Consider the following 60,379-nt stretch of genomic DNA (forward strand, 5'->3'; position numbering starts at 1 on the left):
GTGAGTTTAATCTTTATGGATTTTGATTATTATGTTATCTGTAAGAATCTATAGGGCAGCTCTATTGTCAATTTGTGCTTTCAGGGCATGGGGGCTCTGAAAAAAACCAAAGGATTGCTGAGCTCTTGTGCACAGGGCAGATGTCCCTTCGGGTGAGAAAGGTGGAATAGAGACAAAAATGAAGTATTGGTGTAGCTGGGGATTAGCTCCTTGCCCTCACTAAAGCAAAAGATGCGTTTGTTGCATATAGATTGTGTAAAAACAATCTCACACCGAGACTCACATTTGAGTAAAAATAAAGGGATAAATTGCCAGAAGTGTTGGGATTTTAATTTTTTTTTTACTGAATGCCACAGCTTTTCTAGTGAAATTCTAATGGTTTTCCTTTTAAAATGCCAAAGTTTAGGAGAAGGTTCTGCTCAATACATTTTTCAACCCAAAACCACGAAAAAGATGGCATCCCTCTAAGATTGCTTAACTCCTAAGCCCCCCCCCCCAAAAAAAAAGACAAGATCTTGAAGTGTGAGAGTTTAACTTCTCATTTTGAGGAGTTCTACAGCTTTTTCTTAATGTATGGGTTTGAGACTTTTAGGAGAGGCAATGCATCTGTTGGGGGTGCTTTGAATGCAAATGTGGTTGGACTGGATGGCTCATGAGGTCTCTTCCAACTCTACTATTCTATGATTCTATCTCTTTTAAGCCAAGAAAAAGAGATCAGTCTAGGCAGTTGAGGAGGGGGTCATAGCGATAGCCTGGTAGGTCACACTCTGACCTACTTTATCATCTGGCACAAAAACTGCTGGCACAACACACAGATCTGCTGCATTATACCATTTTTTTAAAAAAACACATCAACTTTGGTAACAGTTTGCTCCACTCAAGGAGCAGCTTGAGTGGAGAAATTTTTTACAATAACTAAAGAAAATGCTGGTGTTCCTGATTAAATTTGAAAAGCAGGAGAACCATGAAGACTTGCATTTTGATACCTGTACAGATTCGCTGGTGAGAGTATAAGGCAAACAGCTGACACCATACACTTAATATGGAGCTATTGAGCACAGTGGATCAAAAGCAGATTGGTCTCCTTCCTTCTGCAGCAGGGAGGTGCCAGAATAGTTTAATTATATAGTCAGGCTCTCCTTGCAGCAGGCAAGAGAAGTCAGAGCACACGTGGCTGCATGCAAGGGCAAGACCTGACAAGTGGAAATGATTCACAAAGTTACATGTGACTGAATATAATTTACCTTCTGTGGACTAACACCTACTGGTATTTGTTGTGTGTTGTTAAGTATTCAGAACAAGTCTGATACCCAGTGCAACTTTCAAGCACGTGCTAGGCTCTCCATTAGTATCTATTGTCTATGGAAGGACAAATACTATTATCACAGCCTTTCACTTGCCATAAACCAGTATATACAACCTACAAGAGCACAAATATATATTTTTTGTTTCTCTGCAGATGGAAGATTGCTGTAGAACAGCCCATGAAGAGAAAGATTGCTTTTTATTTGCATTATATTGAAGTTTTCCTTCCTAATAAACTATCTGTTTGTTTCCTTCAAAACCACCGCATACTTTTAATGACTAACTAGTGCTGCTCTCAAGGAGGGGAATGTTTCTGAATGTTCTGAGACTTCATATTAGAAACTTGCAGAAATACCACTGAACATTTTCAGTCCTCTTAAGATGTGGCTTGAAGAATTAGCATACTAATTCACAAAGATAAGATTCACTATACACAACTGATGGTGTGAAAAAGTGCCACTGACCCAAGAATGATATATATTTTGTCTATAGGCCAGATGTAGGTAATTGGTTTTAAAGTTTTGGAGATGTGGTAGGTGCATCATTTCCTGTGGTATATATATGATCTGGAACAATGTTTCCCAGACTCTAGGCTTCTAGGTATTTTGGACTTCAGCTCTCAGAATTTCTTAGCATTAGCCAAGGTAACTGAGGCTTCTGGGAGTTGAAGTCCAAAACACCTGGAGGACTGGAGTTTGGGGATCACTGCCCTAGAGGAAAAGGGCAACATATTTGGAAACATAGGAGTGGAAGAGGTAATCATTGTGGCTAATATTGCCTCTATCAAACCATCTGAAGCAATCCTTTTAAAAAGAAGTTTCAAAATCCACAGCTCGCTACAGGGAATTGTCAATTGGAATACTCATCCGTCTGGGTTGTACTGATAGGACTTAGCCCTGAAAAGGTGGCTGGTGATTTATGTGCTAGAATCCTTGATATTGATTGGAACCACTTTGTCCTTTTATCTGTATTGTGCAGACAGTTCTGAGGTTTGGTTTCTAACACCACACAATGCATTTCAGAGAATGTGTCCCTCTCTTATTGATCTGGAAACTTACATATCACCAGTCTTCACAGAAGCAAACAGAGATGGCGCAGTGTCCCCAGCACCACCTGGAAACACAGTTGTAAACATGGGTGACCTGCCTCTTATAACGTAACACGCTGAATCAGAAGCAAGTCCCTGTGTTGGTTCAAAACACCGAAGGTGAAATGGGTAGACAGAGATTGGACAAGCTACCTTTGAGACCTACAATTCATGCAGTCCCCTAGTCAAGATGGCCAGTAGTCTAAGTGGGGATTCTGAAAGCTGCAAACCAAAATGGATCTTTCCAAAGCTTTGGATTCTCATTATATTTTGTCTGACTTGGAACCATGCATTGGGCTTTAATGTTCATCTTGCTTTAATATCAATTTTCTGCAGAATTTTTTTCCAATGAGAGGAAGTTTAGCATTCCCAAAAGACATTGCACACCTATGCTGCCTTGTTCTCCTTAGTGATCTTCCACCCCCTGGTAAAACCAAAAAGCACAGTGGAGTTACAAATGGAAGACAGCAATGCCTGAAATGCATTCCCAATACAAGCCAGTGAATGAGGCAGGACAATTGTTTGATGAAATACTCATCTGGAAGTGTCCTAGACATGCTTTGTGTCTCTACCAGCTTGCCTTTAATGGGCATCTAGGGAAAGGAGTCATTGCACAACTACTAACAAATCTGCTGCCAATTAAAAGAATCCATTAGGCTATCATGTGTCACTGATTTGTAATATCCATACATTTGGGACTGTTTGGAACAACAGCACAGTTATCTTTAAACAGTCAAAAATATAATCAGTGAAGGAAGACAGACAAGCACCAATGTTGCCGAAGTGTGTGTGTGTGAGTGTGTGTGTGGCATTTTAAAATCGATGCGTTTATGGCTTCATAAACAAGAGGTCTCTTTATAATTTGACACCTCTTTAAAAAATACACTCAATTACTCTATAGATTAGCACTGTTGTATATGCAAATCCCAAGGGTCAATTGCCTCTATATATTTATTTGTTTTTTGTCAGAGGGAGAGTTTTTCCAAGTTGCTTTGTCTGCAGGGATGTAAATCCTATTTTGTCCTTGCATGATATTTCTCTTGTTGAGGGAGAAAATGCATTCTTTGACACGGTTAATATTCAAATAGTTTGACACTTATATAGGAATTATTTTGTGTAGAAAAACACTATTGAGTCTCCTTGGTAGAAAAAGTGGAGTATAAATAAACATAATAATGGTTTTAATAATAATAATAATAATAATAATAATAATAATAATAATAATAATAATAATAATAATCCTCTTTTCTGTGCAAAAAACCCTGTGTGTGGAAAAAATTTATGTGACTTTTTAATGCAGAATAGTTCCTCAAAATATTTGAAACATTTGAATGATGGGGAAAATGTGCAAGATTCTTGTTTGTCTATTCTCCTTCTTGACTGTTGGAAAACCAATTTTTCAACCTGGCAAAAAATAAAAACAGATATTCTTTCCATTTCTATTTGTATGTAAGAAGTTATATCTGTAATATACTTACGGTAGTTTCTGTCTGGAGCAGTCATTCTATCCCTTGCACAATGGTTACAAAGATGTATAGTTTTGCTACAAAGTAGGCAGTCATGTTACTATTTGTAATTTTCATTTTTGGGGTGGGAAGTGGAGGCTTGTTTTGAAAGAATTTGGAGAGTAAATAGTGTACAGAGGCCCTATTATCTATTTAAAAGAAGAAACACTGTTCCCGGAGGCTTCTAAGAGAAGCAATAAATCAACCAAACAATTTAAGAATAAAAATAAAAAATTGACCAGTAAATGGGAGATCTAGAATTCTGCATTTGGCCTCAGGACTGCACTGTGACTTCTTCTGATGTCAAACATGGCTGCTCCAGGTCATGTGAACATTCCCAATACAATGCTGGAAGGAGAGAATGGAAAAGTTTAGCAAAATTAAAATTTATTACTGGATATGTGGACCAGCAATGCCTTTTTATAAAAATGAAAACTGGAAACAGGATAGGTACTAAACAGTGTATGTACCCATCCCAGTGTGGTCATAAATGCTACCCAATCACTACATATCAGCACGTACTTCCATAGGATGCTTTTATCATGCTAAGGCACCATGTTTATCAAATAATTTACAGGCAAGACACTGATTCTCTCCTTGTTATATCCCCCCTTCATTTCACCATCATATTTAAAAAATCTTTTCATGCAGCTACCTGTTAATAAAGAAAAGACAGTATGGAGACTCAATATCTTTGCAATGGTAGTACATGGAACTATTGGTTTAGAACCATCTCATACAAATAAGCACAAATCCAGTCCACACATCAGCATTTGCAATCCCAGTGGAAACATTTACTGTTATGGTTGAGCCTCATGGCTCTACTACTGGGAGACGTGGGCGTAAGACTCCTCGAGAGTCAGATACTCTCGAGGAGCGAGAAAGGAAGCGGCTGCGAGATATCTTTGCAGAACCATCTGACGAAGATTCTTTTGAGGGGTTTACTGAGAGAATGGAGGAAGAGGTGGTTAGCTCGGAAGAAGATGATATGGAATGGACTCGGGTAAGGGAGGATTTGGGTGCCACTGGCAATGATACTATGGAAGACGATTGGGGACCTTCAGGATTAGACCCGTGGACAAGCTGGAGGGATGGGACGGGATCCACAGCTGGGGATGCTGTGGGGCGTAGTCAGAGGTGTTCCAGTTCTGATGAGGAAAGTGATGAGGAAACGCCCGGGCTAAGGAGAACAGCTGATAGCGATGAGGACTTGTAACTGGCATAAAATGGGGTTTGGGAGCAATAGCAAATTGCGTTGGGCAAGGTAATCTGGATGAACGCTTGGGATCTGTGTGGGAAGTTTTCCTGAAGACGGGTGTGATTCGTTTGCTGACTACGTAAGTTATCCTGGACATTGGGCTCAGACGGCGGGAGGAATTGTGTGGGGTTTTGTTGTGCAACCTCTGCTTAATCTTAATAGCTTTGACCTTCCGTCGTCTTCTTGACGGACGCCATCTGCTACTCTGGATTTACGGACTGAACTGACTACGGCCTCGGATTATCCTACCTGTGTTTGTCGTTGGAACTGGTGAACTACAAACGTCTGCATCTGCCTTACGACCTTCGGAACGGACTGGGACTACGCTGACTGCTTCAACCCTCGTCTGCTGTGTTTGTATTGGGAATTTGCCTGCTGTGTGGAGGAGTAACTTTTAAGTTACTCAAACATAGTTTTGGCAGCAGAGAAGCATCTGCTGCCAATTAGTTGCATTCTTTTGAACCTTTTGTTCACCAGCTTCTGTTTGTTTATTCCCAGGCTGAAGCAAGCTGTTTTGATTTAGTCCGAATTAAACTCCGGTTTAATTTGGTTTATCTTTTGAACGTTTTTCTTGTCTCTTTTACTTTTAAGGCCAGTGTTTGCCTAGCCCTTGTCTTTTACGGGCATTTTTGGTTCTGTAACTCCAATAAACTCTGTTATCTTTTATCTTGTGGCGTTCTGTCTTTGACAGATTGCCCAACGCCCATAAAACAGTTTTTCTATCAAGAAGACGATGGAGGAGTTAAAAGCTCGCTTTGATCAGTTACAAGCTGCTTTTTATGCTGTGCAAGCGGCACAGCCAGCTAAAGGACATGTTATGACTCCCGAACGCTTTGATGGGTCTAGGAGCAAACTGCCAACTTTTTTGGCACAAATTGAGCTTTATTTTTCCCAGCTTAGTGCACAAGCTTTTCCTACGGACACTAGCAAGGTGGCATTTATTTTGAGTTTGTTGACTGGTCCTGCAGGACAATGGGCCACTAATTTAATTTTGGGAAATGACCCAGTCAAGGACAATTTGAGAGAATTTAAAAAACTACTAACTGATACTTTTGGGGATCCCCTCCGTACGGAGAATGCTAGTTGGGCTCTGTACCGGTTGAAACAGGGAAAGGGGACTGTGTTGGATTATTTAAATAAGTTTAATTCGTACCGGAATCAGTTAGACTGGGGGGAAAATGCATTTATGCTTATGTTTACTGCTGGTTTAAATGATTACCTCCAGGACGAATTGGCACGCTCGGAGCCGGCAGAAAATTGGGATGCCTTAATATCTAAAGTGTTGCGTTTGGACGCCAGGTTCGAGTCCCGTAAACAATCTAGAGCAATGTGTGCGCCACCTATGTCTGAATCTAAGGCACCTGTGGTAAAGGGGGACGAGCCTATGGAACTCGGGGTGTTTAAGAAACTGTCTACAGCAGAGAAAAATCGTAGGAGACAACTGGGGTTGTGTTTGTACTGCGGGAATGCTGGGCATTTTGCCAAAAATTGTAATGTAAAACCTTCCCAGCTTTCGGGAAAAGGCCAGCCCTAGTGCGACGTGAGTCCAACGCATTAGGGCTTTTAAAGCAGTCTACTGAGGGAAAGAAACATGTGTTTGTACCCATTTCGTTATCTGTTGGGGGAAAAGAACTTGTTTCTACTTTGGCACTGCTGGACTCAGGGGCTACGGTCTCATATGTAGATATTGAATTTGCCAGGAAGCATGGCATTCCTGTAGTGCGTAAAGCATGCGACGTATGGGTGGAAGGAGCGGATGGGAGACTATTGGAGACTGGGGTGGTTAACCACGAGACCTCAGAAATAATGTGGAAAGTACAGGGAGTAACGGGAACGTTTGTTTGGGATATTACGAGCTTACCCAGATACGATGTGATCCTTGGAATGGATTGGCTGGCTTTAGTAAATCCACAAGTGGATTGGGTGACGCGTAAGATAACTTTTAGCAGGCAGGAATGTTTTACTCTAAACTCTACTCAGTCTGATATGGAGGGAGTGCCTGCGGAGTATGGGGAATTCTCAGACGTATTCTGTAAAAAAGAAGCGGATAAGCTACCGCCGCATAGACCATACGATTGCGCCATTAGACTAGCGGAGGGTGCAAAATTGCCAGCAGGAAGGTTGTACGCCTTGACAGTACCAGAAAGGCAAGCTTTAAGAGAGTTCCTCGATGAGAACTTAGCTAAGGGGTTTATTCGCCCATCTAGTTCTCCAACTGCTGCTCCTGTGTTCTTTGTCGCCAAAAAGACAGGAGAGCTCAGGTTGGTTTGTGATTACCGAGTCCTTAACAAACACACCATTCGGGATAGGTACCCGCTACCTTTAATCTCAGAGTTACTATCGAGGGTGCAAGGGGCTAAGGTCTTTACCAAGCTTGACCTGCGGGGGGCGTATAACTTAATTAGAATACGGGAAGGTGATGAATGGAAGACGGCATTTAACACGTGTTTCGGATGCCACGAGTTCCGTGTCATGCCTTTCGGACTTTGCAATGCGCCTGCGGTCTTCCAGAGGTTCATAAACGATGTATTTAGAGACTTAATTGACCAATTTGTGGTGATTTATTTGGATGATATCTTAATTTTTTCTAAGGATGAAAGAGAACATCGTCAGCATGTTAAGCAGGTACTACATCGTCTGCGGGCTAATGGGCTCTTCGCTAAGGCTTCTAAATGCGTCTTTCATGTACCTGAAGTTGAGTTCCTAGGTCATGTAGTTTCAGGAAGGGAACTCAAAATGGATCCCCATAAAGTTGATGCAGTCAACTCATGGCAAGAGCTCAAGACTAAAAAGGATGTTCAGAGGTTTTTAGGCTTCGCAAATTACTACCGGGAGTTTATCCCAAACTTTGCCAAGCTCACGGTGCCTTTGACGCAGCTCCTGCGTAAGAAACAGCCATTTGTGTGGGGGCGGGAAGCTCACGATGCGTTTTTACAATTAAAGTCTAGCTTTCAGGCAGACAACATACTAATACATCCAGATGTGGACAAGCCGTTCGTAGTAGAAGCAGACGCTTCTAGCTACGCGTTGGGGGCTGTATTGTCTCAAAGAGATTCATCAGGGACTTTGCGTCCCTGTGGATTTTACTCTCGGCAACTAACACCATTTGAGCAAAACTATACCATATGGGAGAAAGAATTATTGGCGATCAAGGTGGCGTTTGAGGTGTGGCGGCACTGGCTAGAGGGGGCGCGGCACCAAATCGTGGTCAGGTCTGATCACAAGAATCTAGAACATTTGCAAACGGCCAAGAAGTTAAACCAACGTCAAATCCGATGGGCTTTGTTTTTCTCCAGGTTTAATTTCAAAGTTCAATTCGTGGAAGGGAAGGCAAACTTGCGGGCCGACGCATTGTCCCGCAAGCCTGAGTTTAAGACTAACGAGCAGGTAGTGTGCCAGACCATTTTGCCTACTACCTCTTTATGTGTTGTGGAAGGTGAGATCGGGTTACATGATCAAATCTTAGAGGCTCAGAAAGAAGATGTGTGGACTCAAGAACAACTCATGCTGTTGTCAGCAGGGAATCGTACAATACTGCCTCACTTGCAAGATCAGAATGGAGTATTGGTACGCAGGGGACAGGTCTATGTACCGGTGGGGGCACTCAGGTTGGAGGTTATTAGAGCCCACCATGATGAACCCATGGCTGGGCACTTTGGCAGATATAAGACCGTGCAGCTCATCACCAGCAACTACTGGTGGCCAAAGATGCGGCAAGACATTCTTCGCTTTTGTGATAGCTGCGCTGTTTGCCAGCAGAGTAAGACGCCTGTTGGGCACCCTAGAGGGTTGTTGTCGTCTCTGCCTGTTCCTGAGAGACCATGGCAAATTATTTCCATGGATTTCATTTCTGATTTGCCTAAGTCTGGGGGTTACACATGTATTTGGGTGGTGGTGGATTTATTTTCTAAACTGGCTCATTTTATTCCTTGTTCGACCATTCCGGCGGCCCCTACGTTGGCTTTATTGTTTACTAAACACATTTATCGTTTGCACGGAGCTCCTGAGGTGATTATTTCTGATAGGGCTCCACAATTTGTGTCACGCTTTTGGAGACACTTCCATGAGTGTTTAGGTACTAAACTGAACGTCTCCTCAGCGTTTCATCCACAAACGGATGGTCAATCGGAAAGGGTTAATGGGTTGTTGGAACAATATTTACGTTGTTTTTGTTTGGATCAACCCACTGCCTGGGTAAAATGGCTACCGGTGGCTGAGTTCGCCTACAACAACGCTGTGCACACGTCTAGTCAGCATACCCCATTTGAACTGACGTATGGTTTTCATCCGCGGGGAGGTGTGGTGCCGTCGACCAATGTAGTTTCCTCTGACCCGGTGTACCGTTCCTCTGAAATGGCTGCGTTGCATGATGTTGCCCGTCGTTTACTATTGGAAGCCAAGGCAACACAAACGACTCAGGCCGACCGTCATAGGCAGGCAGGGGAAGAGTTGGAAGAAGGGGATTTAGTGTGGTTAGCTTCTAAGTACATTAAACAGGCTGGGGGAAAGTTTGCGCCTCGGTATTTGGGTCCCTTTCCTATTGTTAAAAAGATTTCTTCCGTAGCTTTTCGTTTGCGTTTACCTTCTACTTTTAAAATCCATCCAGTTTTCCATCGTTCTCTGTTAAAGTTAGATACCTCCAGTCGTCGTGGTGCTGTAGCGGAGGACATCACTGCCGTCTCTCCGCCTTCGGAGGAGGAGGCCTTTGTGAGAGGGGATAGTGTTATGGTTGAGCCTCATGGCTCTACTACTGGGAGACGTGGGCGTAAGACTCCTCGAGAGTCAGATACTCTCGAGGAGCGAGAAAGGAAGCGGCTGCGAGATATCTTTGCAGAACCATCTGACGAAGATTCTTTTGAGGGGTTTACTGAGAGAATGGAGGAAGAGGTGGTTAGCTCGGAAGAAGATGATATGGAATGGACTCGGGTAAGGGAGGATTTGGGTGCCACTGGCAATGATACTATGGAAGACGATTGGGGACCTTCAGGATTAGACCCGTGGACAAGCTGGAGGGATGGGACGGGATCCACAGCTGGGGATGCTGTGGGGCGTAGTCAGAGGTGTTCCAGTTCTGATGAGGAAAGTGATGAGGAAACGCCCGGGCTAAGGAGAACAGCTGATAGCGATGAGGACTTGTAACTGGCATAAAATGGGGTTTGGGAGCAATAGCAAATTGCGTTGGGCAAGGTAATCTGGACGAACGCTTGGGATCTGTGTGGGAAGTTTTCCTGAAGACGGGTGTGATTCGTTTGCTGACTACGTAAGTTATCCTGGACATTGGGCTCAGACGGCGGGAGGAATTGTGTGGGGTTTTGTTGTGCAAAATTCTGCTTAATCTTAATAGCTTTGACCTTCCGTCGTCTTCTTGACGGACGCCATCTGCTACTCTGGATTTACGGACTGAACTGACTACGGCCTCGGATTATCCTACCTGTGTTTGTCGTTGGAACTGGTGAACTACAAACGTCTGCATCTGCCTTACGACCTTCGGAACGGACTGGGACTACGCTGACTGCTTCAACCCTCGTCTGCTGTGTTTGTATTGGGAATTTGCCTGCTGTGTGGAGGAGTAACTTTTAAGTTACTCAAACATAGTTTTGGCAGCAGAGAAGCATCTGCTGCCAATTAGTTGCATTCTTTTGAACCTTTTGTTCACCAGCTTCTGTTTGTTTATTCCCAGGCTGAAGCAAGCTGTTTTGATTTAGTCTGAATTAAACTCCGGTTTAATTCGGTTTATCTTTTGAACGTTTTTCTTGTCTCTTTTACTTTTAAGGCCAGTGTTTGCCTAGCCCTTGTCTTTTACGGGCATTTTTGGTTCTGTAACTCCAATAAACTCTGTTATCTTTTATCTTGTGGCGTTCTGTCTTTGACATTTACTGAGGACAGAACTGATTTTTTTTCAGCAATCAAATGCTGGGAAAATGAGACACACCCATTCCTTGAGACAATGTTAACAAAGACATGCAGCACCATGCTAGGCAATAAATGTGCACTTATCATATTGTAGAGCAATTGTCTGAAAGAAGATGAATAATAAGTGGCTCGTATTCAGGGAACAATCCCCAGCGGAGCTTATTCTTTTTATTTTAGGTTTTGCTGGAAGGATTTGCAGAAGTGGTAAAATATTAGTGTCATTGGCAGCTGCCTTCTAATGCAAGTAGCAGCTTTAGAGAAGGGCTATGGCTTGGGGATAACCTTTCCCCAAAGCTGCCACTTTAACTAGAGGGCAGTTGGATGCCACTATTTTGACCCCTTCCCACAATTAAACCAACCGTTTGATACAAGTTCATGAACTAGCTTGACCAAAGTATTTGAGGGTTCGAGGCCTGGCCTTTGGGAAATAAGATGCTTTGGGCACATTTCACTGCTTGTTCCTTTTCATTATTTACTAAATGCTGATTTTCCCAGGAGAACTGGCAATACTCCCAAACTAGGCTTGTCATAAAAATAGCACAGCATCAGCTGTCATGTCAGTGGGAGACAAAACTTTTAATATGAAAAGACTTTAATGGAAATGGAAAATAGAAGGAAAAGGGGCAAATGTTATTTCAGATGCCCAGCTGGGTGCATTTTTTCGACAGTAAGAAGACATGATGGAATTACCAGCCCATATTTGTGATTTATATATACTGGCTCCCATGTGTGTAACAAAACAGAAGATAATAGCGTAAATTGTGATCCACCTTTTACAACACAATCCATATCAAAACGTGCAGTTGAATGTACAGTGTCTTGCTAACTTTGGATTCGATATCCATTGTTTACTTTACCCACATATCAAAACATATTCACCCCACCCCAAAGAAGTGGTTGTGGGCTTCTCTATGTCCTCCAATATGGTTTCATATTATACTTCTGGCCCAAGTATTTTCAAAATACAGAGTTTGCTTTTATCCAGTTTCACGTAGCTTCAGGGAGTCTTGGAAGGTATCTCTTGTGGATACAGGGGTTGTACTGTACAGGTGAATACTTGTATCATGTACATGTAATACAAGCCTGTTTCAGATCAAAATTTTATATGCTCAAAAGACATCAGTATTTCTGTTAAGACTTTTGACATTTAAAAAAGATATGAAAAGTGCATATGCACCTAGCATAAAGTCTTGAGTTTTCAACTGAGGAAAAGAGGAATTGTAGGCAATACCTCTGCTGCATGTGCCATTTTAAACAAAGATTTGAAAACAAAGAACACAAGGTTTCAATATTTTCCCATCAGTTTCTTGTAACCAGTAAGAGTTTATCCCCATATTTCATTAGAGGGTGAATAACAATTTTGTGCTTGCTGCACACATTGACTTGCTTCAGAGATTGAGAGCTGCAATGAAATCTAATTTTTTCCTTATTGAGTCCTCAGTAGTTGTTTTATGAAGTTCCCCACAAAGTACAATAGATTTGTCTTAGGTTCAAATCCCCAAAGGGGCACTGGGTTTAATTTACTCCATCTCTGAATTTTTAGTTAATCTCAAAAGGCCACTTCCTCAAAAAGGCCACTGTATTCACAACTTCCAGAAAACCAGTTCTTTTAAGTTGGAAACAAAGAACAGATTTAAAAGGAATGAAAAAGGTATGGGAGACAATCCATATTTACTTGAGTCTAATGTGCAGCTCAATTTTCAAAACTCTGAAACCAAAAAAAGTATTTGCTGCTGATAGTAATGCGCAGTGGCAAAAAGTGCGCTGTTTGTAATTTGGCCAAAAAAAGTGTGCATTACTGTTGCTGCCTGCCTAGAATTCCTTCATTATAAACAGAAGTTTTAGAGCACCAAAACTTCCAGCGGTGGAAAGGAAGACCTTGGGGTGCATCTCTGCTGTAGAATGAACCCACTTTAATTGCCTTGGTTCAATGCTATGGAATCCTGGGGGCTGTAGTTTGACAATGTCTTGAGCCTTCTCTGCCACAGAATGCCGATTCCTCACCAACCTGCAAATCCCAGGATTGCAAAGCATTGAGCTCTGGCCATTTAATTAAAGATGACATCCCAAAAACAGGAGCTCCAGGTGCAACTCCTGAAGCTGCTTCCCCTCTTGCTTTGGTTCAGCACAAAGATCACTGTATGATGCAAATCTAATGTGCACTCCAATTTTGGCAAGTTTAGAATCAAGTAAATACGGTATACCACTATTACTCCTGGTTAAGTAGTTTTAACGTTCAAACCTGTTTACCAGAGACAGTTCTAACAACAAAGCCTGAATTACGTATCAGCAGATCTTGGTAAGAGAGCCAAACTGCCAATCAAGATTGTTAAGATAATGAGGAATCATCTGGTTAACCTAAGTGAGTTCACATCTATAGAGTCATCAAATTGTATCCCAGAGTACTGGAGAAACCTGTCAATGTACTCTCTGAATCATTTGCCATCATTTTTGAGAAATATTGCAGAATGAGTCTTCACTACCATGAGACCATAAAACATCATCATCCCTCTCTTCAAAAGGATAAAAAAAAATCTTGCAAATTAAGGACCGGCCAGCCTGACCTCAATACCAGTCTATTGGCAAGTATCTGGATGGCAATGCAGCTATTAGTAGGATCCAGCACGGGTTTGCCAAATTATGAACAAGTCCTGCCAAATTAATCTTATCTTTTTTGACTGGACCATGGGTTTAGTAGATTATGTGAACTGTAGATATCATTTATTTGGATTGGAGCAAAGCATCCCATGAAGTCTCCCATGATATTTTGATTAGCAAATTGATTAAATGTGGAATAGATGAAAATATCCTCAAATGGAGCCATAATGGAAATCTGTGTTCAAAACGTTGCCAACAATGGCTTCATTTCCAATTGGAAGCAAAGTCATGATCACAGTACTATGCGGTTGTCCTGGGACTATCATTCTTCAGAATTTTATCAATGATTTACATGATTGAACAGAGGGAACCTTGATCAAATTCACAAATGATGCAAAACTGGGAGGGATAGCTAACATACTGGAAAAGAGGAACAAGGGTTTTGATTAACTAGAAAATTGGGATGGAGCTAAGAAAATGAAATACAACAGAGACAAATGTAAAATATTACATTTAGATCACAGAAACCAAATGATTAGCAGTTGTAGATGTGAAATGGATCTTTAGGTTATTTTTTTGTCATAAGATAAAATGTAGTTGCTTACCTGTAACTGTGTTTCTTCGAGTGGTGTTCTGTGGAATTCGCACTTATGGGATCTTCTACTGTGCCTGCGCAGCATTTCGGAACCTTCTAGAACCTCTTATTGAAACATTTTTGGCGGAGGCCCCGCCCACTCTCCCCAATAGAGTATATATAGCCCGGTGGGCGGGGCTAGCCCCAGTTCTCAGCCGCCAGGAAGCAGCTGTAGCACCGTGGCATGAGTACCGCGGGGAGGATGAGCGGGTTGTGCGAATTCCACAGAACACCACTCGAAGAAACACAGTTACAGGTAAGCAACTACATTTTCTTCTTCGTGGTGCTTCTGTGGAAATCGCACTTATGGGAGACTAACAAGCTACTCACCGATGGAGGAGGGTCATGCCACGCATGAGAAGAGGACCGCTCTCCCAAACGCTGCGTCCTTCTTTGCCATGATGTCGAGCTTGTAGTGTGAGGCGAAGGTGAGTGAGGAAGACCACGTTGCCGCTTTGCAAATGTCTTCCAATGGTACTCCCTTGAGGAACGCTTGGGATGCAGCCATGGCTCTTGTTGAGTGAGCTGTTATTCGCTGTGGAGGATCTTGGTCTGCAAGCCTGTACGCCAGGCGGATCGTTGACACTATCCAGGACGCTAATCTTTGTGAGGAGACCGGGGTACCCAGCTTGTCCGTCCGGTACTTCAGGAATAGTCGTGGAGACTTTCTATATTCTGCTGTTCGCTGGACGTAATAGGCCAGAGCTCTTCTGACGTCCAAGGAGTGCAGCATAATCTCCAAAGGTGAGGCAGGGTTTTGAAAAAATGCCGGCAGTGATATGTCTTGACACATATGGAATTTGGATACTACCTTTGGCAAGAAGGTGATATCCGTCCTCAACACCACTTTGTCAGTGTGGAAACGTAAGTATGGTGGATCTGCCCTGAGGGCACAGAGCTCGCTGGCCCGCCTCGCTGAGGTAACGGCTACCAGGAAAGCCGTCTTCCAGGAGAGATGAGAAATATCATTGGAAGCCATTGGCTCAAAAGGAGGTTTTGAAAGTTGGGAAAGCACCAGTTCCAAACTCCAGGCAGGTGGCGGCGGTGTTACTGGGGGATGCAAGTTCTTGAATCCTTTAAAAAAGAGCTTTACCAAAGGATCCTGGAAACATGATTGTCCCGAAGGCCCCTTCCTATACCAAGATAGGGCAGCTACATAACATTTCAAGGATGTTAAGGAGAGGCCCGTCCTAGCGAGATGGACCAGGAAGTCTAGGACCACAGGCGTGGGGGCCGAGACAGGGTCCAGACCCATGGGCTCCACAAATTTCGTAAACATCTCCCATTTATACTTGTATGCCTTCTTTGTCGATGATTTCTGAGCCACCTGAAGGATGGCTCTCACAGGGGAGGAGAGACCTCGCGAGGTCTGACCCTCCACCCCGTGAGGCGTAGTGTGTCTGAGTCCGGGTGAGTGACTTGACCGTGGTGAATCGTCAGGAGATCCGGCGAGGGTCTGAGTCGGAGGTATTCCCCTTTGGCCGCCCGCCACAGTGGCGCAAACCACGCTTGACGAGGCCACCATGGGTTCACAAGTATGCAATCCGAGTTGTCTCGGATCACTTTCGTAACTGTCCTGCCAATCAGCGGGAGTGGCGGAAATGCGTATAGCAGGTCTCCTGACCACGTGTAGCGAAACGCGTCCCCCAGACACCCCTGGGTGGCGTGGGGGCGAAGGCGAGCGCAGAAGACAGGGCACTGGGTGTTCCTGGGTGATGCAAACAGATCTATTGCCGGCCAACCCCAGTGCCGGGCCAGGAGCCGGAACTGTGTGACATTCAGTTGCCATTTGTGAGTGGTTGAGGAGGTCCTGCTCAGCGCATCCGCCAATGAATTGTCTTTTCCCAGCAGGTGGATGGCCTGAAGTCTTATCTGGTTGTGTACACACCAGTCCCAAATTCACACTGAGAGGGACAGAAGAGCCTTCGAGTGTGTTCTGCCTTGTTTGGACAAATAATATTTTACCGTGGTGTTGTCGGTTATTATCCGAATTGTCCTTCCCCTGAGTAGTCGTCTGAACGCATGAAGAGTTTTCTCCACGGCAAGTAGCTCGAGCAGGTTGATATGGAGGGCACGTTGACATCCGGACCATCTTCCGTTGACCGTGAGGCCCTCGAGATGCGCTCCCCAGCCGTATAAAGATGCGTCTGTTGTTAACTCGCGAGTCGGTTCCGGGAGGTGGAAGGGAAGGCCCGCACACAGATTGTGTCTCTTTGTCCACCACTTTAATGACGTGAGGACCTTGAGTGGGGGACGCAGATGAACTCGTTGGTTGTCGACGAGTGGGTTGAAGGAGTCCAAGAACCACCTCTGAAGAGGCCGCATTCTTAGTCTCGCCAGTTCTACCAGGGACGTAGTGGAGGCCATATGGCCAAGAATAGACTGGATACCCCACGCCGAGGTCCCTCTGTCTACACACAGCTTGGTAACAGCCGCCCGGATGGCTCGAAAACGGTCCTCCGGCAGATATGCCCTCTCGGCGATAGAATCTATGGCAGCCCCAATAAAGACGATTTTCTGTGTTGGGGCCAGGTGCGATTTTTCTTCGTTGACTACCAAGCCAAGCGTCTGTAGGAGGGAGAGGGTGAAGGAGACATTTATTTATTTATTTATTTATTTATTTACAGTATTTATATTCCGCCCTTCTCACCCCGAAGGGGACTCAGGGCGGATCACATTATAACACACATAGGGCAAACATTCAATGCCCATAAACACATCAAACAGAGACTGAGAGACACACGCAGAGGCAAGTTAACGTTCTTCTGAGGGGATGTTCGATTCTGGCCACAGGGGGGAGCAGCTGCTTCATCATCCACACTGACGGCACTTCCTCATTCCAGGTCGTAAATTAGTTAATCTTGCCTCCCCACTTATAAGTGGTACCTTATCTCCTGCTTGATAGATGCAACTATCTTTCGGGTTGCTAGGTCAGCAACGAGCAGGGGCTATTTTTTTTAATTTTTAATTGACGGGTGCTCACCCCGCCACGGGCTGGCCTCGAACTCATGACCTCATGGTCAGAGTGATTTAAGGCAGCTGCTCAACAGCTGCGCCACAGCCCGGCCCGACATCAGATTGAAGTTGGGCCCTAAAGTCACTGACGAGAAGCCAGTCGTCAATGTACGGAAAAATCATTATGCCTCTTTGCCTGAGGTATGCAGCCACTACGGACATGCATTTCGTAAACACCCTAGGTGCTGTGGCCAGGCCGAATGGAAGCACGTTGAAAGAAAAAGCCGTATTTCCCACCATAAAGCTCAAAAACTTCAGGTGCGAGCGCCGCACCAATACATGGAAATAGGCGTCGCGTAAATCAATCGTTGCAAACCACGCCCCTTTTCGCAGGAAGGGGAGAATGGATGCAAGGGTCACCATCCTGAACCTGCGAGTCCTTATGTGTCGGTTGACAGCTCTAAGATCGAGGATGGGGCGCATGCCCCCACCTCTCTTGCAAATTAGAAAATATCTAGAAAAAAAGCAACTCCTGGTCTTTCTGTATGACACCCTAGAAATAGCTCCTTTAGCTAACAACGTCCCTATTTCCTCCCGAAGGTACTCAGAGGGAGTTGTCGGGCGCGGGATTCCTGTGCGGGGGATGGGATTTAAATTCAATGGCATAGCCCCTCCTGACTATGCCGAGAACCCAAGAGTCTGATGTTATTTCTTTCCACGCTCCTAGGTAAGGAGCTAACCTATCCTTGAACTGGGGAAACTCATTTGAACTGAACACTGGAGTAAACGTGTCTGCCAAAGCAACAAAACTCGGGGCAGGTGAAGTGTAGTTGCGGCAGTTGCGGGAGTCTAAACTTGGAGGTAACGGTGGGACGGGGTTGTCAGTGTGCCCGTTAGAATCGACGTTTCTGTCTCTCACCTGATCTCCCTCCTCCCCGTTGCTGGGGCTTATAGGGAAATGACAATCTCTTGCCTCCCTGAGGACGAAAAAAGGGTTTCTGTCTCCCTCTTGCGGAAGGAGGGCTGGACCTCCTCGAGCGGTAGAACTGACCCCATCGACGCCTCTGGTAGTAGTAATACGACGGCTGAACGCCGTACTTGTTGCCAGCTTGAGTCACCTCATGGGTGTCTTTAATTTCAGCGTCTGTCTCAGGATTGAAAAGCCCTGCTTCGTCTAGGGGAAGGTCCTCAATCACTGATTTAGCCGACTGAGATAGGTTGGCTGCCCTAAGCCAGGCATGACGCCTTAGAGATATTGCCCCTGCCAGAAGCTTGCCTGATGCGTCTATGGTGTTTTTGGCTAATTCTTTCTGAAGGTCCGAAAGAAGAGATGCTTCTTGATAGAAGGCCCTAGCTAGGGCTTGATCTCCCTGGGGAAGGCTATCAATATATGGGGCCATCTTGTCCCAAAGGTAACATTGATATGCCCCCATATAGGCCCCATAATGTGCAATGCGGGCAAAAAGGCAGGCTGCAGAATAGAATTTTCCCCCCATGCTGTCTAGTTTCTTTCCTTCCTTGTCTGTGGGGGCAGGTTGGGACCTCTGCACTGTTTTTGGTTGAGTTACATTAACCACCCGAGAGTTTAGCTTGGGTTGTTTTGCCAGCCAGGAGGCTCCTGAAAGGTCTATCTTATATAGATACTCCGCCCTCCTTGGGGTGGCAGGCAATGAGGCTGGTGATACTCCTTCATTTTTGACTAACTCTACCAAATATGGGAGATAGGGTAGGGAGGTAGTAAGTGGGCCTTGTTGTTTGGACGATGGAAACACTGGGTCCTCTACAATCTTGGCTGGTTTTGGTGTAGGGAGGTTCAGGGCTCTGGAGAGTCTTATCAGTAAAGCCGAAAAACTTTTTATATCCTCAGCCGAGGATATGTTATCGTGGGGGTCCATTACCGGAGCTGGCTCCTCCTGTAATTTGCCATCCCCGTCTCCAGGCCCTTCCCCTCGGCTGGAGTCTAAAGGCTCTGCATGTTGAGGCAGCGCTGGAGTGGAAGGAAGCTCTCTCTGAGGGAGAGTTGGGAGGGCAGAAGCTGCTGAGGGGCCCGCGCGCACTATGGATGCGCTGGCCCTCTCGGATTCAGGCGCAGGCCTCAAATTCAGGGATGCGCCCTGGGGGCGTGTCTCCAGTTGCCCACTTGACTCTGACGCTGCGTGGGCGTGGCCACGCAGCGAACCCGAGGGCAGAAGATGCCGGCCCTGCGGGCCATAAGGATAATAGCCCTCGAACCTGGGCGGGGGATAATAACCATCGAACCCAGGTGGAGCAAAAGGACACGGAGGAAAACCCTGTCCATAATATGGATATGGAAACCTTGGATCTGGTGGAAAGAAGCTAGCACCCTGGAGGTAAGGTGAGCCCCATCTAGGGGACCTGGAATCTGCCGAGCCCGGGGAAGGGGAGCGGCGTTGGCGCCGCCCCGAACGGGCCCTCCTGGACCTTTTAGGGGAGGGAGAAGAGCTCTCAGAGCTCAGGCTGGATGATGGTAGTCTGTCTCTCCTCCTTCCATTCTGCGCCTCCTGCTGTCTGCTCGGTGCTATAGTCACCGGCTGAGCAGGGAAAACCCCTGAGGGAGAGAGCGCTTGGGAGCTCTGTGGCTCCACCGGAGTTAAAGAGGGGGGGGTTTTGTGACCCCAGAGAATCGTTAGGCTGATCCCCGGCCCCTAGGAGAATCTGTGGGGAGGGCTGAAGACGTGGTCTTTGAGGTGAGACTGCAGAAAGATGCTTTGTTTTCTTAATTTTTTTGCGCCCCTCTTTGGGCTTTGAAGTTGTCACGCGAGCGGTTTTGGCTCTTTCATGGGCCAATGCTGCCCCGTCGCCATCTTGTGGCGCTTCAGGCACAGAGCCTGCTAGAGTAGGAAAACTGCTCCCTTCCATCAGGGGGGCGCTTGATCCGGCCTCCGAGGCGGCCGCTGGAGGGGCTGGGGCCAGAGCCTGCTCATATAAGAGCGCTTTTAATCTAGATTCTCTGTTTTTTCTCGCCTGCGGGGTAAATCCCCGGCACACTTGGCAGGAATGGGAGTTATGGCTCTCTCCCAGACACAGCAGACATCTTGAATGTCCATCAGCCTCGGGGAGATTGCCCCCACACGCCTCACACTTCTTAAAAAAGGAAGCCATTACACTAGCCTGCCTTACGATATCCAAAGAGCGTAGTCTGAGTCCTTTCCAAGTCGTATGGGCTGGAGAAAAGCGGTAAACGATGAAGCGGTCCAAGTCAAATCCGATTATACCAAATAGATTGAAAGAGCTAGAGGTTCCTAATGCTGACTGAGCGGCGGAAAAAAAGAACTGGGGCTATCCCCACCCACCGGGCTATATATACTCTATTGGGGAGAGTGGGCGGGGCCTCCACCAAAAATGTTTCAATAAGAGGTTCTAGAAGGTTCCGAAATGCTGCGCAGGCGCAGTAGAAGATCCCATTAGTGCGATTTCCACAGAAGCACCACGAAGAAGAAACATGATCCCGCACTGTGATGCTCCAGTAAAGGAGGTATATAGTAGTTCAGTCTGCATTAATAGAACCATAGTTCCAAGTCAAAGAAAAAACTCTATTATATTCTGTGTTAGTCAGGTCTCATATGGAGTAGTGTCAGTTCTATGGGGCTCAGTTCAAAACAGATGTGGACAAGTGGGAACAGGTTTGAAGAAGGCAACAAAAACAATAAAAGAGATACAAACCAAACATATGAAAAAAGGTTAAGGGAGTTGGGCATGTTGTTTGGTGAAGAAATGTATGGACGATAGGATTGCACTCTTCAAATATCTAAAGGGGTGCCACAGGATGTTGGTTGGGTCTCTCCTGACCCAGAGGGAAGTACCAGGTGTAATGATATTAAGTTACTTGGGGGGGGGGGGTAGGTTTTGATTGAACATTAGAATTTTTTTGATGCTACGAGTGGTTATGGAATGAAACGAATTACTGAGTGGGGTGGGAGCTTTCTCTAGACAGCTATCTGTTGGGTATGCTTTTAACTGGAGTCTCTATATTGAACAGGGCTGCACTTGATGGCCTGTGCAGCCAATGCTATGATGCTGTGGGAAAATGTAGAATAGCAGCATTCCATCTACATAACATTGATGAATATGAACTGCTGTTACTTTCATTGTTTTCTAAATTGGAATGGGAGTTGGATTATTAGTTTTTATTATTCTTAGGGTCTTAGTCTTAATAAATACAACTGATCTTGATCAGTGTTGCTCTGTCATTCAATGGAAACAGAAGATGCCAAGCAGTATTCCAACATTAAATATCCAGAGGATTAAGATGTCTAGATTTGCTCTTGTAAGGAGTGTGACCAATTACCAATATCAGCCAGTCTTATTTGTACAAATTTTTATTTTGTAAGATAAAATGTACAGAGAGAAAGTGTATAATAAATAGCACCAGCCCATCTACATAAAAATAAACCAACAGCTTAATTAACCTTACAAAATATTGTTTGGCATTTCCTCTTTGAGAGACAGATGGTTAAAAATGTTTTTAAAGCCCTAAGAATGCAGGCACCATGGATTTTTTTTTTTGCAAACTTCAGCAGAAATTAAGAACATGTCAAAAGAAAGGATTTACCTTCATTTGATTATCTTTTTTAACCATGTAAGAGGGATGTAGGTAAAAGATGGGTAATGTCATGGAAACATCTGTTACATTTCTTGTCTTCTAATAAACCACCTATGCTACAGATGGCAACACGTAAGGATAAAAATTCAACTGAATGGTAGGTTTTCTTTTACATAACCAATAATACCTCCAGGTGCTTTGTTTTTGAGACTGTTTTTCTCACACTGTTGTTTTCAGCTGATGAACCAGAAGGAGGCATATAATGAATTGCTGTGTGCTGCTGAGGCTGCCTCCAAGGCAAAACAGGGAGGTAAAACTCCAAATTCTTCCATTATTCAACAGAGCCAGCAGGGGGAGTAAAAGGGCAATCTTCCAAATTCAGACCACCACCACTTGCAAATAAATAAATACGCTGGTTTAAAGAAAATGCTTAAGAAAAGGTAGCACAAAGCATCAACCAAATTTGCCTTAAGACAGATGTATATATGATGGATTCATATGTTCTTTAGGTACAAACACAGGACAGAGGGCTATGTTCACTATGAGCAGTGGCTATGTTCAGGACCAGTCTTGCCGCTGCATATCAATATGCAAGGGTTTGGGGATTTATAATTCTGCAACACAGGGGAAAGGCATGACATGGCATTTTGGGACACATTTCCCAGCTCCCAAAACAAAATGACATGAATGTGAGAAACCAAGATGATATTATGCACAAAATACAAAACTGTATTGCTGCAGAATATCACCACTCACTGCAGTTATTAGCCAAATACTCCTGCTTGAATCCTACCCTTATTCACACTGAATCAATGTAATTATTGTACACATTGAATCACCAGTCAATAGCTCATTTAATGGGCATAATCTGGTTAGAACTGCTAGGAGGATTCAGGATTCAGATCTGGATCACTAAAACTGCTTTTTTAAAAAAAAGTATCAAAACACTCTAGGCACCTGAATTGTTTTCTAGCACTGCATGATGCAGAATATGCGCATTGCTTATTATATCATTTTAAAACTCACAGATGTCTTTAAAAAGTATTCTACTCTTTTTACAAAAATATGTTATGTTCGCTGTGCTACCATGATCTTACCAATGTCTAAGAAGAAAAAACACAAGGCCTGCCATTTTCTGTATGATTCTCCCACTTTGCTCAACTTGCCACTGAAGGTGTATGAACTGGCCTCACAGTTGTACTTGCTACCTTGAATGCAGATGCCAGTACTGTAAAAGCATAGGGGATTTCTGCTGGGAAAAGTAAAGATACTTTACACACTTATTGTCTATTCCTGTCCTCAGGACATTTCTATAATGAACAGTTCCTTTCAAAAACACACCCCCTTTTAGTGGCTTTAGCACTGTGGTTCTGAGTGAAGGGTCAGATACAGTCTTCCATAACACTGCATTAAAACTATCAATGGCATCTTTCATTTAGGCAAGGGAACTCTTTTTAAATAGTTACATTATGGAAGTCGCATGTTGAAAAGGTAGGTTCGATGCGCCTCTGTTCACCAAAATTTATATTTCTTATAGGAAATGAATATGCTCTGGAGTGATACTATCTCCCTTGAAAACCTAGATAGTAGTGTCAGGAGTGCACTTGAGTATAGACAACAGGATATTCCCTTGCCAGAAAAGGGTATGTTGCCCTCCGCAGTGCTGAAACGTTGTCTTGGCCTTGGCTCAGTGCTAATGATCTGAATCAGAAAGATATGTCGGCTGAGTCCAACGCCACACCAGCATGTCCTCTCCTGCCACCCTGTGTGATTCCGTCTGAATACGTGACTCATTGGATGCTAGGAAATCCACGGCTCGGTCCCAAATGCGCTTAATTTTTTTCCTGGGAAAGCAAACAGGGAACAAGCTGAATACTTATGCATGGGGCCATGCCTAAATTATACAAGGGGAAGGGGGAAAAAAGCATCTGGCATAAGTAATGGACTTAGTGGCTAGAGCATAAACATGCTAGCTACTACTAATGGTTTTTGTACAAGGGCCTGTCTTTTAATACAGAACCACTAGGACTAATTTGATGATGATGATGTTTATTTATATCCCGCCTTTTCTCTCCACAAGGAAACCCAAAGCAGCAGCTATACCAGTCAAGTTTAGAAAATCCAAAAGAGAAAAAACAAACCATCCATCCATAACTTGTGTATGATCATAAATTACATTTCCCTGCAAAATAAAATAAAAAATAGAACTCCAGAAGGTTGAAGTAAATAAATAAGAACAAAACATTTCTAATGAACTATTAACTGATCAAAGTCAAATGTGGCCTGGGAAAGGTGTTGGACTCAGGGATGAAATTTTAAGGGATAGCAGACCGTTTTTCAGGGAAGGTGGAATCTTGGATTCCAAGTTAGGTTAAAATTTAACAGTACCTTAGAGGAAGAGGGAGGTGTAAAGACAAAGTGCCCCAGTTCTCTGCCTCTGTCATCTTCTCATCTGGCGACAAAACTAACTTTACAATATTCATTTCCTTCACTTAAGAGGGACAAACTTAGCTTCACAATGAAGCTGTTGTGGGGTCCTCATCTATGTTTCTCCCTCAGAAACAAGAGATTTCAACAGTGCGGAGTTGGTGGTTTTTCCCTCTGGAGGAGAAGCAGATGACACGGGCAACCCAGGGGTAAAGAGAATGGAAGAGAAACAGAGGCAAGAGTTGGGGCACTTGGTCTTTCCCTCAGAAAAGGACTGCAACTTGCCACCACATTGAGGGGAGGCAGGGAAATTGAGACTATTCTGCTTTGCTGCTTGCTCTGAGGGAAAGGCACCCTCTCACAAACTCTAAGTGAGGAACTAAAAATGATCTGTGGCCCAAAGATGTTTAGTCTGTTTTAAGTTTGGCCTCTCGCTCCTGCCAAGTTGTGCAGGCCTGATCTACACAATGAATTTATTAATGGAGCAGGTTAAAGCAAAAAAACAAAAACAAAAAAACAAAAAACAAAAAACAAAAAAAAACTCACCTGTCCTGGGGTGGGATAAGTGTGTCTCTGATGTGAAGGATGCCTACATATGGGTACCGTTCCAAATTCTGCTCCCACTCTTTGTAATGATTCTGGACAGCAGCTATTGAAAGAACAAAGCAAGAACTTATGGAAAGCATATGAAATTATGGGCACACCGTAGTTCCTTTTTCATTAATAAACTTTACCTATGATTTTCTGGACCATTTTGTACATGGCCATCTCCTCTTCCTCCCTTTTCCGCCAGTAATACTTGAGAAGAAACAACATCCCCCAAAGAAAAGCTAAACCTGTGAGTAGAAGTACAAAGATGATATCTTGAATTACTTTGTGTGCATGTTTTATGTTCCACTGCAATCCTTAATCCTTCCCAAGCACTTTTTAAATATTCTCAGTCCATGGACAACCATGTTATACACAGGGGAGTTTCTTGACACAATTTGCTTGAGACTCAATAAAACCTAAAGATAATTTACAATTTCTGCCCCCCCCCCCCCCCAAAAAACCCTTGGCAGTTGAAATGGTTATTTTCATCTTCAAACTTTCATCTAAGTTACCATTATCTGTACTAAGTTTTTAAAAAAGGAATGAACTACTAATAGAGATATGTAAATTTTGCACCAACATAGCAGAACATTGTAGAACACTATTTAAATAAAGATGAGAGCAGCAAAACTCTAGTTTTGACATTTACAATTTATGACTTTTCCAAAGGTGTGAAAAATCCAAGGCTGCACAAAAATCTGAATCCTCAGTGTCCTAACACCAAATCCAAGAATATGGTAGTAACTTTGTCTTTATGCTACTTCAAGGTACTTCCTCTACATTGTATGTTCAGAGATTCTGAAAGCAACTTGTGACCATCCAGATGTTTCTGAGACTGTAAATTTCACCAGCCCCAACAGCATAGCTAAAAGTGCAGGGAGCTGCAGTCTAATAGTATTTGAAGGCCATAAGTTGCCCACCTTGGCTCATAACATCTTGATCCCTCAGCAGTCTAGAATGCTCTAAACTAGAGCTGATGTGGTCTATCCAATGCAATTTTCTAAATCAGCATCCCAAATAACCCCAGGAACAGAGCTAAAGACCAAAACACCAAGAACAAAAATGCTTGGGCTGTTATCCATGTGACCTTAACAGCCAGAAGCAGACTGGAGATTGTCTGCTGCATTGTGGTGGTTTGCCATTTCTGGAAAACCAAGTGACTCGGTGTGTGCATGTACACTACAACTGCATTCAGTTCCATTCTGGCATTTAGCCTGGTACCTTCTGTCTCAGCATTCAGGACACTGGTCACTCTACTTTCTGACGTAGTAATTGCAACTTTGATTCTTAGATATGGTTATCATGATTTTCTATGGGTGAGCTGATGACAACTGGTATATAGCATATATTCTGTATCTTAAAAACTAGAGCTGATAGGAGAAGACTGGTGCCATTTTTGGAACCACCAGGTCAAATATCCCCCAAAACAGGTCTAACATTTGAAGCACCAAAATGTATGTTGGCCAATGTAATTATTATAATGTGGAACACCGGGAAGCTTGATTGACAAAAAACAAACTTACTCCAAAAGAATATAAATAGGTTCGTAATAGCTGTGGTTAGTGCCCGGTGGAAACGGCAACCCAAGCTCATCTGGGGGCGGGCAGATTCAAGAGAAACCACCTGACTGGCCATGGTAACTGGTTTTGAAGGCTCATCACTGTATAACCTAAAGAGAAGAAGCAGAAGATCCTCTAATAGAAAAGGACAATAAATATTGATGGTCCACTTTAATCAGAAGTATAAACATTTTAAGGCAGCTCACTTCCCCATTACACTGTTTAGAAATTATATGAGTCCTTGTTGCTGGCCTTTGCAGACCATTTCAGCACTGAGGCATCACCAGCACACAGCTATAGCTTTGCAAAGACTGCAGGGTAGGATTACTGTCTGGCAAAATTAAGTCTTTCTCTATATGTTGTGTTTTTTTTTTTTGACAGCACCTCTCAGTGTGCAGGAGATTAAACTTTTAAATTGGATTCTCTCCTTCAGTGACTGCACAGAGAGCAAGCAATGGTGTGTGTGCATGTTGGTCTATTTTCCTCGAAACATATTACAACAGTCAACTCAGCTGGAAATGAATTTAAGTAAGTACACCTGAATTAAACCTTGGTACATCTCAGAAAATACTGAAAAAAACAAGATTATCTAAACTCTAAATGCATTTTAATATACATTATTATGAGAAAATTAATACTATAAAGCAAGATGTATCCCACAAGGTAATGAAATTGTAGGTCAGATGAGCTTAATCCCTCCTATAGCAGATTTCCCCACCTTTAACTAATCGTGTTGGAGTTTGTGCAACTATAATGGAAGTTTAGTTTTCTTCGATTACTTAGGATATATAATACACTGAAAGGGAATTCTCAATACAGAACATGGATCTGGAATATCTGAATAAGATGTGTCAGGTAGTTAAGGGGAAAGAGTGAGAAGGAGATAAAGGAAACCTGAAGTGGCACAATCAGGTAGTTTATGCATCAAAGCTGTTTGAGCACACAGAGAACACAGCACAATAATTGTACTTGGAGAGTATATAAATATGGACCAAATGAAAATCAAAAACTACTGAAAAGGTGTTTTGTAAAATCTATCCATAGAATCAGCAAAAGCAAGTTCTACAAGAATTATATTGCTCTGGGAGACCGTAGTCTTTGCATAGGGATGCTCACTATAGCAAATCTAAAAAAAAAAAAAAGTGGGCCTTCAGGTCTTCATTTGCTTACAGCAGTTACGAATCAAAAAATTCAAACGATTTAAATTTCCTAGCTATCTGACTTCACCGGGGGGGAAGGTGTGTGTGTGTGTGCAATTCATACCTCACTGTGAACAAAGACTCTTGATCTGTAGCCCAAGACATCACAGTTGAGTTCAAAACAACTCTGGTATCTGTTACACAGCACCTGACGTTTCATCCGATGCCTTAAATTACTTGTAGTTTAACCCCCTGAAAGGTTGCAAAATACGTAGCACAATTCTCAAACACAGTTGCATTACTGGTTTCTGCTACTAGCAAAACAATGTTAAAGCATTCACACATTTGGTAAAAAGTATACTGCAACTTTTTAGTATGTTATATATTCTTAATGAGTTCCATATTGAGCTGCCAAAACAATATCAATTTCCTCAAGTGCTGATGAAACTCTTAATTATGGTAAATACAAAACTGGGGAGAGTATTTTGTGTTTCCAGGCTATGACTTGTAACGGTAAAGAAAATCTTAATTAGAAAGAGCTAAATTCCATCTCACCAGCAATTCTAGGCATGTCCCCAAGGGAACAGTATTTAGCATTATGGAGTCTTTGCATACAAGAATGGAGAAAGAGAGCACATTTTCAAAACATTAGGTTACAGCAGAGTTTTAGATAATGTGATTAGGGGCTGTTACTGCTCACAGCCTCAGGCTTGTGAAGTGATTCCACAGCAGTCACAGAGTTAACAATAACAAGAAATTATTTCTGAAATCTAATAAAGACTACTGAACTGAAGTACTGGAGTGTGCTGCTTTATATGAAAACATCTCAACACAATACTTGTGGGATCAAAATATTGCCCTCAACTATATTCTGGAAAAGAACAGAATGTGATGCTATTTATACACACATCCCACCAACAAAGGGCTACATACACAGGAAAAGAGTTTGAGTTTTATTGTGAAAGTTTCAGTTTTGGTGAAAGTTTGTAATAATGACCTAGAATGCTCTATTCTGTGAAGGTACGTGGATATGATAATGGTTTTCCCCACCAATGGGCTCTGGGAACTGTCACTTTATGAGTGAGGTGGAAATTTTGTGAAGAGGCTCAGAAATTGCAAACAACAATTCCCAAGTTTCTTAATTAGAAATGAAGTTATGCTAATTAAACATATTTAGAACGATCTTGTAAACATAGCTCTACAAGTTATTCCAAGCAAACTTTGAATGAGGGCTAGAAGCTTCATGAAAGATAATTCATCTAAAGCCTGCAAGAAGTTAAACAGGACCTTTCAGAGACAGTATTTCAAATTGGTAATTCCAAATAAATAATTTCAATTACAACAAATCAATTAAAATGGATGAAAATAATATAATTTCAGAATGTTAAGCACACATGCTTAACTCTCAAAGAAGTATAATTCACATTGCTGTGATCTAGTCTTCACTTGAATAATACTGCTTTCAAATAATACATCTATATATGGTAACTTGTATATATTTATGTGGGCTTCTTGCCTGCCATGAGTGGCTTTTAATATCATCCTCAGAGTTCAAAAGAGTAATTTATAATATCAGGATGAGACAAGGAAGGAAGCCCTCATAAATATATAATAGCTACTCAAGACTTTATAAGCAAAACCTTGGGGAGATTCGTATGCGGTGATGCTTTATCTTCAGAAATGATCTGCAGTCACTGTTCATTAAACCATCTTCAAGTATGAGAATACCACTAAAAAGAGGTAATGCTTATTCTGGTTCATATACAACCAACTAAAATCTGTAACAGTATTGCTATTTACACCAATCAAAAGGTTAAGCACTCTCTGAAGATGGGATTCACCCCATCCAATAACTAATTTTGTTTTTCCAGCTTCAAATACCATAAAGCATCTTGCAAAATAACCACTTTTCTTATGTGCACAAGTGCACTCACAATACCCCAGGTAAACTGGACCACCAGAATACGCAAATGAGAGTGTAGAATATCACTAGTGTGCTATAATGCCTAGAGCTGCCTAACCAGCCTGGCTGCTATCCAGCAAAACATGTGGAGTGCAGCGAAGCATATTTCCTGAAGCTGTTAATAGCAGAGTGGGGTGCAGGAAGATGGAGTGCAAGTTTCCGAGGTAGAAATAGTGAATGCATGAACTCTGCTGCTTTGTGCTCCCCCCATCCCTTAGCCTTCCCCTCTGCCCGAATGAGCTAGTGAGACCACTGACTAATCTGCAAAGAACCAGATCTGCAAAGGTTAAACTCCAAATGTGGAGCGACAACCGTATTTAAAAATGAGATATTAGAGCTCATTCTAAGAGCAGTGTTCCTGTGTGTCTCATACTCTGAATTGAATGCCTCTTACAAGATAATGCCTGAAATAATACAGGTTCATCATATGAACATGTTTATTATTTTGATTATATGCCATGTTTAGATTTCCTCACTTGGCCAACACAGCAATCAATTGGGGATTTAGGTATTTCAGAAAATGTAAAGCTCTTTACATACATCACCCCAGTAATTGCTAACACCACTACAGTATGTCAGCCTGATGTTATTGCACTTAATACATAAGGGAAAGTCTTGTACTTAAAAAGATGCAGTACTCGAATCTGAGAGTTTCTGATTTACTAAGCTGTTAATGTTAGGAAAAAACTGCAATACAACACTGAACCATTCTAAGGCTAGTCTGCACAGCTTGAGTAATCAAACCACATATGCCATCAACCAAGAACTTCAACCTGCCAGAGGCCTGACAACCCAGGGTTTGCAATCTCAAATAGTCTGCAAGGGCAGGTGAAGTATATTACATTATAAGGCTCATGTTCAAATATAAAACAAGCACTAGTCTATATGAATACAGTGTGCCAATCTCATACAGATGTCATAGCTGTTTCCAAAAGTTGGAATCTCCATATAGAAAACTTGATTTTGTTTATTTTCCAAACAACAGTTTGTTGATGGACAAGTCTCTGAGCCGATTCTCTACAGACAATGGATTATGTGTTCTCCTATTTACTTACAATATTCCTGATTCCTTGTTATTGTCCAGTAACCACTGCAGAGCATCCATAAACTTTTCTGCAGAGTAGCCAGTCACATTCTGCAAGGAAGCATATCCTCAGATGTAAACACTGTATTCCTCTGTGAGTTTTTTCCCTGCAAATGTATTCCCCTCCCGCACCACTCAGTTTAGTTTTTTTAAAAAAAACAAACAAACAAAAAACAATAATTCTATATTTTCCCACATAGAAGCACTGAGTATAATTTTATGGTGATCATATATGGTGTAGTCACATACATAAAATATTTTAAGGGTAAATACAGAATTCATAGCACCTTTTAATATAAAGAAATACAACGTAGACAGAAAACAGTGTTTTATAATGCTTGTGGAGTAGAAAGGAGAAATGTAAATGTCAGCAGATGTAAAATGCAGGGAATTCAGTTTCTCAAATAAAAAAGAAACTTCAAGTCAAATTAAGCAGCTATCTAGACTTCACAAAGAAATAAAAAATAAAGCAAGAAAAAGGGCAAGCCAAGTAATAGCAAAAAACTGAACTGGCTATAGAGAATATCAAAGGAAGGACCCTTTACTGCAATAAATAGCAGAGATGAAGAAATGCTGCAACAGAAATACATTCTAATCTTACTTACCTCTATATAATCCTTTGCTTCACCAATTGGAATAAACTTACTTTCTAAGTTCTCAGGGTTTCCACACTCAAAACTGCCTGGGGGGAGAGAAAGATAGCGTTACCTACATGGAAAGAACGTAACTTTAGGAAATTAGGAAATCTGCCAAAGAGTATGGAAGCACTGAGACAAGTTCCATTTTAAATAATTTTAGTACTAACCAAAATGCTTGTGCAGAACGTACACCCAGATTAGTTTTATGACTTAATAAAATTCTGTAGCTGCTGTACGCAGCCTAGCATAGAGCAATTAAATATCACATTCACTCCATAAGTAAATGCTATCTAACAAGAAAGGATTGCTGTCTTTTCTTCCTCTCATAAAAGTTTCTATTTCTACACCAAAGCACAGTTCTAAAACAATGGTCCAATGCCAAAAAAAACCCCAAGGTCCCTTATTTACATTTCTCTTCCCCATTCCTTTCTGGATTGTAAGCATGAGGCTAGAGGCTGCCTTATTTTGATAGATCTTTAAACCAGCTCAGGAGCACTTCCAGCTGAAGAGAGGGGTATACATACTTAATATGAGAAGAAAAAAAAGCTCACCTGTTAGGTCTTAAAGCTGGCACAGTGGCTTTGATGCTATCATCACATGCTAAAGAAGCTAATCCAAATTTAAGTTTAAAAATTGAACTGAAAAGCTGCTTAATTCTGTAGCAGTTCAAGCAGCTGAAGTGGAAAAAAAAGTGAGCTCTATTTTTCTGTATCCACACCTTCCATTTCAATGTGCACAGCTTCTCTAAAGTACATACATCGATTTTCACAGGTTCTTTCTCCCACAAATTCATCATGGTAAGGTATAATTTAGCTTTGCAATGCAAATGGGGATGAACAAGAGATTGAAAAGCAGACCAGTTTTGAGGAAATGGAATATATGAATTGCTGTGATCAGGAAAACCATTCTAGGTAGAGCGTCACACACAGGAGCACATGCAAAATACAAAAATGGAGCACATGGGCTCATTAGGAATTGAGAATATGAGTTTTGCAAGAAAAGCTCTGTAGCCATATTTCAAGAAGTCATACCCCGATATTTAATGCTTTTACTACATGGAATGATCTCCTCAATAAAATTAGGCAGACTCTCAGTGATGTGTATTACTGCCATCAACTAATTTTATTTCTTTGTTTCAGACTATCTTTCTGATTGTTAGTATTATCATTTGACCTTTGATTTTTAATGGCTTTCAGTGACCACTTGTATTGCATGTTTTGATGTATGTCACTTTGAGACTCTTAAATTGAAAGTCATATAACATATAGTTAACAAAAATAAAAATGATTAATACTGTATTTTCATTGGTAATTTGTAATCACATTAGCATTATGGAAGGTTTTGAACTGTTTGGGCCACATTGAAAAACAATGCAACAATGATGATTTATCAAAGTGGTAAGAAACTTTGAACAATTTTTGATTTGTGTCTGTGGTTTGATCATGGACCACAGGGCTGGAAAAGGCCAGGACAAATGAAATATTCAATCCTTATATCTCTACATGGAAAAGATATGCCCCAAACAGGTAATTTCTCCTGCTAGTTTATTGAACCCACAGATTTAGGGAGGCTAATATTTCTTATAATCTTTTCAAGGGAAGCAAGAAACTTTCTTCTAATCATCTCAGTTCAAATCAAGGTTGAGATAGTATACATTAAATTTTTATTGAATCACTGTGATATGTATAAAGAAAAATCAGAACTCACCAGCTTTACCCGCAAGGTAGTTGTATAACTCATGCAGTATGGTCATTATTATTTCTTCTTGTTTTGCCTGACAATACTGAAAAGTTTAAAGAAAACATCAGTAAATAGATCTTGAATTCAAAAATTGTTTAAAGAAATGACAATGAACAGTTAAATATAAGATCTTCTCATCTGCTCTTCCCTAGCTAATGACCAGACTTCCTCCCAGCTCCCCCTCCCTTTTCAAAGCATCACAACAAAACTGATCTATCAGATTATATGGCACTAGTGGACTGCAAGTCTTAGTTTGATCTCTTCAGGCCCTCAGTCAATTTTCAACAGTCTTGATTTAGTTATCAGTTCAGGCTTCTACAGCAATGATGTCCTCAATTTTCAGGATAAGAGTGAATGGGAGAACAAAGAAGTCTGCCTTTTGGGAACCCAGTTTCAACTACTATTGGATTTAGCCCCATGTGATCTGTTTTGAGATCATGATATTTTCTGAATGTGGTCTCAACCTAAAAGAGTTCAGATTTGCTGTATAGGAGAAAGCCCCTACTATATGGTTAGGAGGGTAGTGTATTCGACAAAATTATAAGTCTCTTACATGACACCCAGTTTACCAAAGATTTCAACAGTGGAATGAAAAGTGCTACTGCTCGGGGTTAAGACCTTAAATTTCTGAATCTATGTAAGAGAGACATGTAGTCTCTCTTACAAGCATCCCGAGAACACAGAGTTATCCTTTTAACTAGACACACTACACCAAGGATTTTTTCCCCTTTGGCTACATATTATGGAACAAGTTACAACTACATGCACACATCAAGAAAGATTAAAGCTGCTAGCTTTACTTAAGCTTGTTATTGAAAAATAGAGATGCAGACAAAATCCTTGTCATAAATCAATCTTACTTTTATTACAACTGACTAAAGAAAATTTCTGCAAATGCAGGATTTCAGATTTGCAGCAGATTAGTTTTACACAGTTTGAATAATTATTCTGCATACTAAATTGATAAAACGAGGTCTACTAATTTCACATTAATAAATCATTACATTTCTCTTGGAGAGGCTCACTTCTATAATAACACTGCTAATAACTGACTTGTACACTCAACCATTATATTTTCTGTTAAAAATTAAATGTAACCCCCCTCTAAAATATCCATACTTACACTATCTGTTCTCTGTGCACAGTCCACAGATAACAGCTTAACTGTGAATGAAAAGATTGAGGACTAGTTACTTGCAATTAAACACTTCCTGAAAAGGCCTGAAAAATAAACACTATATTTTAAAAAATGAAGAGGCTTGTGGCATCTTAAAGACAAAAAGATTACTGGGAATGCCTCATTTTGTTCAATGGGACTTACTTCAGAGTATAGTGTGCACAGATCTAAGCCGTAATTGACATCTAGTTTAGATATTGTTTCATTAAAAAATTATTAAATACATATAAAATAGCAGTAAAAACAAATGTAAGTTAAAGTAAGAATTTGTGAACTTAGTGAACTACCTGAGATTTAAAAACAGTTATAGATGAAAATGCAACTTAAGCTCATGTAGCGTTATATTGAAAACATAACAAAGACAAATCTTGACTGAGTTTTCCTGACATATTAAAGTATAGGGATACTAGTGTTAAATAGACAAAAGGGCATATACAAACAAGAGTATTTGAACTATGTGATTTTAAGACACATGTTGTGATACTAGGATAAGACTGTGTATTCCATGTCATGAAATACATGCTGCTCTATTTAAAAAATAAGGCACACTTTGCAACTGCTTATGTTCAATAACTTCCATTTATCTAATGCTTTGCAAGAACATGGCCAAAAGACTGGGTGTGTCCATGTCTGAATAACCCCTTGTTACTTAACCACTATTATGACTTTGGATACACTGTTCAAGACCATGGAATAAACATCAATTAAGTGTTAATAGGAGCTTCCATGCCCCACTTTCTATTTTCAACTTGGCTTTCAGGAACCGCCAATTTCAGAGTATAAGAGAGCAGAACAATTCATATGTTCCTACAGAAGTATACATATCAATAATTACTTTCTAAGCAGTTAAGCAAAGGACATCTAAGGATGCACCTACACTGCAGAATTTGAAACTGTTTTAACTGAAATGGCTCAATGCTATGGAATTACGAGTGCTGTAGTGGTGGCATGGAATGGAATAAGAGAACTATGATCAGGCTATCAGAGAAAGAATTGACAAACAGGCAGTTGAAGAAAAAGAAAATCAAGGTGGATGAAATGCTACACATGGTCTTTCCACAAGGGCTGCTTTCAGACCCTGGAACTGAGAGACCAGGATGACCCTATCCCTGCTTGCCTTCTACAGGCAGATGAAAACATACATCAGGCATTTAGAGAATGATGACAGGATGGCTGTTGGGGATGGCATGAGTGGGATTTTGGGAGGCTGTGTAGCTTTTAAGTATAGTTTTAAATGTGTTTTAATATTTCAATGCTCGTTACATAGTTTTTTTAAAAAATATATACAGTGGACTCTTGTTAACCAGAACTCAATCAACTGGAACTCTCAAGCAACCATAAAAAAGGAACAATACTGCATTGTTTTTATATTACAGTACAACTGTGTTACACTGAATCAAGTTTGTCTTGATTTGATTTTAATTACTGTATTTCAATATTAAGATAAGGTCAGTACAGGATTTCTGGTAAGGTATAGTATTAGTCAGGCTTATTTGTTTTAGGAAGTTACAAGCAACCAGAAATTACATTTATCCGGCATCTAACAATCCACATGGATGCTGGTTAACCGGGGGTGCATCAACACTGTCAAGGCTAAACATCTTGCAAAGCTATACCTGCCAGGATCCATGGCTCATTGATATGATATGGAATCTAGCATTCTTTGGTAGTAAAGGCTAAAAAATCTTGTAAAACTCAACTCCTAAGATTCCACAGGAACCAGGAGACCCTGGTGGAATGCGGGTTATACTGCTGAGCTGCTGAAATTGCTGACGGAAAGGTTGACAGTTTGAATCTGGGGAGCAGGCTGAGCTCCCGCTGTTAGCCCCAGCTTCTGCCAACCTAGCAGTTTGAAAACATACAAATGTGAGTAGATCAATAGGTACTGCTCCGGTGGGAAGGTAATGGCGCTCCATGCAGTCATGCCGACCACATGACCTTGGAGGTGATTATGGACAAGGCCAGCTCTTCAGATTGGAAATGGAGATGAGCACCAACCCCCAGGGGCGGACACAACTAGACTTAGTGCCAGGAAAAACCTTTACCTTAAGATTCCACAGCATTGAGTCATGGCAGGTAAAGTGGTGTCAAACTGCATTACTTTGACAATGTCTACTGTATTTATATTTTAATGCATTTGCTTTGCTTTAATCATGTCATGTTTGCCATTACCTGCCTTGGGGGAAAAAAGCGGATAAAAATAAAGCAAATAGAGAAATACACATACAGTTCTCCTCGGGCCCTTCCAGCTGGCCAGGTCCCACCATCTTCACCCAAAGGATTGCAAGGAAGGTGACCAAGAGCCCTAACGTTGCCAGCCACAGGAACCAGGAGAGATAAAACTCAAGCCCTATGCCTTTTCTCCCTTTCCCTTGAGATTTCAAGCCTATAGGTTGACGTGTCCCATCCCAACGCGTGCCTTGCTTGAACCCAGCACCTGTCAGGGGGGACCCCCTTTCTTTTCTTTCTGCCCTCCATGGAGACCTGTAGTTTAGCTCGGGTCTTGTGTCTCGGGTGAGTGAACCCAAGTAGGAGGAGCTGGGGGTGACCCGGCTCTCGGTCCCTAAATAAGGCCTAGTGCTGCTGCTGAAGCCTGGCCGGGTTCCCTCTGCTCTGGGCGTCTTAGGGCTGGGCTCCCTTTCCCACCATTTGGTGGAGCTCAAGCCTCCTCCTCCCCCTTCGGTGACTGTGGAGCCCCACAAAGCGCTGGAAGCTAAACTGTCAGCAACGCCGTCCCTTAAAGTGGGGACTTCGAGGGGGGCCCTCCTGGAGGACAAGTCCCAAGGGCTGCTGGGTAGCCTCCCTTCTTCTCTCGGCAAAAAGGTTCTCTCACGCTCAGTCGACAAATGGTTTCTCTGAGTCGGCCCTCGGTTCCCTAAATCCCACTCCCCTTCCTCCTCCTCCTCCTCTTCTTCTTCCTCCTCCTGACTCTCCCTCTCAACCAAAACTCGCGCCTGAGGAGAGGCTTTCTGGCCTACTCTCGCCTTAGGCCTCGAAGGCCCGCTTGGACTCTGAGGCTGGGCCCCAGCGCCGCCTCGGCTCCTCAGCCCCGCGGCCACCTCTGCCCGCAGGCGAGTGAGCTTCTTAGCGTAGAGCTTGCGGGTGGTATCCGTAATAGGACCTGGCTTGTAGCCGAGGGCCAGCAACTCGGCCCGGAGTTTTGAATCTGACAACCCCGCAGCCGCCATCGCGGACGATGAGGAACAAGGGAACCGGAAATGACGCCTCCCGTGAGAGAGAAAGAGCCGCCGCCATCTTGGGAGAGGCACGCACGGCTCTGTCCCGAGCCTCCGTTTTGAATCCCAAGTGACGTCACTGCTAGCCGTTGCCACCTTGAGAAGGTCGGCTTTCTGACTGGAAGGGCGTTGACAAAGCCAAAGAAAGCAGGAATCAAGGAACATGAAAGACACTGCAGACTAACTCAACCAGAGAAGTCAGCCACAGCAGAGCACTTGGTGAACCAACCTGGACGCAGAATATTATTTGAGAACACAGAAATGCTGGACTACTCTGACAACCACCATGTCAGATTACACAGAGAAACCATTGAAATCCACAAACATGTGGACAATTTCAACAGAAAGGAGGAAACCATGAAAATGAACAAAATCTGGCTACCAGTATTAAAAAAAATCCTCAAAAATCAGGGCAGTAAATAAAGAACAACACTCAGAAAACAAGGGAATTTTAGACAGGAAACAACCAGGGCCAGCTAACAAAGGACTCTCCCAGGCAGTAAGCAACCAGAACTTGAAGCTGCAAGGCCATTCAATGCTAACCAAGCTGATCAATTAATAATAATAATAATAATAATAATAATAATTTATAACTCGCTTCCATCTCCTCGAGGGGACTCGGAGTGGTTCACATGGGGACCAAGCCCAATCAACAGATAAAACAATACAACGATAACATATAAATTAAAACAATAAAAGTAAAATAAAATTCATAAAATACACCATCGAGCATTAGGACTAAATGGTGAGGCTATTAAGAAATTACAGGGAAGTTAGGCATGTGCGAAAACGCAAGGCAATGAGATTCAGAAGTAGGGTAAAGTGCTGAGGGTTAGGGTAGTAAAGACTGGATGATGATAAAAACGTACCTACTGTTCGAAAGCATGTTGGAACATCTAAGTCTTCAAATTTTTGTGGAATGTGGCCAGGAAGGGTGCTAATCTAATCTCCCTAGGGAGAGAGGTCCAGAGCCAGGGGGCCACCACCAAGAAGACCCTCTCCCTATCAGTCGTGTTTGCGACGGAGGCAGGAGTGAGAGAAGGGCTACATTCACACTCGCTTCAAGCAGACAAGAGTTATTTCTCCCACCGTTTCCGACAGACCCCTCAACCTCTGAGGATGCCTGTCATAGATGTGGGTGAAACATCAGGAGAGAATGCTTCTGGAACATGGCCATACAGCCTGAAAAACTCACAACAACCCAAAGGAAGCTGTCAGGGTGGATTGATGCATTTTGACACCACTTCAGCTGCCATAGCTCAGTGGGAGTTCTAGTTTTAGAAGGCCTTTAGCTTTCTTTGCTAAAGGGTGTGGGTGCCTTATCAAACTAAATCATTGAGCACAAGGGGGAATATGAAATGGCCCGAGGCTATTAGGAATGGTGGGCGTTGAAGTCCAAAACATCTGGAGGGAGGGCCGAAGTTTGCCCATGCCTGGTTTAAATGCCCAGGTTTCCCTGTTCGTCTTTACTCAGGAAGAAGCCCTGTTGTTTTCAATGATGCGGTTTGGTGAGGCACTAACATCCTTTGGCAGAGGGTCTGTTTCTTTTATGAGCAAGATTGGTTCTGTAAGTTTGTTCTTAAGCTGAATGTGTATGTAAGACAGGACAGGTACATTTTTAAAGTAATTCCAACCAAAAAAAGTTCTTGTTTTAGAGAGCATGAGGAAGGGTTACCACCCCCGTGGTGTCTGTTTGGCTGTCTGTTCCCGCTCAGAAGATTTCACCTCATTTTCTGTCCCTGTGATAATAGGATTTTGAAAAAAATTTGCTTGTTGTGAAGACAAGGATTCGTAATAAAGCTTCAGTGGAGATGCCTTTTCCCCATAACTACTCTTTCAGGAGTGAATTTCCCTTCAGTTATTGCTGTCTCACCCTCGTTCTTAACTATGAATCAGATGTTTGTAACTCAGAGACTGCTTGTATAAGTGGCAGAGCTCTATTGCACTTATTTCTTATACGTGAGCATCCTATAAATATTTGTTTATCACTGTGGAAACAGAATGCTTAACTGAACGGTTTATGTTTCTGTGTACAGCCAGACGGCAATGTTTACACAGGCAGGTTGGCTTCTGTGGGCAGCCAACTGCCAGGAGAAGGAAATGAATGCCATAAGCAGGGACCTTGTAATCCCAGGGCCAGTAGAAGCCACTGCTGCTGATAGGATTTATTGGTCCTAGACATTTATAGATGTGTGAGTTAGGCCTCTGACATCCAGCCTCTATAGCAGAATTAGAACTAGATTTGATGGACATGAAGTAGTATTGAAATGGCATTTATAGCTTAAGAGTATTCTTTATGTATAATGAATATGTGCTTTACTGCCATGTTTGGGTTGAAATGTAACAGGCAACTAGAAGCAAGCAGAGTTTAAATGGATTAAAATATGTTAGATGACCTCAATCAAGTCTTCTGTTTTTCATTGGTCAAGATAAAGGGTTGTGTGTGAGAAGACTGGGGCTGGGATCAAGGAAAGAGTGCATTTGTGCAGCTGAACAAAGTTGTGTTGCCTCACACTTCTAAAATGGAATAATAGTAAATTCTTCTTACTGTCAGGACCCAGGCTGCAGAGCACCAATAACCATACACAGAGGCCAGAATCTATCTAATATCTTTATTAAAGAATTATATAAAGTCAATAAAAACAAGTGTAGAATATAGTCCAGAAATAGACCCTTCAGGAAAGGTCAACTATAGTCCAGGGAAGCAATGTCCAATATATGATATTAAAGTCCAAAGTTATAATCCACTTCACCGAAACACACACTATTTAGCAAGCAATAGTGTGGGGAACTGTCCTTAGTCTTTGAGGCTCAAGGTAAAAACCGAAGGAGGGAAAAACAAGGCTGGGATCCGAGAGGCAGGGTCCGTGGTTTAAAACGCAAGGCAAGGCAAGACTTGAGACTTGGCAAGGTACAACTTGAAACAAGACATTCGTGGAACAAGAACTGAGTCCATAGAAATCCGTGGAACAAGGCAGGGCTGGAAACTTGGTTCAGGAGCTGGGAACTGAGGTACGAAGTCTACACACGATCTCACTCCACGAGCTGACGAATTGACTCCGCAAGGAATCCTTTGTGGCCAAACATCTATATAGGATCTTGTTTTCCCGCCAAAGCACACTTTCTCTGGGGAACAAGAACCGAAACCTATACTGTCCAGATGCAAGACTCCTTAAACTTTCCCAAGGGAAATAGACTTAATCATCTAATTGTCTGGCAGCTATCCGGGTGCTTCGGCGAGTCGCCTCCCGAGCGTGTCTATCTTGATTATAATAAAGGCGGCGAGAAAATGGGGGAGATTTCTCCTCAAGGCTTGTTTGGCTGACTTCTTGTGGACAAACATCCTGCAGCTGCAAGGGCTCCAAATCTGGCAGAAACGGTGGGAAACCCAAGTTTTCCTCTTCATCTGTCACAACAGTACTAGGAACGGGACTACATGGCCCATGAGTCATCACACTTACACACTATGTTTTGTTTTATTGGGGTTCTCTTAGATTTTCAGTGGATGGTATACATCATATATCACTTTGGTCTCATTGCCTTTGCCATTTCCACTGTTGCATATTTTAACACCACATAATGTTCTGCTTATGAAATAGTTTTGTAATGTTTCTTTTCTCTTTATGCTGTTTAAAATTCTCTTTCTCAGTGATCTGTATATTTGAGGCAGAAGGAAATGTTGGGTATATTAATTGCCTGGGGCGCTTTCAAAGAAGACTATTGCTATTTGTGCTGAAGCAGTCAGTATTCAGTGATGGAGCAGGCAGACAGTTCTTTGTTTAATTTGCCCCCCTTTTCTCCCTGTCATTCTGATTATGTTCATTTCCTTTACAAACTCACAAACTATATGGCCTAGTGTGAAAAGTATTGTGTCAAATATAGTTAGCAGTCAGGAAAAAAATCTCCAAAACTACAGCTCTGAACAATCCACTTAAGGGAAAAGTAAGATGAACCATAGTAAAGAACTCTGCATTCACAAACTGAGGATACTCCTCAAGTGAGGTTCCCCATTATATTGTGAAAAAAATAATCAGAATTTCTGAACATAAGTCCAGTTTTAATCTAAAATGTGGATGTCAAGTATAGCTTAATAAATATTGCTCATAAAAGAAGGAATGCAATATGACAAATATAAAGTGATGAAATAATGAAACAACTACTATTTATTATAATCAGAGATATCATGAAATTGTGAAGACTAGAATTAAATACTATTGATGGCCAAGTATCAAACAGTGGCATATATCGAGCAAAAGTCACAGACAGTAAATTTTTTAACAATTTTTCTGCAGAATTTGTCAGGGTATATATTAGAGTACAAAACAAAAACTCACTTTTTAAACTTGACAGTATTAAAGTCTGCAGCTATATGGTTCATGGTTTATTTTTGTTATTGTTTTGGCTTGATTTGAAGTCAGGAGAGATTAAACTGGTTGGAATCATTCAACAATATAGTGAAATGGTGCTTTATGGAAGTGTTGCTGCTAGCTAATGGAATAGATAACAGAAGCATTATGCAAACAGCAACAACGGAGAATACATCTAGACCCCATCTACATTGCCATATAATGCAGTTTGAAACTTATATGTTCAGTTCAGACTCATATATTGCAGTTTAACTGCACTGAACTGCATTATATAGCCGTGTAGATGGGAACACAGTGTTTCCAGGTTACAATCACAGTGCCTTATTCATGGAATTCCAAGTAGGTGGGGTTCAGACATTATCATCTTCTACTTGCATTCCTCCTGTGTATTTCTGGTTCTTCTTCCATTCCCCCCCCCAAAAAAAAACAAACAAAATAACAAGAAAACACAAACTATTAAATAACAAATGTGATTGTTCCACAAAAACTCCACCTTTCTATTGGTAGTGCGAGGATTCTTGAAGCATCCATTTCACCTTATGAGTGAAAAAAGTTGATCATTCACATTTTGCTTATGGGTAACATTATTGATTTTGAAAATCTGTTGCACTCTGTCAAGTAGCATTTTCTTTGATCACCTCCATTCTTAATTTGCCAAGATGAAAATCTCTTTCATTACACATTTCTCCTGTTCCCATAATATACTGTATGTATGTGTGTATGTCTTCAAGTCACCCATTAACTTATGGTGACTTTATGAATTGCATAGGTCTACTTAGGCATATTATTATTAGCTTAACTTCAAAGAACAGAAAGGATCTGGTGTCTTTAAGGTTTTTAGGCCACATAATGACTTATATGACAAACTGGGTGCGAAACACTAGCATGGTTTCTATACAGGTTGAGTATACCTTATCCAAAATCAGACAAACATGTTTTGGATTTGAGATTTTTTCAGATTTGCTTGTATTTGTCTGTATGTACATAATGAGATATCATGGAGATGGGACCCAAATCTGAATTCATGACATTCATTTTTCATATATATCTTATAGACATAGCCTGAAGGTAATTTTTTTACAATATTTTTAATAATTTTGTGTGTGAAATAAAGTTTTTGTACACTGAATTGTCAGAAAGCAAAGGTATCAAAATCTCAGGCAGCCATGTATACATTTTTTGATTTTACGGTAGTTTGGATTTTGCAATTCTGCATGAGAGATGTTCAAGGTGTATTCAATGTTGAGAAGACATTCAGTGAGTCTCAGAATCTACAGTGGAAGATTTGGTGAAGGATTTAGGGAGGAGAATTCATTTCAATGTGCGTGTAGGAAACATTTTTTGAGAAAGAACAGAGAAGATAGACGACTTAATTCCATTCTCAGTTTACAAATCTCTTGGCCCTCTTTGTGCAGAATTCTGAGCAAATGTCATTATGAACCCCTTCCCCCTTAATGTACTACAGAAAAATCTGATAAAGTAATATGGAAGTTAGGAGGAATGGTAATCAACTCCATTTGTGGAGGAAAAGAAAGTTCAGTGTTCATAATTAAAGAAGAAGAAGAAGCTATGATTTGAAAATTAAATTTAGCACATCAGAGATGTAGAGTAATTGCTTTTCCTGGTGCTCTCTATAAAAAATAAATGAAAACATCTGAAATATTACTGTTTAATATTTGAATTTAATTAAAGATAATGCAGAAATAGTGACTAATGTTCCTCATAAAGGCAACAATATAAGGATCTTTAAATGCAGTAGGGCACTTATTCAACGTTTTATGTACTATTTGAGAGGGCCACAGATCTATTGAGGTTCCCTTTCATGTCTGTGAAATAAGAGTCAATGCTTAGATTACAGTGGGCACTTTGGTCTCTCATTTCATTTTATGATTTGATATGGTGAGAAGATGGAGTGTCCTTTTCAAATCATAACATAGTCTTTAATTGGCCCCATTTGACACAGACAGTCCAATTATTTTTCCATTGTCTCACTTTTAAGCTGCTTAAAAAAAATCCTGGTTTTTTCTTCTCCTACTACTTTCCCACTTTAGCATCAGCTTACTTCACCTGCTGCAAACTGGCTTTAAAGTGCAAAATAGTTTATACTCAATTCAAAACTAAGAGAGGAGAGTCAGCATTCCCAGTAAGCTCTAATAAAAGCAAACTGTTGCAGCCTATTCTAATTTATGTCTTCCTTCTTTTTTGCCATTTTGACCACACTCTGATGTCATTTGTCCTGATTTTCATCTGTGAAATTTTATAAGCTTTGAACCAGATTATATGAGTTTACACTGCCATATAATCCAGTTCAAAGCAGATAATCTGGATTTTATAGCACAGTTTAGAAGAAGCCACAGAAAGTATTCTGAAGAAAGATGTTTAAGATTGTATTGCAATCTAGATGTGACTAGATTTATCTCCTGCCCAACCAACCTTCACCTGTTAAAAGATGGACCAGCTGTTTTTAGTCATGTCCGCCACTTCCAAAGCTATGCATATGTCCTCATTTATTGCAGTGTGCTAAATAGATTTGGGCCATGTCTACGCTGAGTAGTTTAGCTGTGTAAATCTGCCATGGAGCAGCTCTGGATTTTGCTCATTTGTGCTGAATCTGGGGCCATTTCTAGATGGTCCAGGAGCACATCTGCCCCACTGAGCTGACCATTGACTTCTGCCCAAGCTCCTGGCTATCACAAAGGTATCTGTCAATTTCAGAATATGGTGCCTCCAGGACCAGCAATGGGGGGGGGGGGGGAGAGATTGCCCCTTCTTTCTTGCCGGGCATGCCTTGTCCTACATCAGCAGAGGCCAGGAACTTGGACAGAGCTTCATTACCAGTCAAGAACAGCAGTGCCAATGGCCATCCTTTTCCCTTGAGCTGATGAGCACTCGGAAAGAGTGATGACCAGTTTGGACAGTAGATCAGTCCAAAACAGGCTCGATCCCATTGTTCAAACTATCTTGAAGACCTGGAATACCCTGGAAGTAAATTTGGGGTTTTGGCCTCATGTAGATAAGCCCTAGTTCATAATGTTAGCTGCTACTGTAACCTTCAGTCTTTGTCACATCTTGCCTTTGTAGCATTGTTAGGTTTGTGCCTACTCTATTATGTTGAAGTTCATAGTGTTATAACTAAGAACATGGATAAAATGATTTGTGCCTGTTGAGTGTATGCTAAACCAGATAGGCCAGGCCAGAGAAACCAATTCATCAAGTTGAAGACCAGCCAGAATGGTTTATTACGGGTTGGCCAAAAAGGATGCAAATACAGCAATTTGCTTCAAAGGTACAAGCATAAACAAAGAAACGGAAGACTTTTTATGCAGTGTAATAGCTATTCAAAACTCCCGCTTCCCTCCCTGATAGGCTGAGAGGGGTGCCTGTCTGGATCAGTGCCCTGATTGGCTGAAGGTGCTGCTGGCGTCACCGCCTCCAGGCGGCTATTTTCTTTCCCAGGAAAATGTCAGCTAGGGATTCACTGGCTGGGGAACCATCAGCTGGTGGAACATCACATGGGAAGGGACGACCATTGTGAAGACAATGCCAGTGAAATGACAATGAGCTTTTGATTAGCTCAAAAGTTCCAAACCAATTCCAAACCTAACAAAGCTTTGAAACTCTGGAGACAACAGGTGATGATCTTGACAATCAAGAATTGGGCTTCAAATAAAAAGGTTAAACAAATGTACATACTGTGAACCTCTGTTTCCAGAGTCAGCAATCTCTCAGCCCAAGTAGATCACTTAACTAAACTAATATTTATCTAGTCTGACATGGAAATCTGTATGTCTGAATGTACACACAATGGATTGTGGTTATTTCTCTGGCTGGGAACAGCTGGAGGAATTTGCCCAACCTTTCCTGCTCAGGAAATGCCTCAGCGGGGTTACAAAAAATGATTGCTCAAGGTTATACCTTGCTACATTTTATAAGAAAACGTATACATTTTATATAGAACGAATAGATACAATACATATATAAAAATGCAAGCTAGGGAGAAAAGCAATATAGAAAGATACACTTCATTAAAGGGTTGAAACGATAAAGTATTTGTGGGGAAGAAACTGCTTCCTGTCCACTCCCAAACTCTGATACTTCAAAATAGTGAAAGTTCAAAAAGGTCTTGGAAAATAATAACAATAACAATAATATATTTGTTATAAAGCCTCACAACCTCTGTGGATGCCTGCCATAGATGTGGGCCAAATGTCAGGAGAGAATACTTCTGGAACATGGCCGTACAGCCCAGAAAACACACAACAACCCTGTTATAAAGCCCTTGGCCAACTACAGATCCTTGGGGGTGGTCATCGTGGCTCGACAACAATAGGATTACACATCAGGGCCAAGACCCCGGAAGGGATATGTGCTGACAAAACTGTTTCCTCTGAATTCTGCTTTAGTAGGCTGGGAGCTGGAGCTGGTGGTCAAACAGTTAGTTGCTGGTGGACAGGAGAAGTAGAATGATCTCTTGTACTTGCATGGCAATGTCAACATTATTTAGGCCTCAACAGCACATCCTCCATCTGCCCTGATGCATTTTTGTTTGTTACATTTTTGGCAGCTGCTTTAAAAATGCCCCTATTTTTTCCTCCTCCTGCTTCTGTCCTCATTGGTTATCAGCTTGCATTCAGCAGAGGGAGATGGTAGGAAAACACTGTAGAATTAAGGCAATTAGATACCACTTTAACTGCCATGTTTCAATGCTATGGAATAGTGGGACTTGTAGTTTTACAGCATTTTTAGCCTTCTGTGCAGGATTCCATACACTGAGCAATGGCAGTTAAAATAGTGTCAAATTGTTTTAATTCTACAGTGTAGCTGTACCTTCAGGCAAAAGCAAATTGCTGCAGCCTCCTTTAGCTTATACATTCCTCTTCATTGATAACTTTTGGAGTCTTGAGCTTACAGATAGTATTTGGCCACATGTTTTGATCTGCGAAATGTTGGCAGGGATGCAGTATTTGGAAACGATAATATTTCTATGAGCAGCATAATGTCCAATGCTACAGCAGTAATCCTGATGTTATGCTAAAAAGTAAAAATCAATAAAATGATTATTTTGTATAGTTTTAACCAGTAAAATAAAAAGTATTTGTAAGCTTTTTGTTTTTATAGATTTATTTCTTCTGAGCTCTGATAAATGATCAGCTTTTAACATTTGTCTGTATTTACTGCAGCACTTAAACTGTGAGGAAATATGGTTGCATGGGTTTTTTTCTTCCCTCATTATTTATTTATTTATTAAAATTGGGAAACTTAGTTTTAACTGTCAGATTTTTATTTGCATTTATTAATGGGCTTTTATGTCCTTTATTCTATTTTTCTATAAATTTAAATATTTACAGTTGCTGAGAATTATGGACTCTCACTAATAATTATTATATCATAGGAGATGCTGAGATTGGTAAAACCTTATTCTCCATAAAAAATAACCCATTATAATTGTGAATCATGGGTCATTGTTTATGGTCTGAGCTGTAAAACACAAATTGTCGACACTGTGTGACAAAACGTGCAGAATACATAACCTTGAGCCATCAAATTGCATTTCCCTTTTTTACTTTACTCTGTCTCAGAGAGAAATATTAATGCATGCTATTACTTTCTCTGGCTGTAAATTCTGATTAGCAAAGGAACTCTTCGAGAAGTATAGGTTGGTTTGTATAATATTTTTGAATTGATTCAAAAGGAAAAGTGTTTGTCCATTTGAGCCTAAGGTGATGGTTTTGCCAGCATAGTGTGTGTGTGTGTGTTTATTGAGGATCTCTGATTATGCTATAAGCTCTTCCATAGATGTACATGACTGTCAGTTACATAATGTCTGTATTCAGATCTGATCACCATACCCTTCTACTGAGAACAGAGAAAGGAAGTGGCTGTATACCTAATCTAAGAATCAACACTGAAGATATGCTGTATCAAAGTCCTCTCAATCTGGGACGTTATTTATTTAACGTGTCAGAAGAGAACCGAGGGTACAAGTTGTAATGTATTTGAAAGCACAAAGTTAAAAAAACACAACAACAACAACAACAACAACAACAACAACTTGGCATTATACTAAATGTCCTTTGACCAATAGCTGGCCACTTGCCTCTGGTGTTGCTGTAAGAAGGTCCTCCATAGTGCATGTAGCAGGGCTCAGGCTGCATTGTAGAAGGTGGTCTGTGGTTTGCTCTTCTCCACACTCGCATGTTATGGACTCCACTTTGTAGCCCCATTTCTTAAGATTGGCTCTGTATCTCGTGGTGCCAGAGCGCAATCTGTTCAGCGCCTTCCAAGTCGCCCAGTTTTCTGTGTGCCCAGGAGGGAATCTGTCATCCAGTGTCAGCCACTGATTGAGGTTCCGGGTTTTAGCCTGCCACTTTTGGACTCTCGCTTGCTGAGATGTTTCTGTGAGTATCTCTGTAGATCTTAGAAAACTATTTATTGATTTAAGGTGTTGATGTGCTGGCTGATACCCAAACAGGATGGGCCAGAGATGTCAATGCCTTCGTCCTTTCATTGCTGGCTGCTATTTCCCGGAGGATGTCAGGTGGTGCAATGTCGGCTAAACAGTATAATTTCTCCAGTGGTGTGGGGTGTAGACATCCTGTGATAATGAGGCATGCCTCATTAAGAGCCACATCCACTGTTTTAACGTGGTGAGATGTATTCCACACTGGGCATGCATATTCAGCAGCAGAATAGCAACCTGCAAGGGAAGATGTCTTCACTGTGTCAGGTTGTGATCCCCAGATTGTGTCAGTCAGCTTTCGTATGACGTTATTTCTAGCACCCACTTTTTGCTTGATAGTCAAGCAGTGCTTTTTGTAAGTCAGGGCACAGTCCAGGGTAACTCCCAAGTGTTTTGGTGTGCTGCCATGCTCCAGTGGGATTCCTTCCCAGGTAATCCCTGGGATTTCCTGGGATCAGGGATGCTGCAAAGTATTTACTTACATTTCCCTTATCCTGGCCAACCTTTGTCCTGATATTGTAGTTATGTTCCAGAGTAGAGGAGGTGCTTTGGATATATCATATCTTCGCTTGCCTCTTGCCTTGCGCATTTTCTTTCTCTCTTTTAGCACTTCTGTAAACAAAATTTTGTCAGCAAAGCAATTCTGGTGACAGATTGTCTTGTTGCCCAATCTCTGATATTAGGCATCTACTATATATGCTTGAATATAAGATTACCACTTACGTAAACCAGGGGCAGGTTTGGCACTAAAATGATGGATTTTGATGTGACCTGTGGATAGTTCAGAGGTTAATCCATGAAGCTGGGGAAGTACCAGCATTGCCTCAGTGGGCCAGACACCCCTGAGTGCCAACACCATTTTCCCACCCAGTCATTCAAAAAGGCCAGATGTGGTGCCGTAGTGGAGACGGTAGATGGGACTGATCTTCTTTTAGGCTTTCTTGGGGTGGACTAAGCTCTTGTCTTTCACCACTCTACTCAGAGGAGGAGATTTATTATTATTTTTTGTAAGAGTTAAGGTATAGTAGTCACATTGACCCAGGGATAGCTCAATCTATGTTTTTGGGTCCATTTTTTGACTGAGAGTTCTAGACTTATACATATTTAGGGCAGGGGTCCTCAGAGGGCCAGTTCACGGTCCCTCAGACTGTTGGGGGTTGGACTATCATTAAAAAACATGAACAAATACCTATACACACTGTAGATATTTTATTTGTAATGCAAAAACAAACATGACAGAGCAATACGATATTTAAAATGAAGAGCAATTTTAACCATAGTAAAATTACCAGTATTTCAGTGGAAAGTGTGGGCCTGCTTTTGGCTGATGAGATAATCAAGTTAATTAGGATTGTTGTTGTGTGCCTTCAAGTCATTTCAGACTTAGGGCGACCCTAAGTCTAAAGTTTCAAGCAGTACTGAGTAAATGACCCTGGAGGGCCACATCTTGCTTGCGGGTCTTAGTTTGGGGACCCCTGATTTAGGATAATCTTAATCCCCTAATTTCTGGATTTAGGATTATACTGTGGAGTTTCCTAAATGTCTTTTACAGAGGTAGTGGCTTAAAGAGTTCTGGGCATTCAGTTCAGATATGGTGATTGCTCATCACACACAATGCCTCTTTGAAGAGATAGAAAAGTTCTCATCTCTAACCAAGTAAGAGCTAAATATGAGATCTTTAACCAGTATCCATTATTCATACAGTTTTCTTTATTGTATAAATACAAAAGGTTAGCAAGTTGCCTAAATAAGGGAGTCCACTAGGGAATACCAGGTACCAAGGCTATATTTCAAAAACTGCAATAGCAAATTATCTCTGGATCTCTCTCTCTTCTGCAGGAGTCTACCGGATACCATGCAGCTGTGGACAAGTCTACATAGGGACCACCAAACGCAGCGCCCAAACAAGAGTCAAAGAACATGAAAGGCACTGCAGACTAATTCAACCAGAGAAATCAGCCATAGCAGAGCATTTGATGAACCAGCCTGGACACAGAATACTATTTGAGAACACAAAAATGCTGGACCATTCTAACAACTATCATGTCAGACTACACAGAGAAGCCATTGAAATCCACAAGCATGTGGACAACTTCAACAGAAAGGAAGAAACCATGAAAATGAACAAAATCTGGCTACCAGTATTACAAAACTCAAAAATCAGAACAGTAAATAAAAAGCAATACTCTGAAAACAGAGGGTTTCCAGACATGAATCAACCAAGGGCAGTTAACGACTCTAAACAAAGGATGCCCCAGAGGCAGGAAGAAGACAGCAGATAAGCTTTTCAATGCTAATTTAAGTGATTAACTACACATTCACACTGACCTCTCTCACCCTAGACTTTCCACAGATATATATTAACCTCTTTGCTTAGTTTTCTCCATACCTCACAACCTCTGAGGATGCCTGCCATAGATGTGGGCGAAACGTCAGGAGAGAATGCTTCTGGAACATGGCCACACAGCCCGAAAGACATACAACAACCCCTATCTCTGGATATTCCCTGTCTATAAAAACTCTATGAAATTCATGGAGCTGACACGAAGCAACTTGTAGGCACACACTTTACTTCAGTTATGTCCCTCAATGTGTAATAAAGAGAAAAAAGGAAAACCTTTTGGACAAGTTTCCATTGTTATAGGCATATGAGTCGTCCACATTGCATTGCTTCATTAAAAACATACTTCTCTGGCATTTTGAACTCTCAGTCTGTTCTTCAAGTTAGGGTAAATTCTAAAAATTACAAAGGTTGCTTGAGGGGGAAATGGAATATTATGTGGTATATCTATTATTTAGCTTTCGGTAGCACCCCTCTGAGTCATCAGAGCAACTTGGAATATTAGCTGACAGAATGTTGCTAGACTACTTATGCATAAAAGCCTCCTTGGGTTGGTCCCATTAGCAGAGAAACCTCCTCCCCTCATTTATGCAGTTTATATTCCCTTTTAAGATGTTGGAGACCTTTGAAGTGTAAGAAATTTCATCTGGATTCTACTGGGTGCAGTCATAAGGGGAGAACATAGAGCCTTTATAGAGTTGTGTCAGCTGATTAGAAGATGCATTTTCGAGCTATTTCCATGAGTGATTTTTGCCTTTGATTTTTAATGAATGCATTAAGTACAAGAAAAAAAGTTGGTTATGTTGCTTCTGCCTCCTGGTGCCCTTCTTTCAAAACCACTTTGCTCTCATCACTTACTCTAATTTAGGGCATCAGATCAAACCATGTTCAGCTTTCTTTATTAAAGGAGGCGGCTGCAAACTACACGGCAATTTCTTAATTCATTTAGCATCCACAAGTGTATATTTAATGAAGGCCAGTGAGCCCATTATAAAAAAAGCATCTGGTCCAAAGGGAAAGTCTAAAAGTGCTGGACTAAATCTGTATCTTGCCTAACAGAGAAAACAGAAATGACAACTAATAATAGACAGCAAGTAACTAATAGAAAACAGAATTTAATAGCACCTACATTCACTTAGATCCCTAATTCTATATGAAGGCCCTTTTAGCATGAGTTAAGTAGGTAAATTGTTAAGTGAAATCAAATAATGCTTCTGATCTTGAAAGTATTTTTTAGACTAGAGCTGTCTTGTCACTGACCATCCTGTGAATGCCATCCTGCACATTTCTAATCAGAAGCAGGCCATATTAAGTTCATTGGGGCTTTCTTCCAATGGGTTTACATAGCACAGGAAGGCAGTTGAGATGTCAGTGGCCTATAATTCGCATCAGCAACAGCTAGCATATGAAATAGTGAGGGATTGTGGGATTGCAGTCCAAAAACATCTGGAGGTGAAGCTGGTTGATCTTGGGTAAAATTACACATAGAGCGAGGCCAAAAGTAACAAAATGCATTTCAACTGTGAGTGACGAAATTAAGTAGTGATGAATAACTGGAAAGTATGAAATATGTGAATAATATTATTAATGTGAACATATAATAAAATAATAAAATATTCAAAACATTAAAGAAATCAACATAACAGTTGTTGTTGTTGTTGTTGTTGTTGTGTGTTTCCTAATAGTTTCTGACTTATGATGACCCTAAGGTGAACTTCTCACAGGATATCCCTGAGAAGATTTTTAGAATGGGGTTGCCTTATTCTGAGGTTGAGATAATGTGTCTTCTCCAAGGCCCACAACCGTATTGGAAGCGTGTGGGAGGCTTCCAATAGAGCCAGCATGGATCCATGCAGCTTTGTCAATGCTTCCTCCATGTGATGGGGAAATGTTGCCATGAGGGAGCAGTGCACAGGACGACATATTTGCCCCACTGCCCCTCACTGTGCTGGTGAAGCCAGGCGTAGTGGGATGATTCGCCTGGCTAATGTGATAAGATCCATAGCTCCGACAGTGAGGATGAGGAGTGGCTGGAAGGGCCAACTGGGGTAGATGGAAGTCAGCAGCTCCCAGAAGTCTCCCCATCTTAGTTCAGTCAGTGCTGAGGACGAATCTTCAGTAGCCATCTGAGCAAGGTGAGGTAAATGCAGCAGAACCGGTCAGCAAATAGTAAAATATACTTCCAGTTTTAGAATGCAGAAGGGAGTGTGCAGAGTCTTGCAGGTCTGCAAAATTAGCGGAGAAACAATCTCTCAACAAGTAACAGCTCAGAACTTAGGATAAAGAAACTGACTGGAGGCTTTTTGTGGCAGTCAATGTTTTTAAGATTTTTAAAAAAAGATATTTTAAAGATGTTTTTAAATTGTTAGATTTTAGCCTTTCTTGTAAGCCGCCCCGAGCCCTAGGGGAGTGGCGGCATATAAGTTTAAATAATAAATAAATAAATAAATAAAAATTTTCTTTTACTGAACCCATACTGAATGAGGATTCAAACTGGTCTCCTGAACCATAGTCCACTACTTAAACCACTGTACCTAATGTAAAGTTCTACATCAAGGCATGAAAAATGCACAAATATAGGATCAGTAACACCTGGCTTGAAGAAATGCATTTGAAAAGGATGGGTCTTAGTAGTTAAACATAGATCACCAGTGTGATGTAGCAGGAAAAAAAAAACACAATGCAATTCTGGGCTGCATCAACCCACTCTATTCTGCTTTGGTCAGATTTCACCAGAATACTGTATCCAGCCTTTGGCACCACAGTACAGTTCTACACAGGCACAAAATGCAGTTCAGAACCAGCATGAAACATGGCTAGACTGGGATGCTGTCAGCTGTAACTGGGGTAGGTAACTGGGGCAGGCTGTGAAAGTTAAAAAGGAAAGCAAAAAGGAGACAATAAAGGCTGCAATGAAGCAAGTATGAGGGCAAAGGGACACCAGGGTATCCATTTATGAAAGGGGTTATTTTGTAATTCATAAAGGGGGCTTGGAGATAATGCATCCTCTGGAGTCTTCCTCCAGCAAGCCATCCTCTGGAGTCTTCCTCCAGCAAGACTCAGGTCTCCCAGTTGGTGAGGTTTGAATCCCCCGACATAGTCCGATGAAGACTTTGCTGGGGTGGGGGTGGGGGGCGCGCGCGTATGTATTGGCTTGACATCAATAGCTATCTTTGTGTATAAAGAGGTGCCATATAAAAATGGAGAAAGCTTGTTTTCCGCTGTCCCAGAGATTAGAACATGAACCAATGGATTCATGTAAGAATCTTTTTATTGTAGGAGTTGTTCAACAATGGAATAGATTGCCTTAGTGGTTGTTAACTAAGCAACATCAGAATTCCTTAAAAGAGAGGTTGGATGGGCATCTTTTAGATGAACTTTAGCTCCATATTCCTGCATGGCAGGGGGTTGGACTAAATGGCTCTTGTGGACAGTTACAATTGCAAGATTATATAATTCTGTAATTTCTGGATTTCAGTTTACCATCTCATCTGACAGGCTCATTTGCCTGCCGTATGCTGCTTGCTCTCCACTTGCTCTTCTGAAAAGGGAGAGCAAGCAGTGTATTCCACTGGGGCAGCAACACGGGAGGCTTCCTGTGTTGCCTTTGGATCAATGGGGGGAAGCCGGGTGGCGATGCTTCCCTGCATGGGATAGGTCCTAGGTAAATTGGGTGATGCAGGGCGTGAAGCAACAAGTTCTCCACACCCCTCACTGGAGCCCCATGGATTCATCATGATGTGTGGCAAATCCTTACTACTTTTGATGAGGTCTTTTGCCTGTCATTGACACGGTATCAGCCTTCCTGTATTTCCTATAGCACTGTACTTTAAATGTTATACTGTAATTTCAAGTAAGTGAAGAGATAACGATTGTTTCCATAATGGGCAGTGATTGTATGGTAATGTTTCTAGAGTTATATGAAATTGCTTACTCGAGAGCTTTTGATGTCTAGGATAAGGTCATTAAATGATCACAGATGGTTGATGACTAGGACATGCCATAAGATTGACTACATTCTCCTTTCAAGGACCTTGACTCTCTAGTGAATATCTCTGAAGCTCCTTATTGCTTGGTGAATTAGGAAGCCAAATAAATCGAGGAGCCTTTATTTCCTGAAGTGTTAAAAGCCTTGGAAACTCTGTCCACATTTCTTAGGAACAAATCTGAAATTTTAAGAGAAATGAAAATCTATGCACACATTGCATTTTCTTATCCAACCTTATGTTCTAAGAACATTAAAGCCATCATGTACAACTCAGAATATAGGAATTAACAGAGCAGTCCTATGTGATGTTTATTGGGAAATAAGAATCTGTTGAGTAGGTAAGAGCCAGCATGGTGTAATAGAATAATAGACTCATAGAAGAATAAAGTTGGACAAGACTACATGGGCCATCTAATCCAACCTCCTGCCATGCAGGAAAACACAATTAAAGTATCCCTTAAGATGGCCATCCAGCCTCTGTTTAAAGGTTTCCAAGGAAGGAGCTTCCACCACACAGAGAGTTCCACTGTTGAATAGCTAGTAGGGTCAGGAAGTTCTTCCTAATGTTCAGGTGGAATCTCCTTTCCTATAATTTGAACCCATTGCTACAAGTCCTAGTTTCCAGGGCAGCAGAAAACAAGCCTGCTCCCTCTTCTTTATGACACCCTTTCACATATTTATACATGGCTGTCATATCTCCTCTCAACCTTCTCTTCTGCAGGCTAAACATACCCAGTTCTTTAAGATGCTCCTCATAGGGCATGGTCTCTTGACATTTGATAATTTGAGTTGCCCTTCTCTGGACGCCTTCCAGCTTGTCAATGGGTCCTTCCACACACACACCTATATCCCAGCATATTAAGGCAGAAAATCCCACATTATCTGAGTGTGGACTCAGATAACCCAGTTTAAAGCAGATATTGTTGGATTTCCTGCCTTGATATTCTGGGATATAGGGCTATGTGGAAGAGCCCAATATCTCTTTTAAACGGTGGTGCCCAGAACTGAAGGCTTCAAGCAGAGGGGTCATTTCCTTAGACAACAGAACAACCACAAAGCCTTATCAACACACTCATCACCTTATAAACAAATACCCAGGCTTTGAACAACAAGAGACAAACACTCAGCTTTTTACTGCACTTTAAAAGTCAAAGAGTACCTCTGGCTAAGATGGCTCCATACTTCCTTCTTCTTTGGCTGCTGGAGCTCAACTGCTGCCTCCACCTCCAGAAAGATCAGATTACCTAGCTTGAAGCTCCGGTAGTTTGAACGTTGGGTTATGGAGACTGGGATTTGATGTTACACTCAGCCTTGGAAACCACCTGTGTGACCTTGAGCAAGTCACATACTCTCAGCCCCAGAAAACCCTGTGACAAGTTTGTTTTAGGCTGCTATAAGTCAGAAATGACTTAAAGGTACACAACAATAGTCAAAGAGGTGCTTCCAAATGTTCATGTGTTTATGAATCTAAAAGTATAAATGCCATTTAGTACAACTCAAGCCATATCTGCTCAGAAATATTTGTTTCCCTTTTTATCACTAACCTTGTTGCTATCACTAATCCTGCCTCCTGAGTTGAGTATACTACAATTTTCTTCTCTTTCTGTTCTGCTTTCACATTGTGGCAATGGGGAATTATGATAAATGTCTTCTAAGTCCTGTTTGTAGTTTCCACATTTTTCTTTAAGTAACAGAGTTTTCTGGTTTGGAAATGAGCTTTTGTCTGGCGGGGGAAAATGTTTGAAGTTGATAGAGGAGACTTGAATGTTGGGAAGGGAAGGACAAAGGTTGCTAAACAGCGAGATTGGCCCTTATGCATACAGATGGGAAAACCATTCTGCTCTTTGCTCTGCCTCCTTATTGGGGAATGCATCAGAAATGGGAAAAGGTAGAGCTTTAAGGGAAAGGAAAAGAAACTTGAACCCTTATACATACAAGTTTTAAAAGTGACAAATGTTTAACATGGCAGGCCTGACCAGCTTAGCCTTGATCTAAAGGTAATTGACTGTAGCTGAATCAACAACAGACACAGTCTGTTCTCTGCTGGAATGAATATTACTAGGCAAATTTGTTGTTAAAAGATATATGCTTCTATTTATTTCAGTTAGGCTACATTTCTAAACTGCATCATTTATTTATTTATTTACTGTATTTTTACCCTACTCTATCTCACCTCAAAGGGGACTCAGAGTGGCTTCCAGGTTAGCAATGATTCAATGCCAACTTTCAATAATCCAATGCCAATTTTCAAACGAATTGTTTCATTACAGTAGTATACAGTAGGGTTAAACCTCTACTTAAGAGCATCCCAACTTAAGGGAATTTCAAGTTATGAGTTGTTGCTTGGTCCTGGTTTTGCTTTGACATAAGAGCTATGGTTTGAGTTAAGAGCTAGCACCAGTGGGAGCGCTAGCACGAGAGTTCAAGGCTTTAGGGTTTCAAGGGAGCAGCCTCATGGTCTTGTCCACTTTGGGAGATTGCTTTCTGCTTTGAGGAACTTTGGGTTAGCTGATTTTGTGTGGTTTTTATTCCTGGTATGTTTGACTTCATGAAGAGAGCAAAGGAGAAAGAGCAAGAGAAGGGGAGGCTAGAATGAATAGTATAGTATGAGGAAATTGATGCTTCTGCCTCTTCACTTTGTGCTTTGCACTTCCTTGCCATAACTTGGTGCTTTTACCATTTTAAATTTGATCTTTCTTTTTTTATTGTTCCATGCAAATGTTTAGGTTTTGCCTTGCTGTTACACTGGCGAGCGTACATTTTGTTGCCTCAGATATGCTTCCTTGCCACAACTTGGTGTTTCTACCATTTTAAATTTGATTTTTCTTTTTTATTGTTCCTTGTGAATGCACATTTATACAGTATTTGCTATTTATAAAATACATTTTCTTATTTAAAAACACGTAATAAAAATTGCAGTTTTTTTTTTCCAGGGGCCCGGAATAGATTAATAGCATTTCAGTGGGAAAATTCACTTTGAGATAAGAGCATTTTGAGTTAAGAGCTTGGCCACGGAATGAATTAAGCTTAAGTCAAGCTCACTAAGTACTTTATAAAGGTTGTACAGGAAATTACATTGTTTCCACATTAGAGCCCTATTGTTTTATTAAGACAGCACTTTCCTGCAGTTAGATTAGCTGAGAATAGCAGCAAAATGAGAGCTGAGAGAGAACCTTCTACAACTCTCCTCCATGCTGCTGGCCACTTTAAAACCTTGCAGCCCAGACTGGTAAAAACAACTGAGAGAGGAGCCTCCAGTGAGTGGCCACATTGGGCTGCCTCTAATGTTGGGCCTTTTCCATCGTTGCCCCCTCTGGCGTCACTGCTGCAGCATTCAAACCAGACAGGCAGTCTTGGGCCTTCCTCCACCATCACCCCCTTGGCTGCTGTGTTTCACCGCTGGCTTGTTCTACCTCCATTGTCATTGTCACCCTTGGAGAAGATGCTGTGGCTTACCATTGCTCAGTGTTTGTACTTTTATTAGCAAGCCACCCCCTTGCCCCCCCCCCCCCCGCCTGGACCAAACAGACTGGTCTGGGCTAAATAGACTGGACTAGCTGGATATCATTTTTGGAATCTTTCATCAGCCCGCTGGACATTTCTTAAGGACAATTGGATATGGATATGTTTTAATATGTTTCAATATGTTTTAATCATTTGAAAGACTATTTAATTGATATGTATGTGTTTTTTTTTAACAGTTTTATAATATTGTGTTTTATTGATATTGTTATTATCTGAATCTGGCATTGAATAATTGCCATAGTTTGTAAGCTGCCCTGAGTCCCCCTTTAGGGGTGAGAAGGATGGGGTGTAAGTACAGTACATAAATAATAAATAAATAAAATGGAGGTTTCTTACAGCATGTCTTCCACTGCTATATTATCTAACAATGTTTTTCTGTGGTTAAGATCTTTGTCTAATGATCCCTTACTTGAACATAAGCCTCATTCTGCAGAGATCTGTTGACAGTTTTGCATGTATCACTGCTTTTTGTTGACCGTGTCAGTTGGGATGGGAATGAATAGTCTTCCAGTTGTCTCTTGAATACATCCCCCAACCCATCCAAATCCAGTGATTACTATTTCAGTTGTACCTGCACTGAGATCTATCGGTGCATGTCCTTTTGCAGTGTTCTTCATCAAGATCATTGTTTCCCTCTTTGATTATTTTGGATGAATCAAGATTATGGAGGGTGTTGAGATTAATGCTAATAGCAATGCAGAAATAGCTATAGATTCACCTCCACACAGCAAAGGAGAAAGCTCCCCAGGGCCCAATAGGCTCTTTGATTGCCTGCTTATGTGACAGATGCAACCACAGTCAATTCAGCATTTATCTTTGCATTGAATGTACAAGAGAGATGGAATGGGGAATTCCATGTTCTCACTTTCTGAACATTAAGAAAATGTGAAATAGTAAGTGATATTATCCTTGAGGGAGAATGTCTGCATGGTTCTTGACAGTTTACATGGATAGCATAGAAAGTAATTCTGATAATCTCAAACAACACTCATAGATTATGGATAATGCCATAGTGGTTGGACAAAATACACACATTTTACATTTACAGAAGATATCTGAGTTAGTTCCAGTCTTACAGAGCATTTATTCTGCACAAGTATTTCTTGTGGAGAATGAAAAGATATTGAGTGGTATTTCAATTATTATGGAAAATGTGCCCACCATAAGTAAACGTAAGTATCAATTAGATATGAGGTATTACTGAGATTGGCATTCATACCAAAGAGTAGAGCAGTTAGGAGAACTGAATGTGTTGTGTTTTGGCAGCAGTGCTCTAGCTTTCTCAATGATTCAGAGTGACAGAAGAGTTCACATTAACTTGGAAGTGCAAAATTGGATTGGAATTGAATCTGTGTCACACATATCATTTGTCATAGAGCTTCGCCCCCTTCGGAACCTTGTTGCTGCTAAGAGTTGTGTCACCTAGAAAGTGACAACTCTTCATCAAATGCCAGGCATTTATGTGGTTAGCAATTAATGTAAAATTGAAGTAGATTTCAGGATTCCCCCCACCCTAGCAGATTTGTCTACATGACAGAAATAAGTATGAGTTTTTAATATGGTAAACCACTAATTCACATCAGCATAAGAAAAGACTAAACAGGCGTGGTTAAAGTCTTATATTAGGAAATTATAATCATGTTATAAAACTGCAGAACTTGGAAAAAGAATTTTTAGACTGCAACTCTCAGATTCTTCCAGCCAACATGGCCATATAATTGTTTGCATCTATGCATATATATTGGCATCTAAAGTGAGGCAAACAGTGTAGTGTTGTATTTCCATGCTATTTGTCACTGGCAGTCTCCCCCTCCCACCTTTTACAGGTTACTGTTATATGTCAGGATTGTGGCGATACATTGGCAGCTTTAAAAAGTTATTTCTCTAAGCTCTGAATACAGCTGGCTCTAAGTAGTAAAAAAAATCTTCAAAATGGTGCTTATATCCTCACTGGGGATCGAAAGGAATATTGAAAAAGCATTTGAAAAAACAGAATATTGGGGAAACTCTTATGAGGGGAATGCTAGACAGGCAAGAATCCACTTGAAATTCTGTAGGAAATTGACTATAAAATCGCACTGGAGGCCTGGAGAGAACACTTTCCTAGGCATTTTTAGGTCCCGCAAAACAATTCTATGGTATGCCTTGTCTGGAAGCCCAAGACACCATTCCATGTGTAATCTAGGGTTTCAGATTACACAAAAATTGTATTGCATTAACAATCCTGGAACAAATCAGTCACATAATAACATCAGTCTACTGTAAATAAAAAATAAACCAAGACAAAGAAAATGTAATCATTTTAAAGACTAGTCAAACTTTAGG

At 41.4% G+C, this 60,379-nt stretch overlaps 3 protein-coding genes across 3 annotated transcripts; 1 reads left to right on the plus strand and 2 right to left on the minus strand.

Moving 5' to 3' along the window:
• Positions 1–3,582: 3,582 nt before the first annotated feature.
• On the minus strand, positions 3,583–19,788 carry LOC134292281 (uncharacterized). Its single transcript, XM_016993300.2, has 2 exons — positions 14,631–19,788; positions 3,583–4,245 (listed from the first exon to the last, which is right to left on the minus strand). The coding sequence occupies exon 1, from the start codon at positions 16,390–16,392 to the stop codon at positions 14,644–14,646; it is 1,749 nt and encodes a 582-aa protein (XP_016848789.2). The 5' UTR covers positions 16,393–19,788; the 3' UTR covers positions 3,583–4,245; positions 14,631–14,643.
• On the plus strand, positions 9,256–10,830 carry LOC134298408 (uncharacterized). The gene is made up of 2 exons (XM_062978460.1): positions 9,256–10,415; positions 10,500–10,830. Exon 1 carries the CDS (start codon positions 9,509–9,511, stop codon positions 10,292–10,294), a length of 786 nt encoding a protein of 261 aa, XP_062834530.1. The 5' UTR covers positions 9,256–9,508; the 3' UTR covers positions 10,295–10,415; positions 10,500–10,830.
• Positions 19,789–21,579: 1,791 nt separating the features above from the next.
• Positions 21,580–37,370, minus strand: lemd2 (LEM domain nuclear envelope protein 2). Its single transcript, XM_008109733.3, has 9 exons — positions 36,365–37,370; positions 34,084–34,124; positions 32,928–33,003; positions 31,188–31,264; positions 30,554–30,633; positions 26,361–26,506; positions 24,981–25,082; positions 24,793–24,895; positions 21,580–23,663 (listed from the first exon to the last, which is right to left on the minus strand). The coding sequence occupies exons 1-9, from the start codon at positions 37,323–37,325 to the stop codon at positions 23,513–23,515; spliced, it is 1,737 nt and encodes a 578-aa protein (XP_008107940.2). The 5' UTR covers positions 37,326–37,370; the 3' UTR covers positions 21,580–23,512.
• Positions 37,371–60,379: the final 23,009 nt, after the last annotated feature.

Source organism: Anolis carolinensis, chromosome 4 (assembly GCF_035594765.1).
Source record: "Anolis carolinensis isolate JA03-04 chromosome 4, rAnoCar3.1.pri, whole genome shotgun sequence".
In the NCBI taxonomy this organism is placed as follows: Eukaryota; Metazoa; Chordata; class Lepidosauria; order Squamata; family Dactyloidae; genus Anolis; species Anolis carolinensis.

Excerpts from the sequence above, each read along its gene's own strand:
- LOC134292281 (XM_016993300.2), bottom strand. The coding sequence starts at position 16,392 with ATGGTCCGGATGTCAACGTGCCCTCCATATCAACCTGCTCGAGCTACT.
- LOC134298408 (XM_062978460.1), top strand. The coding sequence starts at position 9,509 with ATGGCTGCGTTGCATGATGTTGCCCGTCGTTTACTATTGGAAGCCAAG.
- lemd2 (XM_008109733.3), bottom strand. The coding sequence starts at position 37,325 with ATGGCGGCTGCGGGGTTGTCAGATTCAAAACTCCGGGCCGAGTTGCTG. Across the intron at positions 30,634-31,187 it reads AAGCAAAGGATTATATAGAG|AATGTGACTGGCTACTCTGC; the intron begins GTAAGTAAGATT and ends GCTTCCTTGCAG. Across the intron at positions 26,507-30,553 it reads AACAAGGAATCAGGAATATT|GTTATACAGTGATGAGCCTT; the intron begins GTAAGTAAATAG and ends TCTTCTCTTTAG.